Raw genomic sequence first — 72,089 nt, 5'->3', positions numbered from 1 at the left:
TCCATTCTTCTCTCCAGAGCGAACTGGGCTGAAGATTTTCTCTGTTCTGCAGACAGAATCCGCAATTCATACAGAAGGTCTGCCCCTCCGATGTCGAAATAGGAAAGCGTATTTTCATCCATACCCGCAGCCTGCAGAGAGGATCGGACCTGCGAAGCGACAACAATCTTGTTTTGCTCCACGCCTGTCATTCCTGTGGATTCATCAATCATGGGAGGAGTGAAGCCTGCACGGATGAGGGAAGGAACATGCACCGCGTAATCAAACCACAAACCCCGGCGTTCTCTGAGGATTTCAAGCTGGTCCTCGGTGGACAAATTCTCAAGGGCGGGGACAAGGGTCGGGGGAGGACGAAAAGGCTGATAGACTTCCCGGCCAGCTGAGGCGGAGGAAGCGACAGCGCGAGGTAAAAGCGGATGCTGATGCTGAGGGAAACTGGAGATTTTCTTGAGCGAATGCAAAGGGGAGCGGAAGGTGAAGAAGAAATCGGATCTGGAGCAAGGGAGGGAAGAGAATCGGCAAGGGAGGTCGTCAGAGGAGGGGGCTGTGCGGGCGATGGAGCTGAAAGGGGATGACACAGAGAGCAGCGCCATAGCTCGCCCAACACAGAGCAACACAGGGAGAAGCAGAAGAAGAAGAAGATGAGGAGAGAAAAGAGAGGTGTGTTTTGGGGAGGGTTGGGCAATAACTTTGAGATCAACTTGGCATAAGTATCTGCCTCTGAGTGTGAATCTTGGATGGATCAAGTGTGACTTTGAGATCAACCTGGCACATAGGAACTCATGAGTAGTAGCTCACTCTTAACTCTGGGATGCCTCGACTCATCAGTAGCTCAGATGGATGGACTCTGGGATCTACGGACAATGCACGGACCTGCCCTCGACTGAATATCATCGATTGATAATACTTGAGCACCAGCTCGCAAGCCCCATTGTTTTGTGGGGCAGAAAACTTCTCTAACTCCATGATTCCGCATTGTCAAGGGTTGCAGCAGACCCTCTACGCCTCTTCCATTCATTTGTCAGAACTAAACAAGGACCGTAGTAAGCGCAGTGAGTGAGGTGGGTTGCCATGGATTGAGTTTAGAAATCTGATAACCCTTTGTGGGGTGGGCTAGATCACCTATCCATCGGGTCCTGATCTTTGGATCAATATAGTTGATCACGTCGCAAGTGCCGGTCCCCATTTGTGGGTTGGGCTGGATCACCTTTCCATCGGGTCTTGATCTTTGGATCAGTATAGTTAATCACGTCGCAAGTGTCTGTCCATGGGGACCAGCTCTTAGATGGGTAGAGAGTAAGAACTCAAACTATTAAGATTGGACGGAGGCAGACTACGGAACCGGAGAGCAGAGCTCAGATGGACCGCTCTTAGATGGGCAGAGAGCAAGAGAAGATAGGCTCCGTATCAGACTACTGACATTGGATAGAAGCAAACTATGGAACTGGAGGGCAAAGCTCAGATGGGCAGAGAGAGAGTAGGAGCCTACACACTCGAACGTAAAGGAGATGACGTCTTTTCTTGAAATCTGAGGCTTATAATCGAAGGCATAGAACTGGTAGGCTCTGTAGCAACTCAGACTACTAGCATCAGACGGAGGCGGATTATGGAATCAAAGGGCGGAGCTCAAATGGGCAACAAGACAAGATTGCTTGAAAGTAAGGGAGATGACAACCAGGATGGAGGTATGAGGGCTTTAATCAGCAGCACAGAGCTAATAAGCTCTGTAGCAACTCAGACTGCTGATGTCAGACGGAGGCAGACTATGAAATCAAAGGGCAAAGCTCAGATGGGCATAGAGAAGGAGCAGATTATACCTTCCATAGCCTGCATAAAGGACATGATAAGTTTTCTTGAAATCTACCCATTACACCAAGATGGAGTCCGTCAGGGGGTACGACAGGGGGTGAGACGGTGTGGCTGCCTGGGGCGTCGAGGCACGAGCGAGGTCAGGCATGGGGTGTCGAGCATGGGGGGGTGCCCGGGGTTGGAACAGTGCGAGCCTGGGGAAGCCTGCTGCAACCTCTGAATGGACGCTAAATCTATGCAAAGGGCCCAAGATTGATTCGACGGGGGATCTGGGGCCTCTCATTTCAAGAGTCTACCTCCATTCCACACTCTGCCTCCCCCAGAGTGACTGCAACATACTCGGCCTCTGTGGTAAACAAATCTTTACAATTCTGTGCACGAGACATCCATGACACTCCGCCACCTGCAAAGGTGAACACATAACTTATAGTGGATCTCCTACTAACCACATGCCCTGCATAGTCTAAATCCGTGTATCCAAGTACACGCATCTTTCCTCTGCCAAAGCAAATACACATCTCCTTGGTACCCTTCATGTACCTCATGATGCACTTAACTTCCTTCCAATCCCTCTTTCTTGGATTAGCCATATATTGGCTAACAACTCCCACTGCAAATGCAATGTCCGGTCTAGTAGCTATCATAGCATACATAAGAATCCCAACTGCTGATGCATACGGAACCTTAGCCATCATGGCTCTCTCCTCATCTGATTTGGGACTATTTGCCTGACTCAATTTCACATATGGAAGCAATGGAGTACTTACTGCATTCCCCCCCTCCATATTGAAACGCTACAACACTTTTGTAACATACTCCTTTTGTGAAAGCCAAAGGAGTTTCCTACTCTAGTCACGCGTGATGCGCATATCCAGAATATGACCTGCGGGTCCCAAATCCTTCATGTCAAAGACCTCATGCAACTTGGCCTTCAATGCATCTAGCTCTTAAGTGTTCTTGCTAGCCAATAGCATATCATCCACATAAAGTGCAGGAGTATCAAGCTATAATCCTTAGCTCTTTTCGTGTAGAGGCAGTGATCAATCTCAATTCTTCTGAAACCCTGGGACCGAATGAAAGCATCAAACCTATGATACCATTCTCTAGGCGCTTGCTTAAGGCCATAGAGACTCTTTTTCAGCTTGCAAACCAAATGTTCTTTGCCCTTTTCTTCAAAGCCTTGCGGCTGTACCATGTAAATTTCCTCATGCAGAGCCCCATGCATGAAAGTTGTCTTGACATCCATCTGCATAAGCTCCACATCCTTTGCTGCCACAAGTCGAAGTACACATCTAAGTGTGGTCATCTTCACAACCGGAGAGAAGATCTCATCAAAGTCCACACCCTTCTCTTACTTGAACCCTTTAGCAACCAAACGGGCCTTGTACTTAGGCACATCATCACCTATGACCTTCATCTTGTAAACCCATTTACATGGCAATGCTTCCTTTCCATGTGGCAAAGAAACAAGTCCCAAGTATTATTTTTCATGAGTGAATTCATCTCTGATTGCATACCATACTCCCACTTGCGCTGATCCTCATGCATCATAGCCTCCCCATAGCAAGAAAACTCCCCGCAGTTAGTATCACATAGTCTCCCCCTGGAACAAATCTCTGAGGTGGTCTAGACACTCTAGTTGATCTTTTGAAGGGCGTTTTAGCTTACTATCCCGCTTGCATATCAGCCACATTTGGCTCACCATTTCCACCAATAGATGATCCATCATCTGCCCTCGATTGCATACCCATGGGAGTACTCAGGGCACCATTTCCTGCACATTTGGTGCATGGACAACTTGTTGTCTATCAACATATGTGGGTGGATTCACATCCTGAAAAGTGATTCTCGTCATTTTCACATCCTTCATGCGTGTCTTATGCATCTTCTTCTCATTGAAGACCACATCATGACTTCATATGATCTTCTTTGCTTTTAGATCCCAAAGATGATAGCCCATCTCTCCACTTTCACCATAACCTAGAAAGATCCATTTCCTAGACTTAGGTTCTAGCTTCTTTCGAAGCTCTTTGGCATATGTGCATATGCCTCACACCTAAATATACCCAAATGAGAGTAAGAGGGCTTCTTGCCACTCCATGCCTCTTCCCACACTCTTAGAAAAACTCAAATGCGGTACATAACCCACATGGCATAATAGTTTCATTCCATTCTGGCTCATGTGCCCCAACCAACAATGCCACAAAGAAGTACTTGGTTGCTTAGTTACTGTAACAACATGATCAGACACCCCTGGGATACATGTAAGCGATACAATGTCCCACACTTGGCACATCTTGCCAAAACCATAGAGCCCTTCTGAATTTTCCAACTCTGAAAACCGAAGGTGGTTTGAAAACTAGCATTATCTAGCTGACCCGCTGAAATAAGACTCTTGATCAGCTTGTCTCACATTTTTCAAAACAAATGTAGACCCATTTGTAAAAGAAAACTCTATATTGCCTGCTCCCACTGTCACATGCATAGTAGATTTAATGGCAGGGTCTGTAGCCTCAGCAATGAGATCCCCTCCAAAATCAAAATAGGCCACAACCTGAGGACAGGTAATAAAACGGATCCGGGAGTATGTTGTCTCTGTGACAACATGGACTTAGGTAGCACAGAATGTTTGTAGAGTAGCAACAAAGCTCCGCTTGTACTTACATTATGCTAGGAATAATCCCTCTTAGAAATCCTACATGCATGTTCTACATGCAAGTACTACATACGATTCCTACATGCAACTCCTACATGCAAGGCCTACATGCAATTATTACATGTAAGTTTTACTTGCAAGTCCTGCACACAACCTATCTTTCCACTGTCATAAGTGGAGAACCATTCCCTATGGGAAGTAACATGAAATGAAGCACCAGAATCCAAAATTCTATCTTGGAAATACGCATCGTCTAAAATGGTAAGCAAGTCTACAAGTAAACTAGACATTAAGAGAATTTCATTGTCCACTATTATCAGTGACTGCATTGATTCCTCGATCTTCATTTTTCCTTTGTCCTCCCTTGGACTCTCTTCTTATTTGCACCCCAATTTTCATTCTTTTTCTTATCCTTTTGCTCTCTTTTCAACTTGTAGCAATCCTTTTTCATGTGGCCCTTCTTGCCACAATGGTAACACTCAATGTTCTGTGCCCTGGATTTGCTACTACGGGACTGTCCTCTTTCTTGGGACTTTTCTCTGAACTGTGATATGCCCCTTTGCACATCTAAGACTGCATCTTGCTTGTTGCCATCCATAGGCTTCTGTCTAATCTCCTTGCCAAACAAGCTACCCACAACATCATCAAACTTGCAGCTCTAACAACCTCTTCATGAGGTAAACTTTATTAAAGGTAGTTTCCTTCTCATTAGTGGCACATAATTTCTTCCACAAATCTTCCGTAGTCTGCTCATTGACTACTGTGAAATAAACTAACTCTACAAGATGAAGTCTAATAGTAGACTTTGCTAATGCATCCAACTCATTCCAATCATCCTTAGACATATCTGCAGGCTTAGCTCCAATCCCTACCGCCAAGGGTTTAATCTGCTTCTTTTGAATAAGCACATCCCTCATCTATTCTTTCCATAAAGAAAAGTTTGTCCCATTAAACTTTTTAATGCTAAAAAACTCCTTTTTAAATATGGAAGAGGATGCCATGATGCAAATGAAACAAAATCCCAAATGCTTGCACTTGCAAGAAAGAAATCACACCAAATACCAGGTGCACCCAAATGTGTATGCCAAAATGGAGGCTCAAACGTCAAAGGCTCAAAGCTTCAAAATGCATCTAGCTCATGTGCATATACTCTACGTCCATATGAGTAAATCTGGCCCAAAAGAAAATGCCAACTACAATGGCAAAACAATGGCAATCCCAATGCCAATAACTGCCAAAATGCCTCAAGCATAAATGTTGTCCATGAACATATGCATCAACAAAATCTCATCCAAGAGATCATAGCAAAACTTGTGCGTCCACTACAATATGGCAAAGCTGTCCAACAGGCTCCTTGCATAGCCACAATTGCGATTCAGGCTCCTACAGAGCTCCCGGCTCCATGAGACACGAGCAGCCCAACAAACAACGCCTCCAATAGTGGCTCTACCTCATACAATACCTCAACTATGTCTTCAAATGCACTTGGCATGACAAAGCACCTTCTTCTTCGACCGCTCTAGTCAACACTCATAGCTTCCATACGCGGACCTCCATAGGTGACACAAGCATCTAGGCTCACGGGCAAGCTCAGTCCAAAGGCTCCTGCAACTCCATAGTCAGTCGCATGCCAGCGAACAACGGCATCTCAAAAAGCTCCTAAGCCAGTCACCAACCCATGCCAAAGCGGTCACAAAGTTTGTAAGAGCCATTGCAAATCAGCTGACATCCAACTTCTCCATCCCATAGAGTCACAGTCAAGCTCTAGATAGGGTTGGTTAACAAAACCCAAGGTCAGTTTAACCTAGTCAAGTTAACACACAATTGGTTGAAACTTTGACACGTGGCTCCTCACCCACTCAAGCCACGTCATTGTTATCATGACACGTGGCACCATATCTACAACATAGGCTCTGGTTGCCATGTCAACAGCATCTCACACAGTGCCACATCAGCACACAACATTATGCCAAGTGGCACCTTATCCACAAGGGCCACATCATCAGTTAGCAAGCAAGTTGAACAAGTCATTCAAGTAGATCAGGATCCTTGGTACATCAACAGTGGTGCATCATCTCATATGACAAAGCAATAGGAATGGTTCATAGAGATGAAACCATTAGAAGGTCAGAAGAATGTCATCTACACGGTAGATAATACACCGAATCCAGTTCAAGGGACAAGCATTATCCCTCTGAAAATTTCACTAGTATGAAAGGATTGGTGAAAGATTTACTCTATGTTCTAAAGCTCAACAAGAACCTCTTGTCAGTAGGTCAAATAACGGAACACAACTACCAAGTCACCTTCAATGGAGATGAATGTACTATCATAGACAAATCCAGAGGATTTTAGCTAGTAGGAAAAGCAGTCAAGGAAGGACGCTTGTTCTAAATGCTAGCTACAGTATGAGATTTGCATGCCATGTCAGCTCAACCGCAGCAGATGCCACTATCCGCAAAATGGCACAAGATATGGTCATGTCAATTTCAAGAGTTTGATAGATCTTAGGAATCGAAATATGGCAATCGGGATTCCTAAGCTACAGTTTCTTGGAAAAGTTTACGAAGCATGTTGCTTCGGCAAACAAAAGCAAACCAACTTTGGTAGAGGCACCTCTCGAGCATGAGGTATTCTTGATTTGATGCATACAGATGTATGGGGTTATGCCCAGACCTACAGCATCAATGGTTCACTTTACCACTTGACTTTCATCAATGACTACAGCAGATACTGTTGGGTCTACTTTCTCAAAGAGAAATCTGAAGTCTTTTCTAGATTTCAAGAATTCAAATCCATGGTAGAAAATCAGACAGGCCAAAAGATCAAAGTCATGAGATCAGATAGAGGAGGTGAATACATGTCTTCAACATTCATGAACTTTTGTAGAAGTCAGAGCATTCAAAGACAATTCACTTATGCAGATACTCCTCAGCAGAATGCAAGAGCTGAAAGGAAAAATGGTACTTTAGCAAACAATGCTAGAGCAATGCTTAGTGAGAAGCATCTTCCAAATCAATGTTGGGCAGAAGCAATAGCCACTGCAAACTACTTGCTTAATTGGCTTCCAACCAAACCGATTCAAGGTATGACACCTTATGAAGCATTCACTCGACACAAGCCATGCATTGGGCATCTCCGCATATTTGGTTGCATAGCATATGCCCACATACATGACGATCATCGCAAGAAATTAGATACGAAGTCACGCAAATGCATCATGGTTGGTTATAGTGAAGAAAGCAAAGCATACAAGTTGTATGGTCCCATCAACCAAAATGTCATTATCTCCAGAGATGTAATCTTTAATGAGGAGTCTGAATGGAAAACCTCAAACACACAGGAGATAGACTCACCGATTTCATAGTCATCAATAGAAAAGGTTGATGAAGAAGAGCAAGAAGCACCCCAAGCAAAGCCACAGTGACTCAAACGGTCTACTAGGGAAAGCTCTAGACCCCACAAGGGAGAAGGGAGTGCTTATGATTGAGGAGAAGGGGCATGGCTTTGTAGCCGACTGGGTTGTCTTGACTACCCACAACATCATCAAACTTCAATACTCCACCAGGTGCTGAGTTACTCGGCAGTTGTACGAAAAGTATCCCATGAGGATGGCAATGAACACAAGAGAAATATTGCCTTAGTCTCTGCATCAAAATTCATATTCTGAGCCTAAAGCTAGCTGAAAATAATATTGAATTCATTCAAGTGAGAAGCAATGGAGACCCATTCTTTCATCTGTAACTCAAACAACCTCTTCATGAGGTAAACTTTATTAGAGGCAGTTTCCTTCTCATAAGTGGCACATAATTTCTTCCACAAATCTTCTGTAGTCTGCTCATTTACTACTGTGAAATTTAGACTAACTCTGCAAGATGAAGTCTAATAGTAGACTTTTCTAATGCATCCAACTCATTTTCATCATCCTCAGACATATCTATAGTCTTAGCTCTAATCCCTGCCAAGGGTTTAATCTACTTCTTTTGAATAAGCACATCCCTTATCTATTCTTTCCATAAAGAAAAGTTTGTCCCATTAAACTCTTTAATGCTAAAAAACTCATTTTCAGACGTGGAAGAGGATGCCATGATTCAAATGAAACAAAATCCCAAATGCTAGTACCTATAAGAGAGAAATCACACCAAATACCAGGTGCACCCAAATATGTATGCCTTAATGAAGGATAGTGTCACCAAAACTCAAGGCTCAAAGCATCAAAATGCATCTGACTCGTGTTCATATACTATGCATCCATATGAGCAAATTTGGCCCAAAAGAAAATGCCAACTACAATGGCAAAACAATGGCAATCCCAATGCCAATAGGTGCCAAAATGCCTAAGGCATATATATTGTCCATGAGCATATACATCAACAAAATCTCATCCAAGAGATCATAGCACAATTTGTGCATCCACTACAATATGTCAAAGCTGTCCCTCAACATAAAATAGCATCTATATGCTAAACTTCCAGCAAGAAAGCATCCCACAAGGCAATCTGGGCCTATCAACGCATTCAACAAGGATTGCAATGCATCCAAATGACCTGTAAAGCATTCATTGCAACCACTACAAACCACAAATGAGTGCACATGGCTTAGACTACAACCAGAGTGACCTACATAAGGTATATCCAAAAGATCACAGTCCCACAGCAATGATCGCTAGTGAAATTAGAGTCTGGGATGCCTCAAAACATGGGTGTCATTGCATAATCGGACTCAACAAGGAAATCTACAAATATCTCTCTTCTGCCACAACTCCAAAATCCCAACCGACGAACGCAAATTTTTGAGTCAATCCTTGCAGTTTACTAGCAATTAAGACCTTAGGTAACTTAGACTTTAGCCAAAATGCCAGGTGGCACCTGTGTAGAGCTTTGAAGAACATCTAGAACAGAGAGACAGAATGGTGACACAGAGTTCTGTATCTCCGCGAATACTCCACCGAATCACGCAAGACTTTGCAGGTAGCAGTTTTGGCTTATCTCTGAGTCACCGAAACTAATGGAATTAAAAATTATGGTCTCTTTGAGTAGGTCCAATACATGAGCATTGAAATGTAGAAGAGGATCAAAGAAGATGAAACGCTTGATTTAGCAACTTATTACTGCTCCTACTCCTCCTGGGCTGGTTGGAAGTTAAATGCAAGCCTGGAAGTGCTTTGGTAGTGGAACTTGAACTCGAGCTCACAGGTCATGAAAAACAGCATCAGTAGTAGCCAGATTTACAAAAATGGGCTCTTCTTTGCTCAAGTATTTCACAGAGCTCACGACATGAGCAACAAAGTCCAAAGCCTGGGAATGCCAGCACCCATGAGATGATTCCAAGAGAAATCAGTTCACTAAGGCTCAAAAAACGTCACAGGCTCCAAAACCACCTAAATTTTAGCTTTTTTGCTTCAAAAACCACTCAAAGCTTGAAAAACCACTCTAGAGACTTACAAAACCATCAACAGGCTCCCACAAGGTTCACATACCACCTGGGCAAGTTAAACAAGCACCCACAGGCTTCCAGAAAGCTGCAAATGCCACCCACACAACTATATGGATGCAAAATGACCTCTCGAGCTCAACTAGACCACCCACAAGTGCTCTGATGCCAGTTGAGAGTGCTCTCAGCAGAAGCAAAATGGAAGAGGATGAGAGAGAGAGAGATCCAAAAGAGCATGACACACATTTTGGTGGGTACAGAACACCCTATTCTTCTATGTCATCCATATATATATGTGTTTGAGTATTGTACATAATAGGGGTTAAGGTACACTGGCCTTTAACCCACACAACCCAATCTATATCAGAAACCCAACTAGCTATTGGTCCTTTTCCTAGCTCTCCTAGAAATATGATAGCTTGTGATTTGATCTTGCATTAAGGTACATAAAACGTTTGCTTTGATTCATACTAATGGTTGATATAGTCTTGTACACAAAGTGGCCCACCAAATTGACTATAGAAGGCATTTGAAAGCCATGTCAAAGTCATTAAGTAAAACAAATTGTCTATTACTTTTTATTAATACAGAGTGGGATTTGAATCTGGTTTGCTCTTCATCTTTACATGTTGTGTTCAATCTCAATAGGTATGGAATCTACCATTTTTAATTACTCCAAAATAATGTCTATGTACTCTATCTAGCTGAACAATATGTCATTTTTATTCTGCTTAGCTACAACACTTAGAACATAAAAATAAATCTGAGTCGTGAATTCCAAGCTTTGTGCAAGATTGAATGCTACCAAAAGAGTGATCAACCTTGTTGTGCCAATCTTGTGTGGATTTCTTGAAGTCATATGATGCCTTCTTGAGTATGTATACTAAGAATGTGGTTATTAGTATCAATGTCACTAGCTAACTATGTCTTGTAATAGCTAGACCAAAGGATAGGGAATATTCTACAAGGAGGGAGTACCTATGTATTCTGTCTATGGAACTAACTCTAATATATGACTAATAATAGACAATATGTGTTCATCTGATACTACCTCTAGATCTGGTGAGGGCTAGAGTTATCAAGGAAGAAATCTATTGATTGATTATTGTTGCTAATCAACTTGTCTAGACTGTCTAAGTCACTCTTGAGGAAGATTGTCATTTAATAAGTGTTGCCATCACCTCATAGTCTATCTCCCTATATCAAAGAGTAGTCAAGAGATATCTTTGGTCCTCATGTGAGTGTCCACCTAAGGTTTAGTCTATGAGGTCATGCACTCCATCTCTCTACTATGTCTAATCCCATGATGCACCTAGCTTGGGTCACTAGAAAGAAATATACGATGATCCTCTAAATGGCATTTATGGTCTCTCTCATGCTCTTCTTTGAGCTTGTATGAACTTAGCTCTATGTCTCTGGGCCTTGAGGAGGAAAATCACTAGAGCATGGTCAGAGGAAATGCATAATAATTGTTGCATAGGGTCCAAATGATTACAAGAATAGAGTGTTCTACATCATGCTAAGTAATCTTTTATTTCTAAACAAGAGCTTGAGATGTGACTTTGCAAACGTGGACAAAAGATAACATAGGAGCCTTATAAAAGACCTTTTAATCCCCCTTAAGGAAAAGATAATCATAGGAGATTTCCTCTCTAGGTTGAATTCTTTCTATTTGTATCCACATGTGTGGGTTTTTTGTTTTAGATTTTTTTTTGGGGAATTTTGAAAAAGGAAATTAAAGTAAAGAGATTTCTACACGTTCTTGAGGGTCATTGGTTGTTTTAGACTCTATCAAATTACAAAATATATAGAATTTGATATGGGACATAAATAAGATCCATGGCATTTCAAATGGAGAAGAGGATCCTAGCATTTCCAAATTCAAAAACTATGAGACTAAAACACTCTAGAGCATCAAATATAAGATATGAATGAATGATTTTGGAAATTTTCTCCATTTAATGGTATGACATGATAGCACCTTTTGAGAGTCTGATCTAAGGATTAATCGTAGGAATTGAGTAGTGGTACCATTCACTCTTAGTAGAAGTTTTCAATTAAATCAAATCCATTCTAGCTATCAATAAGGACATAATAGATACAAAGATAATCTAACAATTTTTCCTATGTGAATAGAGTTGTGTATCCTTGGACTGGGTGCAGTTAATATCTACAATATTATGGAATACTCAATCGGAGATTGACAAAATGTGACCATGGGATAGCAAAGTCAATAGATAAGAACTAACCATAAAGAACAAACCATGGAATATCAAAGCCTCTAGATAAGAACAAACCATGGAATATCAAAGCCTCTAGATAAGAACAGACCATGGAATCTCAGAGCTTCTAGATAAGAACATTAATATAGACTGCATTCATGCCTAAATGATTGGGCACAATTATTTTTCTTAAAATTGTTGAAGATTTTCCTTGAGACCTTGGGGATATATAACACCAACTCTTTTAAAATAATTAAATGACTATCTTGATGCATGGAAACCTTCACAAAAGATTAGCAAAAGCTATATATGAAATTATCCTAGGACTTATTTATTGATCTCCTAATAGAGATGTACCATTTAAACCTATGCTTATCCCGATGATAATCTCAAAAAATAAGAACAACCCTACTTCATAGGCTCTCTAAAGTACCAATACAATAGTGGAATCAAATTAATTTAATTCATTAAATTTTGGAAATAATCCTTTATAAAGGATAAGTGGCATTCTCATTAGTGAAATTTTCTTTAGGGATGGATTGTTTACACTTCTTACACTACAAGAATGTAGTAAGAGTAACAATTATGGACACCTATCAACAACATAGATGAATGTTAAGAATCCTATAACATGGACTTTGGTATTTGTTATTGTGCGTATTTGGATTTGCTATTTATGGTTGATTGTGAACCCTTAAAGTTAAATCACGAAGAGTGGAAAGGTTAAAAGATCAAGAAGAGTGGAAAGCTCTGAAGATCAAATGGGATAAGTTTCAATTTGGATTTGGCTTTAAGTTCTTTTTATGACTTAAAGTCAAAATAAAATGGCTAATGCACATAGGAAGTTCGCACATGAGGCAAAATAGTGAGGTACCACCAAAGTTAATTTTATTTCCCATTTTCAAATGGAGCCATGTAGCACCACATATTATCATGGCCACAATTACATACTTTGACAAAGTATGCCAAGATTTCTAAGAAACAAATTACAAAGACCATTAGTCAAGGATTGTGTTCTATCAATGTAGATTTTCTACAAAGTAGATTGAAATGGATTTGGAAATTGAGTATCTTCTATTAGATTAAATGTTAGCAAATGCTAGCAGTCATGCAAAGCATCTTGGTATCTATAAAGCTACAATTTGAACTAGATGCAAACCAATCAAGATATGAGCATCTAAAATAGGTGTAGGTTACAACAATTAAGTATTTCCTTGCAGTTTCTCTTTCACATAGAATAGTCAAGAGAAAGAATTATCTCAAAACCTTACACACTTAAAAAGATCAATTTATAATTCTCTCTCTATGTATATTCCTCTCAAACCTCTCCTAAGAAACTTCCATGAACCTCATAGTATGCTCACAAAGAAAAAACATAGACGCACAAGAAATTAATCCCCTCAAAATGTACAACCACTCAAAATATGATAACTCAAGCTCCATGAAGCAGATTCCTTGCAAACCTAAATCAAAGAGAAGGAGAGGTCTACACAATGACACATGAAGAAAGTGCTGTTACTTCTTATGGGCAACATTGCTATTTTTCCATGGAAGGGGAAGTGAGACATTTGCACACAAAGTCTTGGGCCTTTAGTGACCCCTGATAATGGTAGTCAAGAGACTCCCTTTCAGTTACACTTTCACGAAGGGATGTTGGAGAAGATTGGATCTCATAGCTAGTCTGAGAGAGAGAAACCAATCTTCGAAACTTGTTGGCCTCTCCCCTAAAAGTTTTAGTCATAATTAAATGGGCTCTCAGTGATTGCAGTCTCGAGGTGAAATCATGAAAATCCAAGGGCACCAATCGTCCACATTACTTAAGGACAGGCCATCTTTTCTAGGATGGTCATGTAATGAAGGAGCTAGATGACAAGTTTTGGGTGATCCATGATATTATAAACACAGCTTGCAATGAATGAGGCTTGCAACAAGGAGTAAGATAATTAAGGTAAGGCGTTCATGTGAGTATGTTTAATAGCACAAAGTAAGAAACAACGAATAGCAATTGCCAGGGCAATGCTAAAAAATCCCCCTATTCTTCTCTTGGATGAAGCCACAAGTGCTTTAGATGCAGAGTCTGAAAAGAATATTTAGGAGGCCCTCGTTCGAATCATGGTGGGACGAACTACTGTGGTTGTAGCCCATCGTTTATCAACTATTCAGAATGCGGATTTGATTGCTGTTATCCAGGAAGGCAAAGTCACAGAATTTGGGAGACACCAAGAATTGGTGGCAGAAGGTGGAGTATATGCCAATCTCATAAAAATTCAAGACGAAAGTACAAGACCGACTCAAGAGGGTGCAGCAATTAGGCATCATACCAGGTAAGAAGGCACTAAATATATTTTTTTAAATAACAGCTCCTCTTTTTAACACTATCATGAGGTGCCACACTATCATGAGGTGCCCAAAGGTTGAGCTTACATGCATCTATGGAGAGCTTGCATGCTAGTGTGGAAGAGTGAAGCTAAAGTACAAGGACTAAGCTAGAGACGCTAAGGTTTGCATATGAGTGTAGAGGATTGAAGGTCACTTCACTTTGCATGATGGCTACTAATCTAGTTGATCAAATGGAAAATATGATTATAATTAGTCTCCCTCCCTGGCCCCCCCCCCCCCCCTCTCTCTCTCTCTATCTCTCTCTCAAATGATGATTAAAATGTAAATGCGATTCAAATAGTCATTCACCACGCTCACCTTGAAATGAAAGCTCTATTTAAAGCTTTAACCTCATGTAGATTTAAATAGTCATTCACCTAGATTTAAATAGAGCTTTACGCCCAAGGTGTGAGACTAATTATAATTATATTTTCCATTTGAAATCCTTCTCTCGGGCTTAGATTTCTTTCCCTGCGCAGGGATTCGGGTGTGCCACTCAGCTCCTCAGTCATCTCCCCACTCCCAAGCAGAACAGCACCCTCCTTATGGCAAGCGCGCTGGCTTCATCCCCCGTCGAGTCCAGGATTTCGGAGATGGGGGGGCATTTCCAGAGATCCATGCCCTCAATGTGGGAAGGAAAGAGGAGAAAGCTGATCGGAAGATCCTCCCCACAAGTGTGGATGCACAGGGAAACATTGCTTTTGATACCATCGTCAAGCTGCCTGAGAATGCGTCGAAGACCGTCTTCTCGCAGCATCGTGACCTCGTGCCCAAGCTCCCTAATGAAGTCGAAGAAAAGGCCAGGGAGGAAGAAATTCTGGAAACCACTCTTAGAACTAAGGAAGAAATCGTGAACGTAAGGGTCAGTGCGCAACCGAAGAACGTGCCTTCTCAATCTTCGGCCCCCTCCTACGTCAAGTATACTCCTTCGCAGGATTCTGCGGCTTTTAATTCTGGAGCCAAAGAAAGAGTTATTCGTATGGTGGAGATGCCAAAGGACCCTCTTGAACCCCCAAAATTCAAACGTCCTAAAGCATCCGGCTCACCACCTGTTCCTATCATGCATTCACCGCCCCGACCTGTGACTGTCAAAGATCAACAGGATTGGAAGATACCTCCTTGTATCTCGAACTGGAAAAATCCCAAGGGTTATACGATTCCTCTGGACAAGCGGCTGGCGGCAGATGGTAGAGGGCTTCAGAATGTCCAAATCAATGATAATTTTGCAAAACAGTCTCTTTATGTTGCCGAGCAGAAAGCCAGAGAAGAAGTGGAAATGCGGTCGAAAATCCGAAAAGAGGTAATGATTAAGGAAAAAGAGAAGAAAGAGCAAGAACTACGCATGCTTGCTCAGAGAGCTAGATTGGAAAGAGCAGGAGGAGGTGCAACGGGGCCAGAACGTATTGCAGCCGGTGGCGGGGTCGAATTACGTACGCCAGCTACTGGAAAGTCGGACGACTTGGATAGGGTGATTGCCAAGGACGAAAGAGCAAGGGAAACAAAAGAAGAAAGGGAAGAGCGCCTCAAGAGAGAAGCTCTTCGAGAGGAGCGGAGGAGGGAGAGAAAGAGGGAGCATAGGTTGGAAGCTAAGGAAGGTCACACAGGGAAGAAAAGCAAAGTCACAAGGGACAGGGACAGAGATGTTAGTGAGAAAGTCGGACTTGGCATGGCTAATATTGGAACAGCTGGAGCAGGAGAGAGGCTTTTCAACCAAGAGCAAGGGATGCAATCTGGTTTTGCAACCGATCATACCTATAATGTATATAACAAGGGCCTCTTCACCTCCCAGTCTCCTCTCACAAGCTTGTACCGTCCTAAGAAGGATGCTGACATTGATATCTATGGTGGAGCTGATGAACAAATGGAAAAGGTGCTTAAGACTGATCGTTTCAGGCCTTATAAAGGATTTGCTGGAGCAACAGAGCGAGCTGGTTCGTGAGATAGGCCTGTCGAATTTGATAAGGATGAGAATGTAATCTCAGAGCAAGTGCTGGATCTGCCATGAAATAAAGCTATGAGAGTTGAGTTTGAAAGGGGAAGGTAGTCTTCACAGCAGGTAATTGGTGGTGACTCCCCCCCCCTCCCCTTCCCAAAAGGTCTGAGGGTTTTTTTAATTTAAACAATAAATAACTTTTCAAATTTTAAATGATTAAAAGAGTGTTTCGGACTATAATCGTGCTTTGGACTTTATACACTACAGATTGTAGACATTCGATGTTGTTAGTAGCATCAACTTTATATCAATTGTTCTTAGTCTTGACTATCTTTTGCTGTCGTCTGTTCATGAGATCTTCTGAAAGAGTCATTTGATGATTCAGGTTGTATCAAGTGCTTTTCCACTTGAGATTTTGAGTGCAGCTACTTGTGTTTACTATGATTAGTCTGAATCTTTAAAGTTCAACAACAAAAAGTCTAAATTTGTATGATTGGACTTGTTCTAGTCTTACAAAGGTATATGAATCTTTAAAGTTCACACAATTCTTGTGTTGGTCTTTCAAAGTTGCGGTGAAAAATAGTCGTTTCCGTTTCAAATTTGGCACGCTACTTTAGCTGCCTGACGATAACCAAGATATTGCGAACCATGAAACTCCACAAGGAGTAGTTGGTGCCATCCAACTTATCCTCCTGTGTGAGAACCCCGAACACCTCATTTGAGTTATTTTGTGCCATTTTTGCCAAATAAACTCAAAAATACAGCAAACTGAACAAGTAAAATCCCTTCCTCGGATGTAAGATGCACAAGTAAAATCTGCAAAGAAAAATATGCCCACAGTGACAAATACTATCACAACCTGTCAAAGGCTCAAAATGCACCACAATGCTTTGCTCAATGCCCAAAAATCTACAAATAGAATCTACAAAAGGTGGCAAAAGTTTGCAATTTGACTCATACCGAGTCCAGAACTGTTTGCAGACTTCCAAAATGCCCTTTTACCTGCAAAATTGCAACTCAAATGCAAAAGCCTCAATTTCTTGTGGAAATTTGCATACAAAAGAGGGCAAATGGTCTGAAAGCCCCAAATGTTGCACAAATTGCACTCTGTCTGCAAAAGCCCCAAATTTCACTGTAAAATTGCAGTGTGATTGCAAAAGCCCCACATTTTGGACAGCCTGCAATCCAAATGCAATGTCTGCCCACAAATACAGAATGCCCCAAATTCTTTGCAAGATCTTAGCCAAACAATGGCTATCTGCAAACAATGCTTACCAAAAAACCAACTGCTAGAGTACCTATTAGAATAAAACCTGCACAGAATTGCGGATGCTAACGAAAGGTACAAGGGCCTACAAAATGTACGAAAATCCGTACATATGATATACAGTGTATGGAAGTATGGAAACTTGTACGGTTGTATGGGATGATTTGCAGGTGCCACACGTGCGGCGCAGTTGTACGGTCGAATGTATGGTGAAGTACGGACCATCTGTCCGTCGTACAAAAAATGATGTTGGAGTTGTACAGCAACGGTACGGAATCATACGATGGTACGGAGTGTACGACGCCTGTACAAAAATAGTCCGTACGACTGTACAGCCAGCAGCGTACGGACGATTACAGATTTGACGCCTACAGTACAGAAGTCAAGCTGTTGTACGGACAACGAGCTGCTAATGACGAGTTGTAGTACGAAAGTCCGTACATTGTACGACGACTGTACGTCGCATGATAGCTGATGCAGATTGTACGGATGATGTAGCAAAAGGCTGTACGGTAGAGTGTATGACACTTAGAGGTTGGTGCGTAGGTTGAGCTACGTGAGCTTGGGAGCTGAAGTAGAAGATGTGGGAGCTAGTCCAGAAAGCAGGAGCTTAGGATCTAAGAGCACTCTCACACACAGACAATGGCAGAAGTCCGGGGAGAGAAGCAGATGCTCTGATACCAAATGTTAGAAAAAGAGAGTGTGAGAGCAAGAGAGCTGAACGTAGTGCTTGCAATAGAAGAAGTGACCAATACAAGAAGTGGGATGGGTTTTGTCTAAGTGACAAAACCTTATCCTTCACTAACCGTAGTTATTGAACTAACTGTGGTTAGGGGGGGAAACCTCTCAATGAGGGAAAAGTGCCCTTAACCTACTTATTACATTACATTGCTCACTGCTGAATTATAATAATAATTCTAACAGAAGAATGCTAGTGATATTGTAGTTTTTTCATGGGAGTGGAGATACCTTTCTCTCTTTCTAAGCTAATGAAAATTAAGACTTAGCTTTTTCAAAAAGATTTCACGCATCAAAAAGCTGATATTCTAGTGATTTTATTGTGACATGGACTTGTTTTACACATAGATCATGCAACCTCCAAGTCTTCATTTAGAAAGGCTCTAAAGCTTATTATTGTAAAAGGGGTCAGAGTTGGAACAACCCCAATTCTAATGAGTAAGTCCTTACCACCAGACCACCATAGATTAGAGTACAATCCTCTTTTGGATGCCATGTTTTTCAAGAGCACATGAATCTTTGAAACCTTTATACCACATGGGCTCCTACACCATTGGTTGCAAAAGCTACCCACAATTGGATTAGGTAAATGTAACTTATGATGATGTCGAGATATGGATAATTTAAGCATTTCTTTGATCATTAACTGTAATAAGAAAGAATTAGTGGCAAACTTACAGCTTGAAAATTTAAGAAGCGATGAAGCTCTTGAGAGTATAACAATGATGATCATGATCGTCTTGTAAAGGAGATATTGACATGCACCTTTGCAAGCATTGAGACGAAGTACTTTTCAATGGAGGTCACATTATATGTGCAAATTTATTGTAGGAATAATAATTCTAAAGCATAATAGAAAGGTTACTCCATAAATATGGATCTCATGATTTAAGTATAATAGAAAGAAAAGTCTAGAAAGAGATTAGGGCTTAATTTCTTCTTAATGTTAATACTATTTTGGAAGAAAATTGATTTTATAAAAAAGTCTAAATACATTTAATATTGATGGTGAAGAGAGCAACTATGCTAATGTTGGGAGATCAAAAGATGATCTCTTACGATTAAGAGATGGAAAGATGATCTATTATGTTTAAGAGAACAGTTTATGGACTCCTTTGCAATCAACTTCAAGTCATCACATATTCATGCTCAAAATGGGACATTTTAAAGGAAAATCTCTAGTATGAAAACATGGTATCAAATGAACATTCCAAAAGGGTGTTTGGAGTAAATGAACATACTGATACCATGCAACAAACTCAAATACATTGATTATCCAATTGAAAGAGAGCAAAAGCCCAAACTAGCATATTGACTATAGTTAATTATGGTTTTGTAATACAAAGTCATCATCATTGATAGATTGTGTGTCTTATAGACGTAGAATGAGTGATGTTTTCCCATGATGGAAAGAAAGTTTTGTCTCAACAACATGAATCTTAGCCTCTCTTCTTTTAATCTCTGGGAAAACAAAGAACCATGAAAACCTTCTCTATATTCTACCTAAGTTTTATATTGTGCTCCTAGAATATGATATAAAATGTAAAATAAATTCCAAAATTTCATGCCTTTTACACACTACGTTGCACAAAATTTGGTCTTTTTGTTAAATGAGATGATTTCTTACCTTTTGTAGGGACTCTTTTGAAAACTCAAAAGGGCAATAATGTAATGATGCTCATAATAGATTGTAGATACTCTAGGAAGAGAAATCCCAAGTATAAAAACTCATCATTTGGAACTACTACACCAACTTTATATAGGAGAGAGAGTCTAAAGGGAACTCAACGATGGGTGTTTAGAAATATATTAGGATGCCTAGGATGAATATTTTCAGATATCAAAAGATTCTTTGCATGGGTCATCTAATCCTAACCAGGGAAAAAAAGGAGGAGGGAACACAAATTGTGGAAGTGTAGGTCAATGGACTAATCTTTCTCTATGTACATTCCAAATGTTAGCCTTCTATTATTTTCAGGACAAATTTATCGAATTTGAAGCTCTAAAAATTAGTCCAACTAACTTGGAGAAGCCTCTAAATTCACCCCTAATTTTTTCCCTCATCTTAACACATGTGCTAAATTGGATAGAAGCCTTGGATAGTGGAAGCACATTAGGTTCATTTATCTCCACTAATCTAGAGGGAACAAGGATTTTGGCTACAAATTGGGAACATTGGTGACTACATATTCAATCTGAAGTTTACCATGCAATTACAATTAAGCTTCATAATTTTGTGGGTGGATATGTGTTGGGCTTGAGGATGTCCTTCGGATACCACAAGGAGCATATTTGTTTGAAAAGTATACAATCCAAAAAACTAACTTCATCTTAATGAAGCATGTGGAAATGCATTTGTTGGTAAGGGTTTACATGTAGAGGTGCTTAAATGTCTAAGTTCATGCATAAGCTTAGAGATTAATTTGTAGAGCCTACAAAACTTCCTTATAAAAGGAGGTTGACCATGCCATCCATTTGGAGGATGGGTTAAAAATGCAAGGGTTTATTTCTCAAAATCAATCTCCATTTGCCTCAACTGTGCTACTAGCCAAGAAGGAGTCTCCTCCAAATTTGTAATGATTACCAAGAGCTAAATAAAACCACTCGAAGACTAAGTTTTCCATTTGGATTGATAATTCTCCTAATGAATTGAAAGGGGTCTTATTTCTCACTAGCATTGACTTAGGGTTAGTATCTCACCCAAATTGAATTCAAGGGGGTGTGATGAATGCAAAAATAGTTTTCCAAACTACGAGAGGACACTATGAATTCAAAGGCCATGTCTTTTAGCGTAACTAAAACACTAGCCACTTTTTAACACCTAATCGATCAAATATTATAGCCCTTGATGATATCCTTATATATATAATGGGTCCAAAGAAGAGCAAATAGAGCATGTAAGGCAAGTATTGGCAGTGTGGATGGTTGGATGGATATTATTCCTTCATTAGACATTCTTCGAAGAAAGAAAATGCACTTAATTGTTTTGCTTAAATGTCTTTTTCCCACAAAACTATTCACCTAGAGAGCTCAAAGACTTTCAAGTAGTGACACAAAGTTGGGGGTAATAAACTTCACGCACCTCTTCACTTCCTACTGCTTTTGAGCTGAGTGACAAAGATATTTATCATTGAGAAAGGGACATTAAACAGAAGCTTTTATGCCAAGATACTACACCATACTTTCCTCCCTTAGATGAGAATGAAAATGGTAACATCCCAGGTAATGTTGTACTCAAGCATAGGGAGAAGGCAAGGATCAGCAGAGGCCATAATCTCATGAAGCTGATCTGCATCAAAGAGAAGAGTGATATGTTGTTGAAAGAAGATCTTGCGGCTCAACATGACATGAATTGATATATATCGAGGAGTTTGAAGGGGCTGATTGGGTCGAATGGATAGGTTCCAAGGAAACATTGTACCTCCTTCATAGATACCTTTACAATTAGCTCAAAACACTCTGCAAAGTGTCATTAGACACAAAGGCCTATAACTTTCAGTAGAGACATGATATCAAATATTTAAACACATATAGAGATGCGCCTTGAGATGGGCTTCACGTTGATATACGTTTCGTAAGAAACAAAGAAGCAGCTAGAAAGTTATGGGCAGTTTACTAGACGGGGGTAAAAATTGTCATGAAAACAGATTGTCAAACATAGAGACTCATAACTTTTTGCTGTAGTATTTTATTCAAGGTCTAATCACATAGAGACATGCATCTTGAAGAGAGCTTTGTGTGATATACGTTTCGTAAGAAACAAAGAAGAGGCCAGAAAGTTATGGGCGGTTTACTAGACGAGGGTAAAAACTGTCATGAAAACAGATTGTCAGACACAGAGACTCATAACTTTTTGTTTTAGTATTTGATTCAAGGCAATCACATAGAAACATGCATCTTGAAGAGATCTCTGCATTGATATAAGTTTCATCAAAATCGGATTACCGAGCGAAAAGTTATGAGCAAAACACTAACAGGGGGTCAAACTGTCATAAAAACTGCCCTCCACCCATGCTAGTTTCACCTGAGCAGGATACTCTCTCAAGACTCCACCTTCATCAATGATCCATGACTCGTAGATTTTGCCTAGAACAGGGTAAGTAACTCCCTTGGTGGCTTGGGAAATGGATGGACCATGCGTGTGCAATGAGCGACCGAATAGAAAGAACTTTTAAGGCTTAAGAAAAGGGAAGAAAGACTCAGGAGAGGGAATACGAAGTGATCTTAATTCTCAATAGAGTGAGACTCCACTCTAATGCAACTCAAAATACTATAAAAACAAGGGAGAAGAAGAGGTTTCATATGTACAAGAGGGAGCAGAAGCTCCAAGACTACTCATAGAGAGAGAATGAACTAGAGAGAGATGGACTCAAGAAATTACATAAGAGAATATCTATAAGAGGGAGAGAAGGCTCATGGAAGAGGCTTGAGGAGACTAGAGCTACAGCAACATGAGGATGGACGGTTTACTAGACGGGGGTAAAAATTGTCACATGAAAACAGACTGTCAGACACAGAGACTCATAACTTTTTGCTGTAGTATTTGATTCAACGTCTAATCACATAGAGACATGTGCCTTGAAGAGAGCTTTGCACTCGTGAGAGGGGATACGAAGTGATCTTCATTCTCAATAGAGTGAGACTCCACTCCAATGCAACTCAAAATACTACAAACACAAGGGAGAAGAAGAGGTTTCATATGTACAAGAGAGAGTAGAAGCTCCAAGACTACTCATAGAAAGAGAATAAACTAGAGAGAGATGGACTCAAGAGTTTACTTAAGAGAATATCTACAAGAGGGAGAGAAGGCTCATGGAAGAGGCTTGAGGAGACTAGAGCTACAGCAACATGAGGCTTAATGGTGGAAGAGGACTTGAACAAGGGAGAGAAGGGCTCCTTTTATAGAGATTTTGTCACCCTCCTTCACCCATTTACAATTGCTGTCTGTAGATTTCTTTCCCCATCAATCACATAAGCCCGTATGTCACCATCCATGTCCTTTTTGGCTACTCTTGCGGAGGCTTAATGGAAGAGGCTTGAGGAGACAAGAGCTACAGCAACATGAGGCTTAATGGTGGAAGAGGTCTTGAACAAGGGAGAGGAGGGCTCCTTTTATAGAGATTTTGTCACCCTCCTTCACCCATTTACAATTGCTGTCTGTAGATTGCTTCCCCCATCAATCACATAAGCCCGTATGTCACCATCCATGTCCTTTTTGGCTACTCTTGCCATGTGTCCCATCAAAAGATGCTCAAGACTCTTAAAATATTGAGAAAGTCAAGAGTCTCCCCACATGGAGCCCATAGGAACCCTCTCTTTTCCATATGTCCACATCCTCCTGATTCCACATAGGAATTCTAGAAGGATTCCTCTTGACTCCAACTCCTCCACATGCCTTCCACACGCTTGGCATGTGGCCTCTCTTATATTATTGGAACACATGGACATGAGCCCACCTCTTTATATGACTCACTCTTCCTATTTTCTAAAAACCCCATAATATCCCCTACACAAATAACTCTCACTCCATACCAAGGTATTTATCATTCATACACATGGTATTTACAATGATCCATTCCATGCATCCTCTCAATCCTATACAATATCTTAGAAAATAGAAATAAGTGAGAGCCGCTAGGCTATCACTTGATACTCAAACTCTTATCAAGCATAGAGAAAAACAATACCAATGCCAAATAAAAAAATATCAATTTTTGGCGTCACTATGGGAGTAGAGTTATATGGTTTTAATGCTAAGGCACACTTCGCTCACAGCTACAATAGTTGTATGTTGTGATTTCTCTCAACTTTTTATTGTTGAATCTGATGCTAATTGAAGGGGCATAAGTGGCATTCTTAAACAACAACATGGTATTGTTTCTTATAAAAGTGTGTTGAGGGCGTTGGTTTCTTTGATGACAAGGCAAAACAATGAAAGAAATATTTATACAAATGTTATATAAAACGAGTATAAAACTTCATGTTTTTTAAGAATTGGATATGCTACCTTGTTTGCCTTGGAATAAAGTGAAGGTTTTGACACCATTTGCAAGCTTTAGAAATTTACAAAATGTCAAATTTTAATGCAATTTCCAAGTTGTTGTACACAAAGAGTCTTTTTATCTTCAAGTTTAGTTATTTTTTGGAGGCTTACTATGCAAAAAAAGGACCAATCTATAAAATGGTTTGTTTTTTGACAAGTTTATGAGTATCTATTCAAAAGACATGTTTGAGTTGTTATTTGAATGTAAGGTTCTATTTTAACTATAATGTTGCTTGTAGCACATCTCTATCTCCATCATTCTTTGAAACCAACAAAATATTGCCCATTTAGAGCAATACCCCATTGTAGACCATTCGTAAACTTGATCATCATCAATTTATTATCAGCTCCCTTAACATATGGATAAAGTCTCCATAAACACTTGATATGATTTCTAATTGAGTCTCTTGAGTCAAGTCGTTTGCATTCTTGGCTTCCTTCAGAGTGATTCCTACCAAGTATGTGCATAATCTAGAAGAACAAGCTAGATTTTACCTTTGGATATATTTGGAAGATAATTTTTCATGAGTTTGCTTTCCACTCTTCAAATACAACATATTTGCTATTTTTGGACTTTGTGAATATTCAATATGCAATTTTTCATGCCGAGATGTCAATGGGAACTTCATGCTCTAATATCATAAAGGGATAGGAGAATACATTCAAGCTCTATGTGGGTTCTTAGGCCTAAGTCTAGCACCCAAATCCAAATGGTTGTACCACTTAGTATTTGTTATTCCTTGCTAGCTAGCCCTTCAACCAACATACTATGAAAGGCCTTTAACCTTGTAAGTCCCTTCATTTTGAGGGGCTAGCGTAATCCCCCAACCCTTTCGTATTTGACTATAAGCACGTATAGGCAAGCAAAACAATTACAGCTTGGACGCTAGCATATATAATTTGAAGATTAATATAGAGTTTGATATAGTGCATAAATCCTACCTTCCAATTACACATAAAAAATGAATAGGAGATTCAAGAGTTGCAACCATATTAAAACATGCAATACATTCATTAAACTTAAGATAGATTTCTTTTCTAACTAGGCTACAATAGGTAAAAAAAGATTATTGAATTCCATCCAAGATAAATTGCAATTCTTGCATACCCATGGGTCTGAAAAATGTTTAGTGGGATTTTCTTTTCAATGCACTACAAGAGTTCCTCATATCTAAAGCTTAAGAAAGATTTCTTTTCTAACTAGGCTAAAATATCTAAAACTTAAGATAGATTTCTAACATGCAATACATTCATTAAACTGAAGATAGATTTCTTTTCTAACTAGGCTACAATAGGTAAAAAGATTAATAAATTCTATCCAAGTTAAATTGCAATTCTTGGGTACCCATTGTTGGCTCTTTCCACGGCTTCCACAAGAAGAGCAGGGTATTCTCAGTATGTAGGGTTCCGAGGGTTTTTGTCACCTACAAACATATAGGGGTTGTCATTTGTAGTATACTCGTAGCTTAGAACCTCGAGTCGTATTCCGGTGAGAGACGTAGGCTTAAGTGTGGTGAGCAAACATAGTGCATAGGAAAACTAAGACTCAATCATCCCTACTACAAAATTAATTAGGTCTTCCTAAATGTGCAAAAACATGCATATGCCAGTGAGTGTGCGTGTAACAATCTAGTGCAAACTATATGTGGAAAAAACGTGCATATGATAGTGAGTGCATGTGTAACAATCTAGTGCAAACTATCGAAGACTTGGGGTTCCCAAAACTTTGTTTTTGTTGGGGATGGCTTGCATGTTGAAGTAGTAGCACTTCCGTCAGCTCCCGTTCATTGTTGTGTTGAATTAGACTCCATCCAATGTTTCTAGTGGCACAGCTCTGATGGGATTCATCTTTCTTACTCGGTAGGGTCCTTGACCTAGATACTTCAGTTTCACCTTGTGTACTTTGGCATTGTATAACAAGACCAAGTCACTTTCCTTAATGTCTTTAGCTTTAAGATTTCTGTCAAACCATGCCTTTCTTCTGTGTTTTTCTATTGTCATGGCATGGTAGGCGATGACTAGTCTTGTCTCTGTATGCTTCTCCAACTGATAAAGTCTTTCTTTCAAAAATTCATGGTCTCCCATGCGTTCATGTACTGCTATGCATAGGCTTGGTATTACAAATTCTAGTGGGACCACAACTTCAAGGCCGTACACCAATTGAAAAGGTGTGTTCCGTGTATTGACCTTGAGTGTGGTTCGGTATGCCCATAAGGTTGCATTTAGTTTTTTTGCCCAATCAGAATGTTGTGGTTCTACTACCTTGGTAAGGATAATGCATAATATTTTGTTGGTGGATTCGGCCTGTCCATTCCTTGGGGGTAGTAGGGTGTGCTTTTTTTATGGATTACCATAAAGCCAGACAAGAGTTCTTGGATTACCTCATTGACAAAATGTGTGCCTCTATCCGACGCAATTTCAATGTGGCATCCGAATCGGATGATCACATTCTCGTATAAGAATCTTGCTATGCTTCTAGCATCTGCCTTTCTGACTACTTTAGCTTCAGCCCATTTGGTAAAGTAATCAGTGGGGCCACAATGATGTAATGTGCATGTGTTCCCTTTGTTGTTGGATTGATGGGACCCACGTAGTCAATCCCCCATTTTTCAAATGGTTTTTGTGCAACAACTATTGTTCGGGGATTGAAGTCTTTGTGTTGTGGTTTAGTAGTCCGTTGGCATACATCACAGCCTTTTACATATTCATAGGCATCTGCCCAAAGTGTTGGCCACCAGTAGCCTACGAGAAGGACTTTTCTTGCTGTGGCTTCCCCTTGGAAGTGTCCTCCTACAATGCCTTCATGGACTTCACTCAAGATTGGCATGATCTCATGAGGCATTACACATCTTCTTAATACCTGGTCCTTGCCCATCTTGTACATTTGTCTTGCAATGAGCTGATAGGGTGCAGCCTTTAGGATTAGTTTTCTCGCATCTACTGCTTTCATTTCAGGGGGTGATCTTCTTGCCATTAAGTACCCAATGATATCTCCACACCAATTTAGAATAGCATCGATTTGAAATAGTGTGGCATCTGGCAGGTCATCTTCTACTCCAGTGGCTACTTCTCCTGACTTGACCTGAGACATGTGATCCACAATGTAGTGTTGGACACCTTTGCAGACCACTATTTTGAAGTTGAATTCTTGAAGCAAGAGGAGCCATCTGGTTATTCTTCCTGTTCTACACGGACAGTTCACAAGATAAAGCAATGCTTGATGGTCGGTGTAGAAGACAAAATCATTTGCTAGTAAATAGTGCCAAATTTTCTTAACACTATACACCATTGCTAGGGCTTCTCTTTCTATGGTGGTATAGTTGGTCTCTGCATCATTGAGTTGTCAACTAGTGAAGTAGAATGGGTAGTCTTTCTTATGTTCACCAGGTTGACAAAGCACACTCCCAATTGCATACTTGGATCCATCAGTATGAATATGAAAATCAATATCCCAATTGGGAGATATAAGGATGGGTGTTGTGATTAGGCACCACTTTAAAAGCTCAAAGGCTTGGTCACACTCTTCTGTCCATAAGAATTCCACTAATAATTTGTAAAGTGGTCAAGCTATCATGGCATACCATAAGATTATTCTCAGCTTCTTATTGTGTTTAGGCACAATGACAATGGGTGAAACCAAATCAATGTGCTCTATCTTGTAGATGCATTCGGCATCTAGGAGTTTTTCCAGCTCGTCATCATAAACCATGGTGCCATACTTAGGATTTATGCAAAAAGGTCCACATACCTTAGGGTGGGCACCTTATAGGTATCATGTGTACTGCCACGTCTGGTGAAATTCCCTTCATCTCTTTGTATGACCATGCTAGGCAGTCACGGTATTCCATTAGGAGTGCTTTGAGTTTGGTTTCATCTTCTTGTCGAAGCTGTTTCCCAATGAAAACCAGTTTTTCTTCCTCCCCTTCAAGGGCAATGTGTATTGTGTGAGTTTTTGCCAGTCCCTCATACATTGAAGTTTCTCCAATGCTATCAGTTTCTTGAACTTCAGATTCTTTTAGTGGTCTTGGCATTGCTATTGGGACACTGCCACAAGTAATTCTTGAAGTACTTTGGCAGTTCTCGAAGATCGGCCTTTGATGGTGTTGAACTAGCCGAACATGTGCCATGTGTACTGGGTGGCATAGTTTTATTTACCACTTTGTTAGGCTCTTTATTACTTTCTTTTTCTGAAGTCTCTTGATCGAGCTTCATTCGCACATGTGGCTTATACTTCCGAAACTTCTTATGCTGGGAACTGTGGGGTAACTTTCCCATTGGGTCAGGTGTTCCCAAAGTAAGGGTTCATTTGTTGTGCATACTCCTTCCAGTCCCTCAGGGGACCATTCAAGAGGCGATGGTTCTGATTTTGAGGGAGCTGGCTTTGCTAGATACAATTTGATGATCCTTGTTTGGACTCGTTCGAATTATTGAAGTGTTCAGCCTTGGCTTTTATACGATTTCCTCCTGCAGCTTTCTTGTGGGATCTTCTGGTGTTATTTAACTTTGGACGTTCAATTTTTGGGAGCTCAACTGCCATTAGGGCATGCAGAATGGCTAGGTCATTGTCAAAGATTTGATCTTCAATTTCAGCATTCTCAACCTCAGTTTCAAGGTCCCAAGGAAAATTGGAGTCATCATTGGTATGGGTACCTTATTCAGGTTCTTTATCCCACTCGAGGTCAGCCATAAAGAATGGCACCTCTAGGTTGATTGGCTCTTCATATGTGAGTGGAGGATCTACTTGTAGCACCTTAGCATCTATCTGCGAGAAGATGGGGTCTAATGGATGGTAGTTGTCGATGGTTGCTAATGTTTGTATCTAGTTATTGACATTGCTTTGGGAATCGCCCGCTATGGCATGCTGTTGCAAGGGAGATTATTTGCTTGAGATTGTCATTGAAGATGTGTCATCCAACGCTCTAGGCACAATTGGTTTTATTGCTCCTATCCCTATATTCACCATGACTGCGGTGTCACGATTTTGGACCATCACTCTATTAGTTCCCCAGTCATGGAGGACTGATGCTTCCCATAACCAAGGATGTCCCAATAAGATTTGATAGGATTTTTTTGGGAGATCCAAGATTGTGATTTGAAGGGAAAAGCGGACTCCTACGACCTTTATGGACACGCCATTCACTATTCCCAAGGGTTTAGCCTGTGAATCAACAGCAAGGCATATGTTGAAATTAGCCTTTTGCATTGGTGGGAGACCCCATTCATCATACAACTCCTTTGCTAGGACATTTACACCTGCTCCACCATCCACTATGGCTTGGACTTCATTATATGCCTTGTGGATCAAAGGCACAATAATGTTGCATATGTCATCTCTCTCATCTAGTCGCACAGGGATATCTTTGATGTCGTCCATAGGTGGAGGGGGACTCGTGAGTTCAATCCAGCCTTTGAAACTCTCCCACAGATTGGGACAATTTCATAGGAGGATTCCGCTGGGAATTGACATAAAGCAACTCAGGATGCTAGAGAATGCGGCTCCTTCAAGTTGATGTGGCGGTACATTATGTTGTGGAGTCTATTGCTGGAATAGAGGCTCAAGTATAGTATCAATACTTTGTGAGGCCAAGTCATGGATTGGGTCTTGAGCTTGTTTCTCAATCTCAAATTGAGCTTGTTCCTTTTGTACCCATTGTTGAAATGCCTGAAAACGAGCCTTCTCTACCTCTACATTTGGGTATGGAGCTTCTTTTATTTGAGGCTCGGGAGCTGATGTGGATGAGCTTGGCTGCTGCTAATTGCTTGGCAGAGTTGGAGGCACTTGTGCTTTCTTTTTAAGAAGTCGTTTTGGTTGGATTGGAATGTTAGGATCCTTGGTGGCCTCTTTCTGCTGGCGTGTAATTACATTCACAGATTATGATATTACGCTTGCTGGCCCCAGACTTTGATGGTCCACCCCAATGATGTCGATTGGGATGTCAGGCTTACCTCTATTTGTTGTGGGACCCTATTTTTCATGGGACAATCCATACAGGCATGTCCTATGCCACAATCTCTTCAGAGTGGTTGGAAAGTAGCGGGGCTACCATGATGAGGGCACTCTGTGATTCGGTGGTTTTCTCCACAACCGTAGCACTTGATTGGTGCTTGATATGTACTGGGTTGAACTTGATTTGCGTAGACTGGTATTAGACCCTCTGCACCTTCTACATAGTACACTAGGTACTCTGCTTCATACTCAAATGGCGAGTCTACTTCCTCGGCTTGTAGTTGATGTATTGTAATTGCCTTAGGAGCTAGATTTGGTGCTCTTGGATATGGTCGTGGATTTAAATTCCTGAGTAGTCGTGGAACTTGTGTCTGAACGGGAATAGGATTTAGCCTTAGAGCTGGGGGCCGCTTCTGCAAGTGCCGGTTGCCTATACACTGGCATGGGTGCCAGTTGGTATTGTTGAGGTCGAGGCGGGTTGTTGCGCATGTTGAAAATGCAACTATTTTCATCATGGCCACCGACGACATAGATATGGCACCATAACCTTGGCGGTGGATTTGCTTGTACAATGATCCTGGCTCTTAGGACCGAGCACTCATTTGCAATGTGGGCACCAGACATTTTCTCGCTGTGGATAAGTTTGAGATGGTAGCTGAGACAAGTTAAGCTTTTGTTCCATGGCTTGCATCATGTCTTCTTTCAGCTTTTCATGGTCATGGCCTCTAGGCAATTTTCATTTGATGTTTCGACAGTGGACTTGGATTTGCCCTTTTTAGAGCACTTATCCTGTGCACTAGATCTTCCATCATCACTGCTAGTGTTGGAGTCGGTCATGCCATCCTCGATGTCAATGGCTGCCGCGCATGAGCAGCACTGAACATTTCATAGCTGCTAATCTTTTTCATATCCTTCTGGATTTTTTCCTTAGGCCTATAATGAACCATGCCGTGAGGTACTTTGCATTGGGGCGTGGGTCACATTTGGCAATTAATCTTTTCATCTTGCCCAGAAACGTGCATACATCTTCTCGACGGCCTTGTTTGATCTTGCTTAGTTGGAGAGCGGGATCATCTTGTAGTCTCTCCATTTGAAAGCACCTTTTGAATTCTGTTTGAAGCAGGTCCCATGTGGCTCGCTCTTCCACTAGGAGGTCTAGGTACCATTCATACGCTTCATCGGTTAAGGCCATGGAAAACTAGGCGACCTTGGTTTCATTGGATTGATCTCCACTCGCTCAGCATGGGGCATCAAAATGCTGGAGGAATCGGGCTGGATCTCCCCTACCATTATATTTGGGAAGTTCCAGTTTTCATAAGGGGCGCCTCCCTTGTGTGTTATTATTTCTGTGATTAAAGAAATTGTCAGCCTCTACATCGAGGTCAATATCCCCATCATCGTCGCGACGACGGCATCCAACCATATTGTGGCGTGGAGGAGTTGAAGGGTTTTCTTGAATTTCAGGGGGGGAATCAGGGTAGAGGATTGTCGGAGGCGGTGGTTGCAGTGGAGTTTATGCAGATTTGGCAAGCATTAGAGGCAGAGGCATTGGCCGGAGCATAGCTGCATGCAGATTAGGTGAGAGTTGCAAAGGGTGTCTCTGTTGCAAGTGCTAGTATTGATGTAGTTTTGTTTGTAGGGTTAGAGTGGTGTTAGTTTTATAGAGACCGTCATGTTAATAATGTGCTTAAGATTATCCGACATGTGTAGGGAAATGTGTCGATGCAGATGGATCGTCAATCGATGGTCACGATGTAAATATATGAATGAATTAGTGTGAAACGAGGCCCAGATGAGGGCGCAAATGAGCGAGTGCTAGGGATGCCAAAATGGTGTGAAATGGGCTATAAAAATGCCCTGTAGTGTGGTGTTTCCATGTGTGAAATCTTGGTTCAATCTATGTCCAGTTTGGGTCCCAAATGGGCGAGATATGAAGGGTTGAAGTAGGGATAAAATTGGCCTTTTTTTAGGGAGGAGCCTTGGTCTTAAGGTTTGGTGTGAATGGGCTTTAGGTCTAACTGAGGGTGAGTAACTGAGGTACTTCCAATTAGTATAACTAGCCTATCCATTACTCTAACTGTGAGTTACCTAACCTAGCTGGTTGTTGTTCAAACTGACTATAGTTAGATCAACTAACGAAGGTTAGTTGAGGTAACCTAGCTATCCAATTAGTCTAACTAACTAGTAGTTAGACTAACCTAATTGCAATTCACTAACCTAGAGTTAAACTAACTAACCTAGGGTAAATATAACCTAACCTAGGTTAAACTAACCTAACGAGCGTTAGTCTTAGGGTGAGGTTTAGCTTAGGGGTCTTTTTTTTAATAATAAAAAAATTAAATTAAAAAATATATATGTGGGGGAGGGGGGGTTTCGCACGGCAACGGGAGGGCGGCGTCTCAGGGGGGGGGAGGGTTTTCGATTTTTCTTTGGAGTTGTATTGGGGCTCAAACAAGTATGCCAAGTTTGTTGCTTCTTTTAAAGTTTTAGGCTTGTTAACATCCCAAGTGATGTTGTACTCAAGCATAGGGAGAAGGAAAGGATCAGCAGAGGCCATAATCTCAATTCAATTGCATGGGATATTGGCATAGCTAGGGGATGTATCTTGTTGGTCTCTCCCCAATGGAAAGCAACCATCTTGAGCATGGGAAGAAAGTTCACATTATAAAGTGCAGAGAGACGATTAGAAAACAGGCAAAAGACCTTCATGGGGAAACTAGGAACCGCATATTCAAAATCTTGTGCATGTGAGGGAGGTTTGTAGGGTGAATTTGTACTCACTGGCATTCTTAAGTAATAGTAAGGCACAAAGTGAGATGAACACACTAAAGGAAGGTGATTAATTTCTGCGATGAAGATGATTGCAAAATCATCGATTCGATTATGAGCTCAAAAGAAAGGGTTCAAGTGAGATTGGTATGAAAAAGGGGTTAAGCCTCAAGGGTGACTAGTTTGATGCATGTGATCCATGATTGAATACCAAACTTCTACGTAGGGACAATAGAGATTTTGTTGCCAAAGCTCTTGTGATGAAAATGCTATTGGTTAGTGTCAAACTCATGTCATTCCAAACCTTGCCATCTAGTTCCTTGAATCCTATGTTCTAGCTCCTCCACTAGTCTTCAAACCATACCATACATGTATACTAGTATCTCTCTTAACAACCTTATCCAAGTGCTATAATCATGAACACGAAAAATAAATACACTGTTCACTAGGATAAGAAAGTTAACATTGGTTTAAAAATAGTTTCAATGCAACTATTTGCAAGCTAGCCATTTATTTCAAGCATTCTTAAAGGAAGCATGACCTCTTAATGGAATACCATGATCGCAAGATGCAAGTTTTCTAGAAGAAGCTTCGGTTTATTTAAAGAAGCAAACGTGGCATTTATTTCTTGATACTCATGGAACTATGAAGTATTGGCAAATTCAAGTAGTGGTCAAGAAGCTTAAGGTCAAGTTCTACTCAAAGGTGGTTTTTAAGGCCATGCTTACCAAGTTGAAAGATGCATGTGGAGGAAATTCCAAATTATTGACATTGCATCTATATTGGAAAGTATCGTCACAATGATGCTATAGGATGGGAAGTGAAGATGATAGTGTTAAAAAGGAAATTTAATGATAGAGTAGGTGCAACACATAAGTTGATGACCCTAAAATACTACAAGAACTAATCATGTAGTATGAAGGCTAAGTCAATTGGCAATATCATATTTGAAGGCTTGATCTAACTATTAGCAATTTTTTCAACTAAGATGATAACCAAGTTGATCAATTATTAAAAATTACAACCTACTTTCCTCCTTTGCAAGTACATCAATTGCAATGCAATCTTCTCCTTAGCAAGTACCACCAAATATATCACAGTAGAGCTACTTCTCTTTTAAAAAAATACTCAAGCACCTTTACTTACTACATAATAGCCAAGAACCACAACTAAAATGTACATCACGTTTATCAATTTGTGGTGTAACCATGCCAATTCATGCAACTATTTACAAAGATTTAAACGAAGACACACTACAATATGGGAATTCAATTTATTGAACTATTTCTATCTAGCAATCACTTGCTAGATAGTGGCTAAACATATACTATCTTGCGTCCTTTGTTTGAGGGCTAGTAATAAACAATCAACACAAAAAATATCTCCAATAGAAGATCTAATAAATCTATTATTTCATTGCTTACTAACTCTGCAACATGTGCAAACATATGAACAAAATTGTTTTACATGACTACAGAAGGGGGAGTCGAGGAAGTGAGAAATGATGAAGGGGAAGCAGGATGGATAGTGGGTGCATAGTTTGAGGAAGGTAGATCGCGAAGTGAGGAGCAAAGCTAAGAAAAGGCGACACGTTCAAGAGATAGGGGGGGTATTGAAAAGGTGGTGCGTTCGGGAGATGGGGGGGTATTTAGAGTTTAATAAATACGGAGTAGTAGGGGGAATAGAGGAAGATAGGGGAATGTAGGAAAGATAGGTAATAAATAAGGGAACATTAGGGGAATATAGGGAAAAAATCAATAGGGATAAATAGGAGAATAGGAAAATTAGGAATTAGGAGAAATAGGGAATTTATAAAAATACGAAAAATAGGAATTAGGGAGATTAGGGAAATAGGAAAGTAGGAAATTAGGAAAAATAGAAAAATATGGTGATTAAAGAAAAGAAAGGAAAATAGGGAAAATAGGAATAGTGAAAAATAAAACGGCAGGTAGGAAAATTAAGGGGAAATAGGGAGATTAGGGAGAGTTAATGAGAGAAAGGAAAAAAGAGTGTAAATGAAAGGGGGAAAAAAGGGTGGGGGGGTGGGTAGAGGAAAAAATGTGAGGTAGCTGTAAAGGAGAAAAGTGAATAGGATGTGTGTGTGTGTGTGTGTGTGTGTGTGTGTGTGAGAGAGAGAGAGAGAGAGAGAGTTTATTAACATCTACAAAAGATCAAAGGGTCTATGAGATTGCAAAGAAGCTAGATACAATAAAACCTAAGGGTGGGTCCATTAAAAAGGGCTCCCCTACCCAGGTTGATGCCTATGACAAGAAATTAAAGTAGTACAACCACTCTAGCACCGCAAGAGAAACCCACAAAGTGGGAGAAAGCACCAAGGAAACCCCCATGTCATCTCTCAGCAATCAGTCACCCATGAGAGAGAGAGAGAGAGACGAGTGCACACACATTATTAATCATTTATATATTTTGTTTCTTAGGTTTCAAGTTTAAGAACCCAACCTAAGCCAAATTTACACCATTTTCAACAATGGCATCAATTTAATGACTATTTTGTGTATTTCTACAACCTATAGTTTGGCTTGCTTTGTCACCTACCTACAATGGTGTGGTATTCCCTATTCAAGGCATGCCTCACCTTTGGACTTGATTCTTGGTGTCGCCCAAGTGTTGTTACTTCTTATGAGCAACATTGATATTTTTCCATGGAAGGGAAAGTGAGCCATGCATTTAGCTGTTGATATGGCAAGTTATGCTCATTCATAGTAGATTCAATGCATGAGCTATGGAGCCCTCACATTTTTCATTATAATAGTATATTATATTAAATGATATGTATTTCCAATTCGTACACGTCATACCTTCTTCACTAATGTTGATAGGGATGCATTATAAGGGTACATTGTGTTGGATAATACTCATTTGCCACATGACTAGGATGCAAATCTTCTCTCTCAATGGACCTAATCTTAGCTGATTTTGTGCATTTCATGTTTGAAACTACTTGATGTGCTTCTATACTTTGCATATGTATGCTAGGAAATAAATTTGGTGGAGCTATAATGGTATGTAGATGAGGAGGCAAATCTAACATATTTTAGAATGACATTCAGTGCACTTCGTCTCAGAAGCTACCCAACAATCTTCTATAGTTTCTATGTGCATGTTGGAGAATATATTAGACGGAATGTAAATCTTTTGCTCCATAACTTATGACTTTCTTGTACTTATGTTTGACATCAAACATAAATTAAAACTCCATGGTGTACTTTTAACTAGTTTCAAAATAGTGAACGGGGAGCTGGGCATAGTAAAAAAGCATCATAGTAAATTGTAGAATTAGTATTAGGTCCTTTCCCACCTTGCAATGATATTTTAACTTTTAGGAATTCAAAGTAAGTGTCTTCGCATTCTTCCATTAACATTTGTATCACTAGCTTACTCCTTCCCTCTATATCAACCCCCTCTCTCTCACTCACTATCTACTACCCTACATCCTACAAACTCCTCGTCATGCATCTTGCACTCCTGATGCGACGTTGCTCTGCTGCTCTCTGCCCTCCACAGCTCACTACTCCTTCCCTGACACGGCCTTGCTCTACTGCCCCCCACCGGCTGCTATTGTATGGCCCCTGCCACTCATTGCTCCACCCTGCCAACCTCTACATACATGCTCTAGCCGCCATTCCACATTGCTACTCTGACAATCTCCGCTTCCACTACTCCGCCCCCACACACACCTTCATGCCTCTCCATCCAAGCATGGATTCTCAGGTTTTTTATTACCTCTCCTTTATTGCCTTCCTTTGTCTTGTTCAAACCCCCCTCTTCTCGTTCGTTAGATTTCATTAGTTTTCTCTAATCATTTTAATGCCCCACCCCCCTTTTCTATCTCAAATCTCCCCCCTTTCCCCTTCTATATAAATACTTCTAAACCTCTCTTTTTCTTTCTTTATACATTAAAATACCCCACCCCCCCTTTTTTTCGCTTTAACCTCTCTCTTTATCACAAATGACTCCTCACCTTGTGCTTCTCTGTCTCATTTCTTTCCTTGGCACCTTATTTTCTTTAATCTCTTTAGGTTTTTCCCATGTTCCCTCTTAAAGACCCCCAACTCTAAAACCCACTCTCTCTTTCCCTCTCTCTTACAACAATCCCTCCTTTTTTATGCTCCCAATTCTTCCCTCTTGCTTACTATTTTTTTAATAAATAAAGATCTTTTCCTCACCCTCGAATACCACCCCTATCTTATTAAATTCCTTCTAAATTAAACCCTTTCTCTCTCTCACCTCCTTCATTTTGCATTAACCTCTTTTAAGTTAAATGTGCATTATTTTTTCATAAACCTTTGGCTAATAGTGCTAAATATTGCTCTTTACTTAACCAAAACTTATTTACAAATGTTCATTACTATCGCTACTTAAGCTTGAAAAGTGTGTAAGCAAAAGCATCAATTTTTATTGTGACTCCAATAACAAGGGAGGGGTGTTGATGACACATGTCTTCCCAACCAAGTTAAAACATTTTTCTTGTTGGATGGTGGCAAGTAGCTAGACTCCTTTCTTCAACAAAAGTGATGCTGCCAACTACTTTTCAAAGCTCTGCTGCTCGCTTTGTCTCTTTTGAAAAGATTGCTCCACTTTCATAAAGGGATGTTGGAAAAGCTAGGCTGTGGTTGAGATCAATCGTAGGATCTTGCGATAGACATTTTTGCACAAAAACTTGGGCCTTTAGTGACCCCTGATCATGGTAGTCAAGAGACTCCCTTTTGGTTACACTTTCACGAAGGGATGTTCGAGAAGATCAGATCTCATAGCTAGTCTGAGAGAGAGAAACCAATCTTGGAAACTTGCTAGCCTCTCCCCTAAAAGTTTAGTCACAATTAAATGGGCTCTCAGTGATTGCAGTCTCATGGTGGATGATCATGAGCTCCTAGTGATTGTGACTGCTTGATTATAAGGCTCGTTTTTTAGGAGCTGGAAGGAAACCATAGTGGGTCTACAACCTTGGCATCAAACAAACATTAGCAAATCTAGAACCCATAGCTCTTCCAATGCTTGAAAGGAGTACTCCACAGTTTTGTTGTCGTTGGTCTAGCATTTGTCACTGACCTTGCCTCCTGAGGACAATGACATCGTGATGCCAACAATGCAAGCTTCAATGGGATTTGCTCAGCAACTTTTTACAAATGAAGCTACAAAACGATCTGAGCACCCTTGGGATGAAATCTGGTGTAAGCTCAGGGCATGTGGTGTACCGACCATAACTTGAGGAGAAATATGAAAATTGAGAGAAGGCTTGGAAGATGAGCCTCAGAGGCAAAGTTCAAGGGAGGAGTAGGAGACAAGCCAAATTCAAGATCGGCAGCAAGGGACACACATTTTTGAGATCCATTTTCCTCAACAGCCAAAGCAAAGTCCTTTGAATCTCTTCCAAGCGGAAGGAAAGGGAGAAGGAAGGGTGATGAGGGATTAGCGATGGCTTACCATTGAGAAGCTTGTAGAAGCTATAGAAGTCCCATTAATGAGTGGAGAATGTGAGTCGTCAACTTGCCTTCTTTATAGGATTGAGTCGATTGGTTGGCCAATGAGTAAATAGAAAATCATCAAAACTTTAGTACCCTTGGATCATGAAAATCCAAGGGCTCCAATCATCCACATTACTTAAGGAGAGGCCATCTTTTCTTACTATGGGCTAGGATGGTCATGTAATGAAGGAGCTAGATGACAAGTTTTGGGTGATCCATGATATGAGAAACACAGCTTGCAAGAGTAAGATAATTAAGGTAAGGCGTGCATGTGAGTATGTTTAATAGCACAAAGTAAGATGTAAAGGTTGAGCTTACATGCAATTGTGGAGAGATTGCATGCTAGTGTGGAAGAGTGAAGCTAAAGTACAAGGACTAAGCTAGAGACGCTAAGGTTTGCATATGAGTGTAGAGGATTAAAGGTCACTTCACTTTGCATGATGGCTACTAATCTAGTTGATCAAATGGAAAATATTATAATTAGTCTCCCTCCCCCCCCCCCCCCTCTCTCTCTCTCAATTCAGTTGTTGTCATCCCCATGGTTGCCCTTATGCTTGTTGGAATGTAAATGTAGACAAACCAATATCACTTTTGGTTCACTACCACCCTCCTCATTGCATGGGGTCTTTATGCCAAACATCAAAATGGTTTTAAGCATGGTGATGATGAATCAAACTCTAGCCAAGAAATTTGATGATGCGATTGGATTTTGCACAAAGTACATTTTATATAGCCTCAAAGTCAAGCAATCTCAAAAAAGCTAGGTGACAGAAGCAATTATCTAACCAAATATTATCAAATGCTATCAAAAACCTCAAAAAGGCAACCCTTAAACACAAACATGGTGATACACAATCCCAATGGTCTTCAAGCTTGATAGGGTGGTCATCCATAGCCACACTGGTCAAAATTAAAACTCAAATGATCTGTGCTTGGGATCATGAATAAGGTACAGCTCTAATTAAATCTACATGCGATTCAAATAGTCATTCACCACCCCCACCTTCCATCCTCGTCCTTTAAAAATGTCTTCAACCCTCATCTTCAATCTCTCCTCCACAATTATCTTCCATGCTCAAGGCCCTCCCTTCCACTTGTTGCAATAATGTAAGTACAATTTCAAAGTCTCGCACTTCTCTTCTAAGCTCCAGGACCTCTCTTCCACTAATCCACGATAAGGTAATTACAAGTTTAAAGATTTGTACTTACATGCATGCAAGCTTAGCTTCTTACTTTGTGTTCTTCTCATGTTTTGTTTCAAGCCCATACCACTTATTCCTCCTCCTCAAATCTAGAGCCACATTTCTCATGCCTTCTCAATTGCTAGTCTCAAGGTGGTGGCTATTGCCAACATGTTGTGATGTGCCAAGTCTTATATTCCTTGGACTAGGAAGGGCTGATATAGACGGATGTGCTTATATGAAAACCTATGTTCCAAGTCTTAAATTCCTTGGATTGGGAAGGGCTAATATAGAGGGATTTGCATATCTAAAAAGCTATGCGGGTATACATGGTGAAGTTTCTTCAAGTTACCCACCCTCAAAGCATGTAAGTACATCCTCATAGAAGCTCCCGAGTATTGTTTATTATGGGCTATCATCTATGCCCTTTTTGGTGTTTGATTAGCCCCTCATATTAAGTCCCTGATACTTTTATTGTTTTGATATGGGTTGTCATTTGTGCACTATTTTTCATTTTACACATATGGGTAATGAACTTTGAGATTAAATGTCCATAATGAGATTGCCCTTTTAGATCACATAACCTCGATAGTTACAAAAAATTTATTAACTCATGGCATTGTACCTCCATATTGTCATAAACTATGGTGTTGGTAATTCGTTCATCTTTTTCATCTATCCAGAAGTTTTAGGAATTCTCTATTTGGGTAGTTGGCATTGTCCTTAACCTACCCTTTAGGCCAATGATAGTGGTAATATTTCTTCTAAGGCCCACCTTAAGGACTCTAGTTCTATTCTCATGGTTACTTTTTAGGTTGCTTTTTGTGTTGCCATGTATGCCTTTGATTTTGTGTGCATATATTCAATTGTAGCTTGTATTTTTGAAAAGGATAGGCTCTTGGAACCTTCTTCCCCTTTGTCTTTTAAAGAGCATGAGATGCAACTTTTGTTTGGGTTTAAAAATTAAAGCATGACCAAGCTATAGGCAATCACAAAATGGACAACCCTAAGAATATTCATTTGTAAATGAGTGAAATTATTTGCCCACTTATTGCTATGTGGCATTTAGACAAGTGGTGCATGGAGCCTATAGAGGGAAACTTTATGAGCGCAGAAGCGCATTGCACCCTTCATGTCCCTTTAAATCCTACATGAAGCCACATGTTAAACAAATTTCTTGTAGATCAAGTTATAGATTGCATAGTGCCATGTATTTAGGACAAACAAACAACAAACATGGTGGATGCTTTTTAATCTTTATATGTGTCTTTTGAGTGAAGTCCAATGTATTCCTGGAGTATATAGTTTCCCAAGAATGCATCATGATTGAGAGCTTTAGATCAAGCAAGAAAATTGCACTAACTACTTACCTACACCAATTGAGGTCCTTTATAGGTTCACTATCTTCTATACATGTTTTATAAGAGACTTTCCTTGAACAACTAAGCCCATATGTGAGTTAAATGAAAATGGAAACTCAATTCCAATGGTCCAATGACAAACGGTCTTTAGCTTTCAAAGAACTAACGGACTAAGCATTGAGATCACCTATTTTGAGGTAGCTGATGTAGAATCTGATTTTTCATGTGCATTATACCAAAAGTCTAAGGTGGGATTATCATGTTTACTAAACTTCTAGGATGTTTGCACCACCCAACAATGACTACAAGTCCATTGAAAGAGAGAGGACCTTGTTATGGTGTAGAATGTACAAATGTATAGGCACTATTTATTTGCGAACCCCTTCGTCCTTTATGTGGAACGTTAAGATCTCTTACACTTTATTAACAAGATATTTATATAATTTAATGGATGCTCCTATTGCAAAAATTCAACTTGAAAATAGTATATAAGCCCAAAAATGTAGTTTAATAGTCTAATGATACTCCTATTGTGGGCATCTAACGTCCATAAGATGAGAAAATTACACTATGGAGTTGATTGCTTATCTCACACATTGATGATGCAAACTAGTTCACTTGTCTCTATAATTATGTATCGCTCCCCCCCCCCTTCTCTCTCTCTCTCTCTCTCTCTCTCTCTCTCTCTCTCTCTCCAAGTTTTCCATCTTGCTCCTTCCTTGTCCCACAAGTGCCCTCACATTTTTGATGCCCTTTTCATTGATTGTGAAGGCATGTTGAAGGTCCTCATCCAATAAATCATGAGTATAGAAACTAGAAATTTCCCCTACCCATCCACAATATGTGTGGCTTGAATTTCCCTTATGCTATCCACATGGACCACTAGAAAGTTCACTCCCTTTGGATATAATAGGCTCTCGACAAAAGAGGGTAGCTAGATGTGCATAACTTTTCACCTATATAATCTTTTAAGTCTAATTTGATTATCTACTAGTCGGGCACCAATTCATGAACACTTTGTTGGATGTCAAAACTGGCCAGACCCCGTCTATTTCTTGCTTAATATGCAATCCTTTCACTTAACTAGGGAATCTTCACCCAACTTTGGCCACCACCCTAGAGAACTTTTCTACAAAGGAAAACGAGAGAGTGAGTGTTCATTGTGCTTGCGAATGTGGTCGACTACTCCAATATCTTGCATTATGGTAAGTGTTTACCACAAATACAAGCCCATAAATGTGATTGTCAAGCTGGAGTGATGGTTGAGGTTGCTTGGATTTGTTTTTCTTAAAAAGCAACATTGATTTCTTTTGCTTGGTTTGACGCAATGGAGGATTGCTATGAATTTAATATTTGTGGTGAACTCTATGAGTAAGGTGTTAGCAATTGTAGTTTGTGTATGCTCGTCATGATTGTGTGTGTGTGCGTGTATGTGTGCACATGTGCGCATGTTGCATGCACACGTGCCTATGTGAATCTCCATCTACGTTGTGCAAATTATTAACATGAATGGTACAGACAACTAGTTATTTTACAAATGTTTGTGTTTAGTCAATCATTAAATCCTTCTTTCTAGGTCTTTGATATTGTGTAAATGTTTATGTTTCATTATATTAATGCCATTATGTAATGCTTAATTGAACGCCATGTTAAAACACTTCTATGGCCTTGTTTCCATGGGCATTGCGGCACCTGGCATGGTGGGGTGGCGCATGTGCCATTGGGTATTCAGGCCACTTGGTGGCTTTGAGCACCCAGTAACTTTGGTAGAGAGGCAATTGATGTAGACACAATTTCAACTTCCTGCTCATTATCTTCATGTATAGTTCATCCACCTAATCGTGGGAAGTTGAATTGGCCTTAGTGAAACGAGTCTAAAAAAATTTGTTAGACTCATTTGCACACCTAAAGGCCACTGCCTCCCCATCCGTGTGAACCAAATGAAGGCTGCACTTGCACCAAGATGCATGCATCTAGAGTGTGTGGAAACAAGCCCTAGGTGCAATCCTTTAGCAGCCCCGTATTCTCACGTTTTGCTAGCCTTTAATGCGTGTTATAGTAGAGCAAACGAGTGGTGCTCAAACTTATCGCATTAACAAAAGTAGCTCAGAGCCAGTGCCCATGCTAGGTATAATGCGCAACTAGCCTTGCACCATCTGCGCATAGGAACAGTAATCGAGGACCTACTATAAGGCAAATCTATGTTCACGCGTTATTAAATGGTATCCCTCAGCTATTATGAAATGATGATCGGTTGTACCTCTGCCTTAGTTTGCACACTTTAAGGAGGTTAAAATGTCTCCTCGCACTGGCTACTACAAGGCAGGCGCATCGGTGCCATGATTGGCACCCCAAAATGCGAGGGTACTCAAATGAGTACGGAGAGTGCATCTGTGGGCATTTGTTAATTTTCCCATGTGAACTAAGTTGGACGCAGCTAGTGGCACTTTATCATCGCCGTGTGCACTGTCCGGCCAAGGAATGAATTTTCGAGTGTTATTTTGACCGGCAGGCAGGAAATCTTGATCGTCAAAATGTGAAATTGAATACATGTATCCTATACACCATACAATGGATGTCGATACGGAAGGCGTAGGTATTTAGGACTGTAGGTATTGGGAATACACAGATATACGTCGTCTTCATAAATCAGGGTTTCATTTCAGGATGTGACAGAAGCTTCATCAACAAGTGTTTCTGCAGCGTTTTGGTCGCCGCTTCTCAGAAATTTCTTCATCGATCGTCGTTTCTCTGCTCCATCTCTGCCTTGTAAGTAGTTTTTCTTCATTATCCATCCAGATCTTGCTTTGCTGACGCTTTTCTCTACTTCGGCCATTCTTCTCTCGTGATTTTCTGCTTCGATTTCTTCCCCTGCGCAGGCATTTCGTCTCTTCCGACCTCCCACCATGTCTGCCACTCAGCTCCTCAGCCACCTTCCCGCTCCCAAGCAGAACAGCACCCCGCTTTACGATTTTACCAAAGATCCCTGGTTTAAGGAGCGTGTCGAGCAGTCCAAGCCCCCGGCGCCGAAGGTTAAGGACATCCCCCCTTACGGCAAGCGCGCTGGCTTCATCCCCCGTCGAGTCGAGGATTTCGGAGATGGGGGGGCGTTTCCAGAGATCCATGTCGCTCAGTATCCCCTCAATATGGGAAGGAAAGAGGAGAAAGCTGATGGGAAGATCCTCCCCACAAGTGTGGATGCACAGGGAAACATTGCTTTTGATACCATCGTCAAGCTGTCTGAGAACGCGTCGAAGACCGTCTTCTCGCAGCATCGTGACCTCGTGCCCAAGCTCCCCAATGAAGTCGAAGAAAAGGCCAGCGAGGAAGAAATTCTGGAAACCACTCTTAGAACTAAGGCCGCTTTAGAAAAAATCGTGAACGTAAGGGTCAGTGCTGCGCAACCGAAGAACGTGCCTTCTCAGTCTTCGGCCCCCTCCTACGTCAAGTACACTCCTTCGCAGCATTCTGCGGCTTTCAATTCTGGAGCCAAAGAAAGAGTTATTCGTATGGTGGAGATGCCAAAGGACCCTCTTGAACCCCCAAAATTCAAACACAAGAGGGTCCCTAAAGCATCCGGCTCACCACCTGTTCCTGTCATGCATTCACCGCCCCGACCTGTGACTGTCAAAGATCAACAGGATTGGAAGATACCTCCTTGTATCTCGAACTGGAAAAATCCCAAGGGTTATACGATTCCTCTGGACAAGCGGCTGGCGGCAGATGGAAGAGGGCTTCAGGATGTCCAAATCAATGATAATTTTGCAAAACTATCTGAGTCTCTTTATGTTGCCGAGCAGAAAGCCAGAGAAGCAGTGGAAATGCGGTCCAAAATCCAAAAAGAGTTAATGATCAAGGAAAAAGAGAAGAAAGAGCAAGAACTACGCATGCTTGCTCAAAGAGCTAGACTGGAAAGAGCAGGAGGAGGTGCAATGGGGCCAGAACGTATTGCTGCCGGAGTCGGGGTGGAATTACCTACGCCAGCTACTGGAAAGTCGGCCGACTTGGATAGGGTGATTGCCAAGGACGAAAGAGCAAGGGAAACAAAAGAAGAAAGGGAAGAGCGCCTCAAGAGAGAAGCTCTCCGAGACGAGCGGAGGAGGGAGAGAGAGAGGGAGCGTAGGTTGGAAGCTAAGGAAGGTCACACAGGGAAGAAAAGCAAAGTCACAAGGGACAGGGACAGAGATGTTAGTGAGAAAGTCGCACTTGGCATGGCTAATATTGGAACAGCTGGAGCGGGAGAGGTCATGTACGACCAGAGGCTTTTCAACCAAGAGCAAGGGATGCAATCTGGTTTTGCAACCGATGATACCTATAATGTATATGACAAGGGCCTCTTCACCTCCCAGTCTGCTCTCACAAGCTTGTACCGTCCTAAGAAGGATGCTGACAGTGATATCTATGGTGGAGCTGATGAACAAATGGAAAAGGTGCTTAAGACTGATCGCTTCAGGCCTGATAAAGGATTTGCTGGAGCAACAGAGCGAGCTGGTCCCAGAGATAGGCCTGTTGAATTTGAGAAGGACGAGGATGTAGCAGACGATCCGTTTGGGCTCGATCAGTTCTTGACAGAGGTGAAGAAAGGAACGAAGGCCCTCGACAGAGTTGGTCGTGGAGGAACACTCAGAGCAAGTGCTGGATCTGCCATGAAAGAAAGCTATGAGGGTGGGTCCAGCAGGACAAGAGTTGAATTTGAAAGGGGAAGGTAGTCTTCACAGCAGGTAATTGGTGGTGACTCCCCCCCTCTCCCCTTCCCAAAAAGTGGGAGGTTTTTTTTAAATTTAAACAATAAATAACTTTTCAATTTTTAAATGATTAAAAGAGTGTTTTTGGATCCCTTCATAATGAATAGTAATGGTGCTTTGGACTTTTTACACTGCAGATTGTAGACATTTGATGCAGTTAGTAGCATCAACTTTATATCAATTGTTCTTAGTCTAGACTATCTTTTGCTGTCATGGCTGAGTTTGCCCTTCACCTCCGGAGTGTCGACAGAAACTCAGTACGAAGATTTTGTATAAATGGATGCTCAAGTATGTGTGGGTGTGTGGATTTGTATGTGAAGTTTTTGTCCAAGTTGCGGCTTGCTGGTATTGCAATAATTCTTTCTATCTTAAATGGTGCGTTGCCCTATCAGCTAGATTTAGATTTAGATGCCCGTTTGGGAGAGACTAAAATGAAATTGTTTAGACTTCACAAGCAGTTGTAGCTTGAATGAAGAGATTTGGACTACTTTTTGATTAGCCTTCTCCTTTAGTGCTAGCCTTTGTCATGGCTGAGTTTGCCCTTAACCTCCGGAGTGCCGACAGAAACTCAGTACGAAGACTTTGTATAAATGGATGCTCAAGTATGTGTGGGTGTGTGGATTTGTATGTGTGAGAGCATACTTTTATACTATGGTCTACACCCACTGTTGGGCGCTGATGACGTCAGTGGGGATGTCATAGTAGCTTGTGTGATGGAGTTTATGGTTTTCAATCTTATGAGTGACTCTTGTGAGATTGAAACTGCACTATGTTGTGTTTTTAGAGGATGAGTTTGGGAATGTTCCTGGATTCATCTAGGTATATATATCTTTTGCTGTCATCTGTTCATGAGATCTTCTAAAAGAGTCATTGATCATTCAGGTCGTATCAAGTGCTTTTCCACTTGAGATTTTGAGTGCAGCTACTTGTGTTTACTGTGATTAGTCTGAATCTTTAAAGTTCACACAATTCTTATGTTGGTCTTTCAAAGTTGCGGTGAATAATAGTCATTTCCGTTTCAAATTTGGCACGTTACCCCGTTATCCGCTAGTGAAAGAACAAAGAAAAACCATCCTTGGATTAGTGGACTTAATCTAGCAGGTTTAGGGGCCCCACGGGATTAAGGGAAGTAGGCTAACGTGGGACTAAACACTAGCAAAGGGCTTGTTGGCTATATTTAGCCAGGATGCTTTATATAAAGTGGGATGCTTGTCCACATAATGGCCAAGGTTATTGTGTTTGCATTCAGCGGCCACAAGAAGTACTAATTAGCAATAGAACTACCATGAAAAGTGGACTGTGGATTACAAAGAATATTTACACTACATAGCACTAACCAACACACTAACAGGCACTGTACTACCAGGAACTATCACTAATTAGCACTATCACTAACTATCACAATTTGATATATTCTAGTCTTACAAAGGTATACTGATTAGCACTATAATTAACTATCACAATCACTAACTAGCACAAAACTAGCATTATCTCTCACCCGGTCTACTTAGTGCTACTTAGTGCTAGTGTTGGTGAATGCTTGTAGCAGGGAGATGTCTCACTCACTCTCCTCCCTTCTAACTGCTGACTAAAATAGACATGATTTCACATGCACCTTGCACTTGAGTGCAAGGTGACAACTGGCTTCATCGACAAAGTGCAAATAGATCCCTATTATAGGAGATTTTGTTGTATGTGGTGACCCCCATTGTGAGCCCTTGTCCAGGGACAAACGAGGAGAATAAATCTTTATTTATGTCTGCCCAAAGGGCTGAGTACAACTACAATAAATGGAGATAATAATACTGTATGGAAGGACTGATCCTTCACTGTAGAAGACCGCAAAACTGATGGAGAAAAGGGGTGGCTTTGATTCTACCCTGCTGCTGCTGTTCAGTGCTGAGCCAGACCTGTCTGTAGACCTGTAGATGTAGCAGAAGAGAAGCTGTTCTGCTGCTGCCTGCCCCAGCCTGGTCCTGCGAGGATGTGGTGCTGCTGGCTGAGGGGAGAACTACCCAACTCTAGCTCCAAACAAGATGAAGAATGAGGCTTTGGGGGCTGGCTTTTATAGGCCCCCAGGGCCCTGCAAAGTACCGACCAGGCCAGCTGACTTGGTCTACCAGGCTGTCATCGACCTGGTTGGTCAGCCACCCCACAGCCGACTGCCAGGTGGTGACTGTTGCAGCAGCCTGGCTGGCTGCTAGGGCTGCTTAGAGACAGCATGCCATGGACGCATCTGCCCATGACATCCCTTTCTGCTGAGATTAGAACTAGGGTAGGTGAAAAGGCTCTTTATATGCTGATAGGAGATGGGGATATCTGTAAAAAAGTCCTCTTCGATGGGAGCCCTCTGTTTGAACTTGATTGTGTACAAGCGCTAATGGTTGCCTGTACCCTTTTTGAAGCAATGAAGGTTGAAGCAAAATCTGTTCAGGTTCGACCACCTCTCCCTCATTCGACGATCTCAGGTTGCTCCACATCTGGAACCACTGTCAGTGCCGACCCACATATGGCTTGAGCCACGACAGATGGAATACTGAATGCATGGTCCATGTCGTAGGTAACAGTAACTTCATGGTCACATCATTTATCACCTTGATGATGGTAACAGTAACTTCATGGTCACATCATTTATCACCTTGATGATCAGAAAGGGGCCAAAGCGTTGATGTGAGAGCTTTGGGCATCTTCTCTCAACTTGCTTAAGCTGCTTCTTCATGATCCGGAGATAAACCCAATGTCCCTGTTTTTGTAGCCCACATCACGCCTGTGTACTGGCTTGTGTCTGATAGGCTTGCGTGCTGGCTTGCGTCTGTGATGCATTCGGCCTCATACACCTTGTCGGAAGTCCTAGTGAGAAGGGACTTGAACTTCTGGCCGAAGGTTACTTTGTAGGGAGTTCTCCCCACACTGGTGAAATGTATGCCATTTAGGTTCCTTTGGACCACTGGTAGAAACTCCTCCCATGGGACTGTGAATCTGCAGCATAACATTTCAGAGCATTGAAGGCCCCAACTGGCTGTATATTTCTGTTTGACCTTCGGACTTAGGATGGAAGCTGCTAGGAAATTGAGATTTGTACCAAAGTTGTCGAAAAGAGCTCTCCAAAACCGGCTGGTGAACTTGGAATCCCTGTCAGAAACAATGGTACGTGGCATATTGCACCTCGGATACCACCATCGGATGAAGAGTCGCGTTGTATCTTGTGTGAACTTAACTGCACTTCAAGGAGGAAATTCTTGTGTTTGCTCTCTCAATCTGCTGTAGGATTAGAGTATATATGCCTCACATTGGCTCAAACGTTTCGGGTTTGGCAAAATATGGAGTCTTTTCTTCCCGATTCCATGTATTTCCCGCCTTAGTATGACTAAAGAATCTTTTATCACTCAATGTAGTAATTTGATCACTTTGCTAATATACAAAAGATATAATCCAATAAAAATAATGAAAAAGGTACGATAGGGACAGATTTGGAGAGAGAGGATAGAGGAGCGGAAGGGGGAGAAAGATAGGGGAAGAAGGGAGGATAGAGGGTAGGAGAGAGAGAATGAGGTAGGAAAGAGAGGGAGAGATTGAGAGGGAGTAGGGAAGAGAGAGAGAGAGTGAGTGAGCGTAGGCAGGAAGGAGGAAGGGAGAGTAGATAGGATGAGATGTCACATCTAGGGCCAAAGTGAGCAACAGGGGGGCCAAAAGAGTGCCATAATTAAAAAACTGCTTTTAGGGGCCAAAAGAGTGGTGTAATTAAAAAACACTGCTTTTTGGAGCCTAGGGCTTTAAAAGGGGGGGTGGGGGGGATTCTTCTCTTTTATTTTCTGTGTAGATTTTTTATCTTTAGAACAACAAAGAATCTAAATTTGTATGATTGGACTCATTCTAGTCTTACAAAGGTATATCTTCATGGATCCTGATAAATGAAAATGTCATCATAGATTATTCTTATAATACGGATTCACTGTGGGTGCAGCTATAAAGCCCGCAGTCTATGATTCCATGTAATTATCAATTAACGGTTATTGTGGCTGGATGCAGGCAAGTTCCTCCAGTCTGAAGACAGCAAGAGCAAGTATGCAGATGATCTGAGGGTTGTGGTCTGTTATTATGATACTTGGTTTATTCGTGTACCTATCAATTTAACAACTTATGACCAATGCTACTATATTCGCTTGGAAGTGTTTGGCTGGTGATGTCTTTCAATGCCCCTCTGTATGTGATTACTATTAACTGGGTGTTGGATGGTTTATTCGGCTACTTTTTGTGCCAATCCTTCTATTTGTCATGGGATTCTGCTCTTTGTATGTCTCTGTAGAGTAGTTTCTTTTATGGTAAGGTATAACCACACTCATGTGCACAGCTGCACACAATTTGTAATTACATGAAAAAGAGAAAGATGGGTGTTTGTATCTCGTTTTCATGGGCATGAACCCTCATTTTTATAATGCATGATTCATGGGTGCAACTCTTTATAACGTGATGGTTGTGACACCTCAAGATGGTATTTCCTGCAAGAAACACCATCAAACCAATAATAGTCCACTTTCAGACACTCGTCTTCTCTCTCATGGTGCTCTGTTGCATGATAGAGCATTCTTTGTGCCCAGGTCTGAGAAGATCCAGTAAGTGAGCTTTTGATTGTGTATGGAAGAGCTTGCCGTGGGGTTGCAGCCTCATCGTTGTTATTGAGCATTGCCATGAATGCTCAAACCCAGGTTGGTCCTTAGCTCGAAATATCTTGCTTCTACTTGCTATAGATTTCTACCGCTTGTGGTGGTGAAAGGGACAAAGTAATCCTGCCTTGAATGTAGCCTGAAGTTTGGGAAGCTGAGATAGAGTGGGTTCTTCTCATAAAGGTGGTTGGGGTGTTCTCAAATTCATTTCTTATCTGTATGCATTCTATGCTTATGGCAGTTATCCTTCGTGTGCTCTGGGTAGCCACTGAAGTATTAGTAGTTTTTATTGTATTTGATCTATAAAAAAGGTGCGGTTGATTGTACCCTTTGTGGTATTTCATGATTCTTGCCTTGTCCATCTTGGGATCTACATGATTGTGCCCACTTCTCTCCAAAAGAGTCTGTGAATGTGTTTTTCTTACATTAACAGATCCCAAATGTTTCTGTGCAGTATCTAAATGGAAAGGATTGCATGCTTTTTAAGGATGCATGGCCAGCCACTAGCATTTAGGACCCTAATACATTTGCTAAACCAACCCCCAGCTAGAGAGCAATTCCTTTACCAGGGCAATGAAGCATCCGTTGGTATCCTAAACACTTGTGATGTCTGAGTACTTATGAATTGAGATGTATTCGCTTTCATATTATTATGAGCTTTCCTCCTTCCTCTTGTAGTAATCTTATGTGACAAGTGGATATCATGATGGTTCACTAGGTTTTCTACTAGTGTAGTCTTTAAATCTCTCTTGGATAACTGTAGAGATGTACATGAAGTGGAGGCAGTGATTGTGGTTATCCAAAGGTTTCCAAATAGTTGAGTGGATTCTCTGTTTTAATATCTTTGGCTGCAATACAAACAATGGCCTTGGGATTATATTTTGATATGGTATGTCTCATGGATGATTAGTCTTCCTTCTACTTAACAGTATGATTAGAATAAGTAGTCATCTTGATGCAGGACTAGTGGAATATGCACTTTATGTGAGCTGGACATCATTCCAGAGAAACTCCTGTAGGGTGGGTTTGATCTTCTCTAACTCAGGTGCACATTGATCTGCAATCTGCTTGTCGAGTACACTTGCCGGAACCACCTCTTCTTGCAAGTACTATAGGGTGAATGCAAGGGGTTCAGCGATGCTAGTATTGACCCACTAGTTACAAACTATGATAAAGGTCAATGTGCTAGCATTGCAAGCATTGCCAAAGAGAGTACAACCCAAAAAAAGAAGACTGCAGCCATAGATCAAAAGAACAAAGAAAAAAAAGGTTTGTAAAAGCTATTTTGGCACTTCATTGATGCTTTTTACTCTCTTGATATTAATCGTAGTATAGACTTGGAGACTGCAAAATCCTTCTTTCTTTGATGATAGTAGATTGATGCTTAGCATAGACTTAAGCAAATCTTCTTTTTCTTCCTTTATGTAGGGGATGGTAATATCAATGATTGCATATGCAAGAACCCACATGATTGTCCTAGATGTCACATAGGACTAGGTGTCCTATGTGGCCTTAAAGGCACGAACACTATAAGTGCCTACACTTATGCCTACAAGGCACATACCATGGCCTATAGGGCATCACTAGAATCACCAGAATATGGCCTACACTCGACCTTTGAACTCTCTTGGCTACGTCTAGGGTGACCCCTCGTCTCTGTTAGTCCCTTATGAGGAAAGCTTTGATAGGTCGGACCTCAATAAAATGTGCTCTCGGCACTCTTTGTGTCGCGCGTGATCTTTGCGTCCTAGTGGCACGTTGCCCTCATATCAGTTAGCTCCCTTTTCTCTACTCCACTGTATCCTGGAGTTGGACTCATATGTATAGAAGTGGCATTAGGAGGACAATGATCCAATGCATCTATAAGCCTTCTAATACAATTGCAATATATATAATTTAGTTAGTATGAAATCAAAATAATGAAGTTTTAAGTTAGAAAAGCACACACACCACTTACAATTTCAGCTCTCTGTGTGTGTTTTTAAGAGAGTTGAATATAAAGCATTGCTTCTGTTGGATGTCAATAGAAACAAAACTCCAGTGGTCACTGCGTAAGGAAAAAAGCATTAAGAAATCAAAGGTTACAAGAGTTTCCAATCTTAAAGATGAATCCCAAAAGAAGCAGTCACCCACATACCTGTTATGGTATGGAAGTAGCAAAACATCGATAACTTCAAAATCGAATTTGTAGCACTAAAATGGTTTTTTTGGGAGTTTGATTCATCATACGATGCTAGGATATGATCTAGGCAATTACGTGTGCCAAGTATATGTTACCATTATAAGTATCGATTCTTTTGTGCTTTGGTGTGAGATTCTAGCACCCACAAAAGATAACAAGCCATGATATATACATGTATACAAATGAGTACCTTACACTAAACTATTCTTCTTGTAACTATAATGACTTGCATTAATTGATTCTACTTTGTGTTGGGGTGTTGGTTTTCTATTTGTAGATTTATTTGCATTAATTAAATAACGAAAGAGTAATAATTTTATAAGTCCTTGTATGTGAGTTTTGATCTTTGAAAACTCTTAAACATAAAGTTTATCCAAAATATGTAAGTTTTAGACGATGAATAACGAATATAAAAAAAAAACCTTGCTAGTGATATTGCAGTTTTTTCATGGAGTGGAGATACCTTTCTCGTTTTTTAAGCTAATGAAATTTAAGACTTAGCTTTTTCACAAAAAAAAAAGGCATAGAAAAGTTGATATTCTAGTGATTTTATTGTGACATGGACTTGTTTCACACATAGATCATGGAACCTCCAAGTCTTCATTTAGAAAGGCACTATAGCTTATTATCGTAAAAGGGATCAGAGTTGGAACAACCCTTATTCTAATGAGTAAGTTCTTACCACTAAACCATAGATTACAATCCTCTCTTGGATGTCATGTTTTTCAAGAGCAACAAGGGCTCCTACACCATTGTTTTTGCAAGAGCTGCCCACAATTGGATTAGGTAAATTTAACTTATGATGATGCCGAGGTATGGATGAATTGAGCATTTATTTGATCATTAACTATAATAATAAAGAACTAGTGGCAAACTTATGGCTTGAGCGATAAGCTCGAGAGTAAAACAATGATGATCATGATCGTCTTATCAAGGAGATATTGACATGCATCTTTGCAAGCATTCAGACGAAGTGCTTCTTAATGGAGGTCACATTATATGTGCAAACTTATTTAGGAATAATAATTCTAAAGCATAATAGAAAGGTTACTCCATAAATATGGATGTCATGATTTAAGTATAACAGAAAGAAAAGTCCAGAAAGAGAGTAGGGCTTAATTTCTTCTTAATGTTAATACTAGTTTAGAGGAAAAAAGATTTGATTAAAAAGTTCTGCAAATACATTTAATATTGATGGTGAAATGAGCAACTAGATCTGTTGTGATTAAGAGATGGAAAGATGATATGTTATGTCTAAGAGAACAGTTTATGTACTCCTTTGCAATCAACTTGAAGTCATCACAGATTCATGTTCAAAATGGGACATTTTAAAGGAAAATCTCCAGTATGGAAACAAGGTATCAAATGAACATTCCAAAAGGGTGTTTGGAGTAAATGAACATACTGATACCGTGCAACAAACTCAAATACATTGATTATCCGATTGAAAGCGAGCAAAAGCCCAAACTAGCATATTGACTAAACTTAATTATGGTTTTGTAATACAAGTCATCATCATCGATAGACTATGTGTCCTAAAGATGTAGAATGAATGATGGAAAGAAAGCTTTGTCTCAACAACGTGAATCTTAGCCTCTCTTCTTTTAATCTTTGGGGAAACATAGAACCATGAAAACCTTCTCTATATTTTACTTGAATTTTGTATTGTGCTCCTAGAATATGATATAAAATGTAAAACAAATTCCAAAATTTCATGCCTTTTACACACTATGTTGCACAAACTTTGGTCTTTTTGTTAAAATGAGATGATTTCTTACATTTTTTAGGAACTCTTTTGAAAACTCAAAATGGCAATAATGTAATGTCGCCAACACTATTTACTTCTGATATGCTCATAATAGATTGTAGATACTCTAGGGAGAGAAATTCCAAGTATAAAAACCTATCATTTGGAACTACTAAACCAACTTAATATAGGAGAGAGAGTCTAAAGGGAACTCAACGATGAGTGTTGAGAAATATATTACGATGCCTAGGATGAATATTTTTTGATATCAAAGAATTTTTTGCATGGGGGGAAAAAATAAGGGGGAACACAAATTGCGGAAGTCAAGGTCAATGGACTAATCTTTCTCTGTGCAGATTCCAAATATTAGCCTTCTATTATTTTCAAGATGAATTTATCGAATTTGAAGCTCTAAAAGTTAGCCCAACTAACTTGGAGAAGCCTTGAATAGTGGAAGCACATATAGTTTCATTTATCTTCACTAATCTATAGGGAACAAGGATTTTGCCTACAAACTGGGAACATTGGTGACTCCGTATTCAATCTATAGTTTACCATACAATTACAATTAAGCTTCATAATTTTGTGGTTGGATATGTGTTGGGCTTGAGGATGGCATTTACATACCCTAGGGAGCATATTTGTTTGAAAGGGATACAATCCAAAAAACTAACTTCATCTTAGTGAAGCATGTGGAAATGTATTTGTTGGCAAGGGTTTACATGTAGGGACACTTAAATGTCTAAGTTTGTGCATAAGTTTGGAGATTAACTTGTAGAGCCTACAAAACTTCCTTATAAAAGGAGGTTGACCATGCCATCCATTTGGAGGAAGGGTTAAAACCAAGTAATGATTTATTTCTCAAAATCAATCTCCATTTGCCTCAACTATGCTACTAGCCAAGGAGGAGTCTCCTTCTACAAATGTGTAGAGCTAAATAAAACCACTCGAAGAATAAGTTTTCCATTTGGATTGATAATCCTCCTAATGAATTGAAAGGGGTCTAATTTCTCACCAGCATTGACTTAGGGTTAGCATCTCACCCAAATTGAATTCAAGGGGGTGTGATGAATGCAAAAATACTTTTCCAAACTAAGAGAGGACATTGTGAATTCAAAGGCCATGTCTTTTAGCTCAACTAAAACACTAGCCACTTTTTAACACCTAATGGATCAAATATTATAGCCCTCGATCATATCCTTATATATATGTGGGGTCCAAGGAAGAGCAAATAAAGCATGTAAGGCAAGTATTGGAGGTGTGGATGGTTGGATGGATATTACTCCTTCATTAGACATTCTTTTGAAGAAAGAAAATGCACTTAACTGTTTTGCTTAAATGTCTTTTTCCCACAAAACTATTCACCTAGAGAGCTCTGAGACTTTCAAGTATCCTAAAGGTGGGAGTAGAGTTATATGGTTTTAATGATAAGGCACACTTCGCTCACAACTACAATAGTTGTATGTCATGATTTATCTCAACTTTTTATTGTTGAATTTGATGCCAATGGAAGGGGCATAAGTGGCATTCTTAAACAACAACATGGTATTGTTTCTTATAAAAGTGTGTTGAGGGAATTGGTTGCTCCGATGACAAGGCAAAACAATGAAAGAAAATATTTATACAAATGTTATATAAAGCTTCATGTTTTTTAAGAATTGAATATGCTACCTTGTTTGCCTTGGAATAAAGTGAAGGTTTTGACACCATTTGTAAGCTTTAGTAATTTACAAAATGTTAAATTTTAATGCAATTTCCAATTTGTTGTACACAAACAGTCTTTTTATCTTCAAGTTTAGTTGTTTTTTGGTTGCTTAAACTATGCAAAAAAAGGGCCAATCCATAAAATGGTTTGTTTTTTGATAATTTTATGAGAATCTATTCAAAAGATTTGTTTTAGTTGTCATTTGAATGTAAAGTTCATCAATTTATCATCAACTCCCTTAAAATATGGATAAAGTCTCCATAACTACATGATATGATTTCTACTTGAGCCTCTTGGGTCAAGTCTTTTGCATTCTTGCCTTCCTTTAGAGTGGTCCCTACCAAGTATGTGCATAGTCTAGAAGAACAAGCTAGATTTTACCTTTGGATATATTTGGAAGATATTTTTTCAGGAGTTTGCTTTCCACTCATCAAATACAACATATTTGCTATTTTTGGACTTTGTGAATATTGAAGATGCAAATTTTCATGCCGAGATATCAACGGGAACTTCATGGTATGATATCATAGAGGGATGACAGAATACATTCAAGCTCTATGTGGGTTCTTAGGCCTAAGTCTAGCACCCAAATCCAAATGGATGTATTGGTTAATATTTATTGTTCCTTGCTATAGCTAGCCCTTCAACCAACATACTATGAAAGGCCTTTAACCTTGTAAGTCCCAACTACTATGTGAATTGTAAAGACCATTATAAAATTTAATGTGGAATAAATTCTATGCCATCCATGTACACTTGTCATGAAATGAAGATAGAATTATAATAGGTGCGATAGTATTAAGTAATGCATATTTTAAATGAGTAATATACCTTAAGACCACGTTTAAATTGAAATTCTTCTCACAAATTTCAATGAAGGGCTCTCTTTGGACTACAATGTAGCATATGAACTAGTATGTTTTGAGGGGCTAGCGTAATCCCCCAACTACATTGCTACACCCTTTCGTTTTTTACTATAAGCACGTATAGGCAAGCAAAACAATTGCAGCTTGGAGCCTAGCGTATATAATTTGAAGATCAAGAGAGTTTGATATACTGCATAAATCCTACCTTCCATTTACATGTAAAAAATGAATAGGAGATTCAAGAGTTGCACCCATATTAAAACATGCAATATATTCATTAAACTTAAGATAGATTTCCTTTCTAACTAGGTTACAATAGGTAAAAAAATATTAATAAATTCCATCTAGGATAAATTGCAATTCTTGGGTACCCATGGTTCTAAAAAATGTTTAATGGGATTTTTTTTTCAATGCACTACAAGAGTTCCTTATATCTAAAATTTGAAAATTTATAGGAAGGCGGATTGTCGGGCCCTAGTAGGGGCAACCTAGAGGATCCATCTTAACCATCTCATGAAAGGCCTCCAACCTCCTCCCAACCAAGGACAACGAGATTTGATCCCCTCTTTCATATGTTTACCCCTTAATGTAAGCCCCTGAATGACAAGCTTGTCCAAAAGGGCTTTACCTTGAAGCTCTGGGTCAACGATACATAGCCCGTCTTCAACCTAAGGCTAGAGGTTTATCCACCATTCCACTTGAGTGCACATTTCCCTTGAGCCATTAGTGCTGCCATCCCAAAGAAAGATATAGATGAGCCTCTGAAATTGTGCAATAGATGCCCTCAAAAATCACCTCAAAATCACCAAAAGGAGGCCACATACTATGCCATGGCCAAAAGGACATGGTTCACAACTAGGAGGAGAAGGATTTTATTCTTGCATTTATTAACTCTCACAAATTTTAAGATTGCTTGCATATTTATGGGTAGCCACATGCTATAATCTAAAGTCTTTTCGCTTGGCACTAGCTTGTCATTTACAACACCAACCATGTAGAAGAAGAATTGAGTACTAACTTTAATAATTCTTCTAGCTTTTAAGATCCTTTGCACAAATCTTGGGAAGCCACATGCTATTCTTTATGTAGATAAGTCCCATGGAACAACCTGATGTGTGTTTTGTTCATTACTATTCTCTCTTGGTCATAGGTGAGGGGTACTTGTATATCTATTCTCTTGAAGCTATTGTATCTATTTAATCAATCACATGTTCACAAAATGTTCTATGTTCTCTACATGCATAAAAGTGTGCATTATTTGAAGATATCCAGTACAATAATCTAAAAGAATATATATACCTTAGGCTCATGCCTTTTGGCTTTTTTTTTCATTTTGTTGTCTCCTTATTGCAAATGCATCCTACTTTTCATACCAATATGCAAAAATTGTATTAGATGGGCATTGCCTTATTCTCTAGTAGCCTTAAAATACCTCATATCCCTTAAGAAAAAGGTTGGTCCATTGGAAAATACTTCCTCTAATTTGGGTACACTACTTTCCTTACGTCATCACCATATCTAGTATCCAATTTCATCGCATGTCAAACATGTATAATGCCCTTTTGTTGAGAGACCTCTAAAGATTTTTCACAAACAATCAAAAGGTATACTTTTCAATGAATCAATCATTTTCCATATCAACAGGCAATGTAGTGTGAAGATATTTCAAACAATTCATTACCATTCCCCAAAAATTATCATTCTTTTGTTATTGACCCGAAGTATAAGTCCAATATTAAACTTGATCATCCATATATCGCTTGAATATTTAGAATCAAACGAATGGTTGGGGGTGCAGAGGATTGGATTAGGGAAGACTATAGGGCTGAATAGAGGAGATGGGGCATGAGAAGAATGGATAGAGAGTGGGATGGCAGTAGAGGGTGGGTTGAATAGAGGTTGGATTGGATGATGGGAAAGGGTAGGTTGAATGGTGGTGGAATAGAATGGGATAGGCAGAGGTGGGAGGTTGGATACGAAATGGAACAGTGGAGATAGAGGGAGGATGGATAATGAATGTAAACGATGAATAGATTATAGGGGATGTGGCTAACCTAAATAGAGGGGATGGAGACTATGGGAAAGGGGAGTATGTATAAGGGATTGGAAGGATGAAGAAATCCATGGATAAAGATGTGAAAACATGAGTACCTCAAGCATGTAGGGTCTACTTAACCTAATCTAAGGTGGGAGAATCCTAAGTGCACACATGATGAAGAACTAAACTCGATAGTATAGAATCAAGTTCAATTAGGTTACAAGACAATACTTGTACTCAAAGATACTAGGAAGGGGATAGGAGAGGGAGATAAGAAGGAGATGGTAAAGATCAAGGGAAGGGGTGGGGTTGGGGGAAGGGGATGGGTGGAGGAAGGAGATATAGGGCAGATAGGGGAAGGAGATATGCAAAGGAAATATGGGTGGAGCAAGGAGATATGGGTCAGATAGGGGAAGGAGATATGAGAAGGAGATATGGGTGGAGGAAGGAGATATGGGTTACATAGGGGAAAGAGATATGAGAAGGCAAGGGGAAGGGGAAGTGGATAGGGAGGGAATAGATAGAAAGTGGATAGTGAAAGGGGATAGCAAGGGGATCGGAGGATGACAAAGAGGAAGTGAAGGGGATATGGGAAGCTATGGATAGAGGAAAGGGATAGGGAGGGGATGAGATGGGTGTGGGTAGCGTAGTGAGTTGGATAGGGGAAGGGATGGATAGGGGATAGGGAAGGGATGATAGGGGAAGGTGATAGGATAGATATGAAGGGGTGGATAGGGAAAGGGGAAGGGGATAGAGAGGGGATGGGATGGGAAAGAAGAGATGTAAAAGGGGAGTGGGGAAAGTGGAACGAAAATAGGGTATGGAAAAGGGGAAACAAGAAAAGGTTGGAAAATATGGGCTGAATATGAGAGAATGGAAAAGGGGATGGGATGGGATGGAGATATGAGAGGGAAAGGAGGATGGGTAGGATAGGGGATGGAAATGAGAGTATGGAGGATGGGAAAAGAGTAGACACAAATGGAGTCTAGGGAAAGAGGAAGGGAAAGAAGGTATGGGAAAGGGGTGGAATGAATATGAATATGAGAGGATGGGAGAGGTAATGGTATGGGAAAGGGGATATTAGGGGGTGGGATGGGATGGATATATGAGGGGAGGGGAAGGATGGGTAGGATAGGGGAATAAAACGAGGGTAAAGAGGATGGGCAGGATGGGAAAACTAGGTCAGTAACTATTGAAATGGCATCTATTGAAGTTTCCTATTGAAATGTGATTGGGTGGAATGAATATGAGAGGATGGGAAATGTAATGGAATTGGATGTGATGGTATATAGAATATAAGGTGATATGATAGTAAGCATACCTCACAATGCCACTAATCTTGTAGATAGATTTTGTAACATCTTTTGCTAAGAATCCTTTCACCATAATTTGGAGCATGCCTCAAAATCCCATTGATCTTGTAGATAGATTTCCTAACATCTTTTTATAAGAATCCATTCACCATAATTGGGAGGATAAATTATCCAAGCAACAAAGAAGTTCTAGCAATCCATCACAATCATAGTTACAGTAATGCACCACAATGCTAAGAGCATTCAAGTGTTAATATCAATTTAAAACATGTATGTTAACATAACCTGGGCCAAGTTGTGACTTGGGATAGGGAAGCTCGAGTCAAGACCTTGTAGAGAATGAAACTATAGATTAGGCTGACACCAACACACAAGCCGTGCAAAGAATTAGAAGATGGATTAGGCTGACAACAATACTCAAGCAGTGCAGCTGCAAGAGTCACAGAGGGATGCAAGGAATCCAGAAGAGATAATTTATAAGGTGGTGTGCTTGACCATCTTAGCTCAATTGTTGAGAGATTATTCAAAGTTACGTCTTGGTGAGTCATAGAGACTAGGGTGAGCTGCTACATCTAATAGAGTTCCTCCAATTTGAGGACCACAAAGAGAGGCTGTCATAGGTGTGCATCCATAGGCTATTTGTATTCATAGTTTGGACGACCAATTAATCATCCTAATTACTTATTTTTTATGAATATTTTATTCTTATTCATTTTGCATAAGTGAGTATTACCTGTCTTCATACAATTTACCCATAGCGAACATCGCCATGTTTGTTAGAACTATTTCAAATCACCTCATTCAAAGTAGGAAACCTTGCACAAAAACATGGGGGTTATAAGAGAGGTCATATTCTATAAATTGTGCACACACCTACATCAAGCCAGGCATAGGAATAGTTAGTCAACTCGAGGTGACCAAAAAAATACCATCAACATTTGGCGATCTTGCCGGGAACAGCCGTGCTAGAAGTGTCGAGTAGAAAATTAGGTGGATTGAGAATAGGATTCCATAGAACTGAGTGAAGAGACTCTCAAAATAATAGCTTATGCTAACCTAAGTGGAGCTACATCAGCTACTCAGATTAGCAAGTTATTACACAAGATTCCTCTTAGGACAATTTGAGAATTTCAGCATCCTATATTCCTCCTTGGCAACTAGAGTCTAGACTAAGCATTGCTCTTTGGTAGCACTTTCATATCATCTAGGCACTAAAGGGTGTTTGACCCATGCTTGATGAGGTGAGAAAGGTACACAAAAAGATAAGAATAACATCTTCATAGATGTCAATGAGGTTGGCAGACTATGGAATGAATTCTAAGCCAATAAGGACAAGCATTGGCAATGTGAGAAGGAATCAAAGGGCCAACTACAAAGATGAGATCAAGGTACATGAGACCTAGCTACATATAGAGAGAAGTGATGTTTGATTACCATATTGACACTAGAAGTAAACTAGTTTGAAGTTTAACATCCAAGACGGTAGGGACCCTTCAGTAGAGAAGCGACCTTTGGGTTTTGGAAAGAATATTTTGAGTAGTCATCAACAAAGAGTCCAATAGGTCCACACATAGATTGAGGCATGAGAATGGTTCTCCAAGACAAATATATGCATGTGGATCAGAGATAGGATGCACCTCCAGTCAAGAACAAAAACAAAATCTACACATCTATTGAGAGTAAAAGAAGAAGAGACTAGACGGTATGAGCCAAGCTTCTAGCCAACAGTCAAGACACAACCAAATTTGCAGAAGCTTGCATCATAAGATACTATTATGATAGAGAGCACCTAATCTTACCCCACCATCCAAAAATTGGAGATCGAGATTTGTACCAATACTAAAGTGTGGTCATTTACATCATCAGTGACCAAGTCCAACCTTGCCAAAGGTTCCAATGTCTGGTAGGTGAGTACCCAAGCCACCACCAATCAAAGGACCTTTCCACCAGCATGTCCACATGGACGAATGCTGGCATAAGAAGGACTATGCAGCTAACAAGTTGCTAAGGGTCTAGGTAAAACTAGCCACCTCAATCAAGGTCAAATTCTAAGAATTTAACACAATTAAAGATGCAGATCCATAAAATCACTTGTAGAGCTTTGAGAATCACGTTCTAAAGCAGAACTAATTCCTAAAGTGGAAAAATTATGGAAGGTTTTCCAAAACATGAAGGTTGGCCTGACAATAGGGCAGAATTACTGAAGATTGCACCATCTTGTAGTAGACAGCTTCTTTTGCAATAACTTCAGAAGGAAGGAAGACCTATTAAGGAGGTAGACTCATATGTCCCCAACTACATTTATTAACACCCCAATGGTAGAAAAAGAAGTACCAGTTATCAATGTCAAAATAAAAAGAAAACATGTTAGGTGTAATAGCGGATGGTGGCTTAGAAGTAGACATTATATCAGCAGTTGTAGTTAATAGATTGAAGCTCTAGAACATGAAGCCTTCACCATTCTGAGTTTGAATGGTAGAATAACAACTAGTTGAACTAATACAAATGCTCTCTGATGTTGTACTTACTATTGGTGGGAATCAATATATAGTGAGTTTGTTGGTCATCCTATGGAAGAAAATGCTTACCCACTATTGCTTGGGGGACCCTTAGAGTTGAAAAGTGCAAAAGTGTTACATGACTAGGGCTTCAAGCTCAATCTGAGGTGATGACAATCAAAACTAGGGAAAAGGAGGGTACAAAGCCCAAGTTATCCCAGTAAGATACCCATGAGTTGTAAACCTAAGAATCTAGAAGTGCAGTATCAATTTCCATAAGATGTTGAAACTCACCTAATGGAACTTCAGATCTTATGAGTAGGAGAGATCTTGATCTCTTTTGGGTGGCTACTAAACTTGAATAAAAGATTGAGGATGATAAAATAGCTACATAGTAACACCTCAACCTAAGTAATTTCATTAAAGATCTGATAGATGAGAGAGAGATAGCCGAGGGCAATAACTCACAATTCCTCAACCTAATTTCAAACAACTGGCTCCAAAAAAAACATTTTAATTTGGGGACAGAAGGGGCACCCAAAATAGTGGTCTTTAGTACCCATGTGGCTGGTGATTATCTTTAAGTAGTCAAAGAATTATTCATGCACTACAAGGACATATTTGCTTGGAGTTATGTTTAAAAGGGGTTCCCCCATCGATTTGTCAATACGAAATCCCATTAGTGCTAGATACCAAACCCATTAGACAACAAATATATAGAATGAATCCTAATTATGCCAAACAATGAGTTGGATAAGCTCATATAGGCTAGATTTATTTATTCAATTGACAAAAGCGATTGGCTATTCCCTATTTGTGGTAGTACCTAAGAAAAATGGTAAACTCAAAGTGTGTGCATTATAGGACGTTAAATTCCAAAACTATACTAGAGCCATTTGCTATTCCGTTCATGGATGGTATACTAGACCCAGTTGTTGTAGGACATGAGATGTACTCGTTTATTTAGGTGGCTACAGTGGAAATAACCAAATCTCTATTGACCCAAGAATTTGCGCAAGACTTCTTTTGGCACTAAATGGGGTGTAATGCCACCTAAGTCGTGCCTTTTGTACTCATCTACTTTTCAAAGTTTTACGATTGAAACTTTCACATACTAATTTAATTAATTCCTTGTCATCATTTATTTGGATGACTCTTGTGTAGACTCAACTACCTAGTCATTTAGTTTATTTGGGGAATGTATTTAATAGATGTAAGCAGGTTGGTATTTCACCAAACCCTACTAAAAGTGTGTTCTATTTCTAAGTTGGTGTTTTGCTTGGCCAAGTGGTTTCTAATGATGTTCATTAGAATAGAACTAGGGAAATTTTAGGCCATAGAAGAAGGCCAGAGCCTTCAACTTTAACCTAGTTCAGGTCTTTTGTTGGATTTATTAGTTTTTTTACAAGATTTATTTGGGATTTTACTAAAATAGTTGCTCCATTGTGTGAACTCACCAAGAAGGATATGAAGTTTCAATGGACACCCGAGTTGTCTCATGCTGTTCATACATTAAAGAAACATGTCTATGAAATTGCCAAAGTGGGATGTCATTTTCCATGTCCATGTGGATGCTTCACGCATGCAACTATTAATGTGCAAGGTGGCCGGATTTGGGCCATTAGATCTAGCCACCAAGATATAATGGATGTGGTAGACCTGTACAATGGGCACATGGCATGCTTGCCTCCCAAGTTAGACATATTACACATATGTGGGATTTAATGGACCTTTGACTTAGCCAAATCTAAGATCAACAGTGTGCATTTGGCATGAGTCATGAACCATTTGATCCACGATGATGCCATGGTATGAAATGGGCACCAATCACATGCTATTAAATCCTCCCTCCATCTCTCACATGGCCTTGTGAGTCATCATTACATTCATTTGTGGACATTGGATTCCCTTTATCATCTAATGGACCAAAATCAAGTGATCATTGTGCATCGTTGGATCTCATAGCCATCCACGGGTCTCTAAAATGTATCAAATGCACACCATAGGATCTTGATCAAAGATCCAATGGCCATAAGTGGCTTTATTGTACACCATTGGATGGGAGTGGGAATGCATGCAAGCCCTACAAATTGGCAAAGCAAGTATCTAACTTCCCTCATCCTCTTTAAAAGAAGTCAAAATACCTTCAAAATGCATCCTTACCATGATCATCTAGAATTAAGGAGCTCATCCAATTTCCTAATGTTTCCCTTATGATACCCTTTTTTAGCCCAAAATTTCCCTAATGATGCAAGTAGATTGATGACTTAACATGAGTGCAATTGTAGTACCATTGAGCAAGAAAGTCTGGGTGTGGTATATAGTGTACAAAAGTTCTAACATACTTTCTAGGAAACCAAATCATATTCTATGTGGATCACTAAGCCATATTGTACCTTATCAACAAAACAATGATTGAAGGCAAATTTGTAAGATCAATGTTGTTAATTTAATTTTTAAATCATTCATAAGCCCAAAAAGTCACATAAAAAAGTTGACTCTTTGTCACAATTGCCAAGATCGGCAAGTGAGATAGGTTAACCACTGAATTACCAAATTCCAATCTATTTGCAGTGGATTTTGAGATAGAATATGCTATATGCTCTATCTCTCTCAGGGTATACTTCTTGAACATATGTCCAAAGATTAGCGCAAGCAGTTACTGGTTAAGAGGTGGGAAATTGTATTGACATGGTGCTGATGGTATCGTACACAGATGGGGTTTTTCACACGAGCTTGTAGTACTTGATAAAGCTCATAAGGGGCTTGCTAGACATCATTTTGGCCAAATACATACCCTCAAAAGTTTTACAAGCTAGATTATGGTGGAGTACTTTATGTTTAAGGATACACAATGCACATCCAGTGTGATGCTTGCTAATGCACAAGGAGAATGCTATCCCTTGATCATATGGAACTACAATTGATTGAGCCATAGGAAGCCTTTTAACACTAGGGCCTTGACTTCATAAGTCCTTTCAAAACTATAGCAGAATTTCCCTTTGAGAATATTACATGCAGATATGGATGCCCAATCAAAATTTTTAGTGATCAAGGTACCCATTTCATGAATGAGGTCTTTGAGTTTTGACTAAGGAGTTCAAGGAGGTAAAACGAGTGGCTACTACATATTATCCATAGTGTAATGGGAAACTTGCACTCACCAATAAGGCTCTTTAAGGAGGTACAATGAGTGGCTACTACATATTATCCATGGTATAATAAGCAAGTTGCACCCACCAATAAGACTCTCAAATTAGTTCTTCCTAAAATTGTGAATTCCAGTCATACAGATTGGGATGCAAAGTTCTTTCTAAATTAGTTCTTACTAAAATCATAAATTCCAATTGGATAGATTGGGATACAAAATTGCATGTCGCATTGTGGGCTTATAGAACCAGCTTATCAAGTTAAAATCAACCTTACTCCATTTTGTATGGAATTTGGATTGGAGGTTGTGGTCCCAATGGAATTCCTAGTCTCGAGCTTATGTGTTGTTGTAAAGCATCACCTTGGCAAATCAAATGCTATCTGGCATCATTTACAATACCCCCAAAGTTGAATGAATTATGGTTACAAGCTGCATGGACACAGAAACAAGTAATCTGAAGGAGAATGAAGGCTTGGCATGACAGGCACATTGTGCAAAAAAACTTGAAAAGGATACCAATGATATTGTTCAACACAAAGGAAGGCAAGATGAAGACCAATTTTAAATTTGGTTAGAACAATCTATATAAGTTGATTGAGGTGCATGATAATGGTAATGTAGAGTTGGCTGATTTGGAGATGGGTAATTCCCATGTTGGCTGATTTGGAGATGGGTAATTCCCATGTTGATTAATGGAAGTCGAGTTAAGCCATATAGGAGTGCAACAAAAGTCTAATTATGGTAATTAGCTTATAGGGGCTTGATGGGATACCATGTGGTAGTGAGTGTCTTAAACTCACCATTAGTGGGACTAATCATGAGAGCTACACTGAGTTGGTTTTGGTCGAGGTCTCACATGAAATACTAAATTTGGTAGTGTATCTTTCTTAACGAGCCATTTCTCCACAACTTAAGCTATTTATAGTTTGTGTTGCTCATCCTGCCCTCGCCAATTTCCTTCACATCCCTAGCTACCCTTGTATCCTTGTTCTATCTGCACTATGTCTATGGCTTCTACCACCTCCAAAAGGGAAGAGAGACCAAAAAATTATAGAAGCTATCATTTTAGCATTAAGGAACCTACCCCATTGACTAATTGGCGACAATTGTCAAGATGCTCAAGAGACACAAGTTGTTGGACATGGCAAATGTGCCATGGTTTGATATGTGGAGCCCTAAACTAGCTAAGGATTGCTAAACTTGTACGAGGAGGCCACAGACAATATCAACATACAAGGATGGTATATTCATCTTGATATGTAGCTCTGTGCTAATGTTTTCAAGCTAGCACAATTGCCATTAGGGTCTTCTAAATCAGTACTATAGGTGACAATGGCTCATTGTGATCAGTAGTTTGAATCCAAACCTTTCCACCAGTTGTAGGGCTACCTTACTAGTGGGTCTAAACATAGTACGGTGTATCAAAAGTATTGTTTTGGCCAAGCATCAAAACAATACTTTAACTAATAGTATACTTTTGATAACTTGGCTAGAATTTTGAAAACTACTACCCCCCTATACTGAATGTTACATTAACAAAGTCTTTTTAAAAAGAACAAAACATTGGTGCCACCAAGCTCTCTCTCTTTCTGTGCACAACACCAAGCATGGGAGTTCCGTGCGCTATTGCTCTCTTTATGTGTGCATAGAATCTTTATGCAGTACACAAAGGTATTCCACATTTCCAATGAACCTTCTCAAAGTATTCACATGAAGCAATTTTTTTACAGGATAGGCATGCATATCTCTCAGGCATATTTCAAAGCCATCAAGGGAATGTGTGTTTTACATGGCTTTGTGTAATGATTAGAGCGTAGTTATTTTTGTGTGATAGAGATTTGCAATTTTGAAGTTCTTTGAGTCATGGATATTCTAATGGTGATGCATAATAGAGCTAGGCTAAGTTTACTTGATTTGCCTCAATAGCTTCATGAAGTTCTTCTTGCAACAGTGTCCAATAGTGCTCAAAGTAGCCACATTCCAAACAGCATGACAAATGATGTGGGAGAGAATGCTAAAGATGGATCAGTGAATATTTTACAGGATGAGGGAGAGTTGCTGATTGGAGAGCAATACTTTGACCATTCATGGGGAGATACTCATTAGAGATGGTGAAATATTATTTACATAAGACACACCTTCTCAATTTGGAAACAAAGGCTGATATTATGTAGAGATTCTTACAATGTCTGCAAATGAAAGAAGGGATGGGTGCTACAAAATTATGCCATGACAATGTATAAATAGCTATTGTCCAAAATCTAAAATGATATGTAAAGGGAGCTCCTAGTGGAGATCATTTGGATGCAAAGGGATCAATATGTCAAATGATTGCAATTACTAAGGTGCAACAATAGAGTGGACATACAACAATCCAAAAATTTCTAAGTCTCTAGGCATCCACTCTCGCAACTTGAAAAAGCATAGGGTGGACATATATGATGAAAAAACTTTGTGGTCTTTTGGAGGAAATGTGGACACGATTGCTTGAGTCCTGCAGTTGTGCAGTGTACAGTCAATTTCTAAAATCAGACACTTGTGTCTTTCTAAACAAGGACATATGCCGAAAGAGGATCAAAGTACACAAATATGAAAAGCATCCCCTACATTTTTTGGAGGTGGTTGAGGTATGTTTTCTTGGCTAAGGTATTCTGTACTAATATTACTCCAAATAGTACTATATCTTCTTGGATTCTATTGTACTACAATATGTACATATTATGCATTGTACATAGTGCTTACTCAGTAGGACTATTGCTCTAAGAACCACTTCACATGCTCCAAATGAGCGTGGCTAGCTACGCACACATTTGGGGCACCCTTAAAAATTGGTTGGGAGCTTCAATGCACCATTAGTGTGCCAAAACATAACCTCCATTTTGGAGGTGCAAAACCTCACACTTATGCATAGATTTATTTCCACCTACAACATCCAGTTAGCGAGGGATGATGACTAACATCTAGAGGTTTTGGGAGCTACAGAGGGTGACAGGAAAGTACTATAGATGCAAAAGCCGTCGGTAGCCAATTCTCTTTGAATTCCTATGCGTGAACAAATCAAGCAAACAAGATGCAACCAATGCATTGCGCACTAGTTGAGCATTTCTTCCCTCGTGTGCACAAGCCATAAAGTAGATACTATGTACTTAGTACTAATAGTGCTTTGAATAGTAATATATATATATATATGTAGCTAGATTAGACACGTCCATAATGTGCAGACCACAACATACTAAATACTTGATATTAATAGTACTATCTACAATAGTACTTATGTAGCACATTTAGATTTGCTAAGTACATACTATGTATTTTGTATTAACAGTACTCCAAATAGTACTAGATATTATTTGATTCTGTTGTACTATACTATGTACATACTATGAGCTATACATAGTAACAATACTATATACATATTTAGATTTGTTAGAATTAATAGTTAAATAAGTACATACTAGGTACTTGGTACTAATATGCTTTGAATAGTACTATATATGTAGCTAGATTAGACAAGTCCATACTACGAACACCACCACATACTAAATACTTGGTATTAACAATATTATCTACAGTAGTACGTGCGTGGCACATTTGGATTTGCTAAGTACATACTATGTATTCTGTACTTATAGTATGCTAAACAACATTATATATACAATACAATATCTTGTTGGATTTTGTTATACTATACTATGTACATATTGTGCATAGTACATATTATTTATTTAGTACTAATATTACTCTAAAATACTATATACATAATTGGATTTGTTGGAATGAGTAGATAAATAAGTACATACTAAGTATTTATAAGTAATAGTCCTCTAAAAAGTACTATATACATAGCTAGATTGGCAAGTCCATACTGCACACAGCACATACTATGTATTTGGTATCAATAGTACTATCTATAGTAGTATATAGACAATTAGATTTGCTAAGTACATACTATGCACAATCCATACATTATATTCAGTACTAATAATACTGTAAGAATACTAAATATAGAATTAGATTTGGTACAACTGATAGTTAGATAAGTACATACTATGTATTTTGTACTAATGATACTCCAAGCAGTACTTTTGGGAGTGATGGTACATACTATGCACATACTTTGCACAATACATACTTTTTTATTAGTACTAATATTACTCTAAAATGTACTTTAAACATAGTTAGAATTGGTAGAACTAATAGTTAGATAAGTATATATTGTGTAATATGTACTACTATATGTACTATGAACTATGTACTCCAAACAGTACTATATATACTGTTTGGAGTATATATAGTACTGTTTGGAGTATATATATATATTGTTTGGAGTATATATAGTATATATAGTTTGTAATATGTACTACTAGTACTCCAAACAGTACTATATATATTGTACTATATCTCATTGGATTCCATTGTACTATACTATGTACATACTATTTATTTAGTACTAAATATTACTCTACAATACTATATACATAGCTGGATTTGTTGGAGTGAACAGTCAACTAAGTACATACTAAATATGTAAAAGTAATAGTCATGTAAATAGTACTATATACATAGTTAGATTGGACAAGTCCATACTATACACAGTACATACTATGTATTTGTGGTAGCAATAGTGCTATCTATAGTAGTGTATATACAACTAGATTTGCTAAGCACATACTATGCACCTGAGGCAGCACTGACTCAATATGTATTATGTTACTACCTTCGGCCAAAATCCAAGGTATGACTAGACATGAGAGGCTGCTGCTCCTCCCTGCACGACTGCCCCTCCCTCCTCTTAGCCTAGCCTCTCCACTCTCTTAGCCCCCTCCTCCTCTCTTTCATCCCCCTCCTCTCTCTCAACCTCTCCTCTCTCTTGGCCCCCTCCTCCTCCCTTGCTACCCCTCCCTCTCAATCCCTCCCTCTCTGCCGTATCAGCCCATCTCCCTCCCTCTCCCTTGGCTACCTCCCTCTCGGTTGCTCCCTGCCCCACCTCCTCTACCCCTCACCTCAGTCTCTTCGCTCTTAGCCTCTCCTCCCTCTCAACCCTACTCCCTACCCCCCACCCCTCATCCCTCTCCCCTGCCTCCTCTACCCTTGCCTCTTCCCTCCCTCCCCCTGCCTTAGCCCTTTCCCCTGCCTCCTCTACCCTCCCCCCTCCGCCTCCTCTACCCCTTTCTCAGCCCTTTCCCCCACCTCCTCTACCCCCTTCTCAGCCCTCCCTGCCCCCCACCTCCTCTACCCTCTTCCCCGCCTCCTCTATGCTCCCCCCTGCCTCTTCTACCCTTGCCTCAGCCCCTCCACCCTTCCTCCCTCTACTCCTCCTCCCTTCTCTCTACCTACCCCTTCTCCACCTCCTCCCTCCTCCTCCTCCTCCCCCTCCTCTCTTTCCTCCCCCTCATCCTCCCCCTCCTCTCTTTCCTCCTCATCCCCTCCTCCTCCTCCTCCTCCTCAGCTTAACTTCCTCCTCCTCTCTCGGGTAGCTTAGTGCAGATGGAACCTTTTCATCATCGGCCGCAAAAATAGTCATTTTTTCAAAAGATGAGTTGCAGCAGTAGCTTAAAAAAGACGCAGAGCAAGAGAGTTCGTCATCACTTTTTGCTCGCATCCATGGGTCTCAACCTTGCAGATTACATGCTAGGGACTGGATGCTCTCTACTCTACCTGGAGACCTCTCATGGCACCTCACAAATGTTCATCTGCCTCAAGCACTAGTAGAGAGACCCCAAGCCACAACAACTCCTACTTGGGAGAGGCCAAGAAGGGGCAAGGATTCTTCCAGGTTGTTACTGGATGCTCTCTACTCTACCTGGAGACCTCTCAAGGCACCTCACAAATGTTCATCTGCTTGGGCAAGGATTCTTCTAAGTTGTTTTTGACTTATTTGAGGTAGCAGGTACAGTGCTTCAGGCTAGCCCGTTAGCACTGAGCTCCAGGAGGATTTTTTTGACCCCTTTCTCAT

The 72,089-nt window shown here is 40.1% G+C and overlaps 2 protein-coding genes and 1 pseudogene across 2 annotated transcripts in view; 2 read left to right on the top strand and 1 right to left on the bottom strand.

Moving 5' to 3' along the window:
* Nucleotides 1-681, bottom strand: part of LOC147882064 (rubisco accumulation factor 1.1, chloroplastic-like) — a 1,538-nt gene extending 857 nt beyond the window's left edge. The window contains exon 1 of the mRNA XM_087402132.1: nucleotides 1-681. This exon is cut by the window's left edge and continues 857 nt beyond it. Within this exon, the coding sequence (XP_087258258.1) occupies nucleotides 1-593 (593 nt within the window). The 5' untranslated portion in view covers nucleotides 594-681.
* A 13,551-nt stretch (nucleotides 682-14,232) lies between these two features.
* Nucleotides 14,233-16,504, top strand: LOC147882063 (SNW/SKI-interacting protein A pseudogene; annotated as a pseudogene).
* Nucleotides 16,505-43,835: 27,331 nt separating this feature from the next.
* On the top strand, nucleotides 43,836-50,207 carry LOC147882062 (SNW/SKI-interacting protein A-like). Its single transcript, XM_087401547.1, has 3 exons — nucleotides 43,836-43,993; nucleotides 44,104-45,945; nucleotides 49,999-50,207. Exon 2 carries the CDS (start codon nucleotides 44,131-44,133, stop codon nucleotides 45,931-45,933), a length of 1,803 nt encoding a protein of 600 aa, XP_087257673.1. The 5' UTR covers nucleotides 43,836-43,993; nucleotides 44,104-44,130; the 3' UTR covers nucleotides 45,934-45,945; nucleotides 49,999-50,207.
* The last annotated feature ends 21,882 nt before the right edge of the window (nucleotides 50,208-72,089 follow it).

The sequence above is a fragment of the Dipteris shenzhenensis genome, chromosome 30, assembly GCF_047967505.1.
Source record: "Dipteris shenzhenensis isolate YYH24624 ecotype China chromosome 30, Dip_SZ_1.0, whole genome shotgun sequence".
Classification (NCBI taxonomy): Eukaryota; Viridiplantae; Streptophyta; class Polypodiopsida; order Gleicheniales; family Dipteridaceae; genus Dipteris; species Dipteris shenzhenensis.
This window is presented reverse-complemented; position numbering and strand designations above follow the sequence as displayed.

Coding starts and splice junctions, on each gene's coding strand:
- LOC147882062 (XM_087401547.1), top strand. CDS start 44,131: ATGTCTGCCACTCAGCTCCTCAGCCACCTTCCCGCTCCCAAGCAGAAC.